Genomic DNA, 70,761 nt, shown 5'->3' with positions numbered 1-70,761 from the left:
TTTCTGCTGTACCTATAGTTAGTGCAGGGTGATGGAGCATTGAAGAGAGGTTTTATTTGTTTTACTGAGGTTATCGAGCCTCATCGGCTCGTCCCCTTATAATATTATTACTAATTACAGAAGGGAAAAATAATATTTGGCCGGGAAAGCACATGTAGGCTTTAGGGGGATAACGGTCTGTTACGCGGTTAGAACACTTCTCCTCCGGTAGTTAAGCCACACACAATGATGTCAATCTGCCGAGCTGTTGAGGAAGAGAGACGCATAGAACAAATTTCCCAAGCATCAGCCCACCCTTCATCAGCCGTAGGCAGAGTGTACTCTACGTTTCTCACACACCCGGGATAGAGGGTGTGGCCTGTGTGTATCCAAATAGGAGTACGCATTAATTTTTTTACTGGTGAGTTTCCGCAGGTTTGAGGTAGAGAGAGAGCTTATGTTTTAGACAAGAGATTGCGAGAACACCATATCTCGATCTTGCACTTTCTACCCAGAGATTCACGGAGTAGACAGCATCTACTGAAATAGTCACAGAAAAGGTTTGAAGGCCCTTATTGCGTCGTTATCTTGTTCTCTCTCCCGCTATCATCGCCCACGAGAAACATCAGGGTTAGGGTTACGACAGGTCATGTAAAGTTTTTCCTTCCCAATGTTCCAGAACTTTCAATCTTCAGACAAAGAAATCAGGGGTAACTCTGAAACAAGTGTGATTTGGATGTTGGGCGGGGTACATATACCACCCTACCCTCTCTTATCACTCTTCCTCCTCCATCCCTTCTTCACATCACGAGTTGGAAACAGCTTTTCTTTATCGGTGTAGGTCCTCCATCCTTGCAAAAAACTTTCCGGAGGACGTAGAAACCCAATAGGCCTAGAGAATTGGAACGCTATGTTCTGACAACGCACCACCAACCACCCGTCACCCCCAACTGATACACCTCCGGGCCGTGTGAAGCGGTCACCGACAAGAACCAATACCACCACCTAAGTACATGTAGTTAATCACCGCCAGCAACACAAGAGCAAACCTTTCACAAACAAGCCATGGCACACAAAGGCTAAGTCCCCCCCTTCCTACCCCCCCCCCCCCCAATTTCCCTTTCCCTTTCTCATTCACTTCCCACCTCAAAACCGCGCAATCTCTGGCGCACCGACCCATCGGCTCGCGCGCGCCAGGTGCTATCGCAGGCGGCGCGGAGGACCTATAAGCTCGTCCGATGCTTAACCTGCAAGTTAGTCCCACCAGCGGCAGATGACCCATGAGCTCGTCTGTTGGCTTCGGTGAGGGAGTGGTTGTGCGGGATTGGGGATATTTTGGGGTTTTTCTTTTTGGCTGACCGTGTTTCTGGTAGCGGAGGTGGATGGGGGTGCGTTTCGGAGGTTATGCGGGGTTGGTGGAGGTGAGGCAGGTGAGGGATTAGACTAGAGGGAGTGGCAGGGAGAGGTAGGTAGGGGCCAGGAGCGGTGGACTGTAATTAGGGCGCAGCCGCGGAACTATACCCCGAATGTCGGCTTCTCCAGCCCCTTGTTTGGTGTCCCTTTCATTTTAGAGCAGATGTAGATCACGAAATTCATCGCGAAATAGCCTATCCGCACAGCCATATGATCAACCGCCCGGATCTGATGGACACTTAAGTACTGAATGGTTATTCTGATTTCATTCCGACAAAGCCACCTACACGGATTGAACGGTTCCTTTCGTGTTCTGAGGTTCTTCAACTGTGACTGGAGTGATATGCCCCGGGTTCCCAGTACATATATTTCCTAACGCGCTAGAAATAGCCAAACGTAAAGATCTATTTCTTTATATTTTTCCTACAGCATTTCCAAGTGAGATAAGAAGAGATGAGAGCAGGAATATAGTCAGCACGTGCGGTGTAAACTGGCAGGCACCAACACCGAGCGAAAGGATGCGTTCATACTCTGCTACCGCGAATATCCGGGGTTCTCCGAACCGCTTCAGGTAGTGGGTATGTGTATTTCCCACTGGTGGTTTGCTTAGGCTATACGTACATAGTCATAGTTGAGGACAAATAATAATCTAGTTAGCATGCTCAACTGATCAGAATGATCGTGGGATCACCTCTACCGCAGGTGTCTACGCCAATGTACATGAATTAAAAGAACCCTAACCCCGAGTGACAACGTGTGCTTAGAAATTATAAGCATCCGGAACAAAGACAGGTGCAATTCTACGCCCTATCATACTCAGGGTGAGCTTGCGGCAATAGCTGAGTCAGTATTTGGGCGAGAACACCGCCTTCCTACTCCGGAACGCCTGTTGTGTCCATGATTATGAGCGAGTGATAGGCTGTGACTCTAGAACTCGGTGCAGAGACTTCGTCGCGCTTCAGGATTTATTAAGATGGATGTAGGGAATACGGAGAGTTGTGTATCGAACTTGTATTGTGAACTCTGCAGTGTGGTTCTTTCGGCCTATACTTAGATGGATGCATATGCAGCCTTCGATTGGAAACGGGCTAAAGATCCATGTATCATAACAAAGAATTTACGAGTTAGAGGATCGAAAATATTATCCGTATAAGCTGCGCTACTTGAAATCCAACAGTGACCAAGGACTGACCATACTATAACCATTCATGTTTTTTATTTCGGGAAAGAGGAAGTAGCCCCTCCCCAGTTTGCCTGGCCAGCTCGCGTTGATTCAAATGCACCACGACCCATGTATCGATTGATTTCTATAGGTGTTATCAATCCTCATCCTTGTCCATAATCTTACTCAGCAGCACTTATATTTATACCCATATCCCACCCACCCTGAGCTCCTCCCTCCTACCTTCTCCACCCCCAGGAAATATCTCTCGCCATCTTGAAACCTCTATATCCATCCTTCTAATTATCTCTATGCACTTCAATCCATCTTAAAACTTCAACCAGATATATTGGTCAGCTACCATCACTCTCTTTTTCCTCCACCCTCCGCACCACGGTTATGGTTCATCCTCCTCGTACCCATCAGAATACTTTAAAGCATTCTTTCTTCCCTGAAATTCTACCTAACGCCGACCACACTCCTGTCCGCACATCTACAACAAGCGCCCCCATCTATTACCCCACCGAACCAGATGATCATCTGCTGGTCTGGTGTTACCACCTATAGAGGGGATGCTTCTGTTGCCAGTGTCCTATTGAGTCATCGAAGCTCATTCGTCACATCTATCTTCCCAATGGCAAGTCTATCATCTGCTGCATCAAATAGATTATGAACATCACTAACTGTGATTATCAGAAGCCCTGGGCTCTTGGAGCTGAGGACTGGGCACTGGGATTTGGTCTGTTTGGGCATTGTGATAATAGTAAGTTTATCATCTGCTGTATCAACGGGGAAATACTAACTGCGGATAGGTACTAGCATTGGCTCAATCTAGCAGGGCTCTGTCGATTTGACATACTCTGTTGTGCAGAACTGGGAATCCACTTATGGATTCCTAGCCTGGATGTCAGGGGAGTATTTTCCCTGGAGGGAGGAACAGTTGAAGCCCTTTGATGGGGCTGCCAGCTGGGCCCCGTGAGATGGGTTTGCGGAAAAAACAACACTTGTTGAGTCATCGACTATCATTCGTAGCCCTCTCACAGGACGTATGGCCTCCGGTTCTTGGTGTGGTGTCTGGACCTTTTGCTCGTTTTGTGGTGTTCCTGTTTTTTCTCCTTCACTCTTTTCTCCTCTTTCTACTGTTCGTGGTGGGGTGTCGTTTTGTCGTTGTCCTGGTACTAGTTATGTAAGTCTCCTATATCGACATCTCGTTTTAAAAGCTTTAACTAATCAGTTCACAGAGGGTGACCTCCAGAATTGAGTCATCGAATTCATTCGAGATGGCAACCCCTACAGGTATTATTCTCCCGCAAAGACAATGAGCTAGTTGAAGTAAGAGATAGAATAGGGAAGAGAAGGCCAGCAACGACATATTGAGTCATCGAAAACATTCGAACATCTTGAGTTAAGAGTGTAAGTTTCATATCGAGGCGAGTGTTCGATGTATCACATGTACTAACGTTGCAGCAGAGTGGTGGAGGTACCTGCTGGGGAGCCCTCCTTTCACGGGGAGTCAGAGCTGCGCTGTCTGCCTCGCACCCAACTAGGCTCCCCGTGCCAATGGAAGCCCCATACCGTACCTGTGCGCCTGGAACCCACATAGCGTATCTGTGCGTGCCCTGCGGCGGCGTTAATCAGAGAGGAACTATATTCGGGGTGGTGTCAGCTCTACCTGTTTGTCGTCCGGTGATCTCTTGCTTGCTGCATGCTTTTGCTGTTGAGAAGTTTCCCACCAAGGTATTTCTCCAACTCTGATGGCACTCGTCTCTTATATATACACTGACCAACTACCTAAGGGCACAACACTTATGCCGCCAACTGCAGCCCCTCAACCCATGCAGCGGGAGAAGAGGCTGTAGTAGAAACACATACCATCCGGTTATACTTGAAGGGAACACTTCACCTTAGGATGCTCTTCTTGCAAAAGGGGAAAGGCTTGCTGCCGGACTCCTCAGTGGCCATGGGCCTATAAACATTTATGTACGTAACTGAGAGCCTTGAGAATCAAGAGGAATTCAAATTCATACTACTTTTATAAATAACTAAATCTTACTTCAATATAGAAAATCTCTTAGAGAATAGAGATCTATCGATACGCCACTTAACGGGGGTGGATCCACGGTCTTCAGATTATAACACCAGGCCTAGTGCGTGTTCACCACCATCACGCCAATCGAATCTGGGCTCGCATGCATATCAACAATCCATACTTTGCAGACTACAATAGGACAGCGAAATCGATTTTGGTATCGGCTGGGTCAACAGACTTCATTGGACGGCATCGATTTGACAAATTCCATGTCAAACCACCTAAAAGCGAGCGCAGAAGGCTTAGGTACGATAGAGAAGAGGATTTCGACCCAATCGACGACGTTATGGGCTTTCTTATGCCCCCAGACGACGCCGACAACGAAGCATCTCAACCTCCAGCGGGATATGTCGATTTCCCGGAAGGCGTATTACTAGGGCAGGGATTAGGCAGAGCGAAGGGGGTGCCACTTAAGCACCTAATACCCCCTCCTTCAAGCACATTTTACCCAGATACCCAAAAGCGTTGATTTACTAGATATTAGAAAATAAAAGCCATTTAATGTAATAGTAAAAAGCAATATGCTATTGCGATACCTCCTAATCTGTGCTTAGAGTTTAAATAGACGTTGATGCGCCTCGTGATCGGCACCTAAATCCAAACAACGATTATACCTCAATTATAAACAGTGCATTATCCTTATAACGAGCTGACATAATAGAGTGCCATCCTAATACTGCTAGTACCGTACTAGTACTCCCAGCTAGCCTCAACGCCAGCGACACCCTCTAGTATACAATATCAGAAATTGGGGTAAAACCGATGACGCATCAGTACGGCATTGTGCGAGAATGCCGCTTTATCCCCGCATTTTAACGAAGTATGCGGTAGTGTTACCGTAGTTTTATGGTATTTCCAAAGACTACGGTAGTAATCCCACCCACCTTTCTGTCACTGTACCTTCTCGCAGGAATAAGACATCGGCAAGTGGTCCGGTAAGTGGGTAATACACTGAGCCTGACTCGCCAGGCTAGATACCGTGTTTGCTTCCTAGGATCTGGGTTAGAATCGGGGGTGGGAGTAGTGCAGTATGGGGTACAGTGCTTTTTGTTGAGAAGAGTTAAGGGCGGTGATGGAGCGATACAAATTGTCTTTTTTTTAGGACTGTGATACACTGTACTAATAACACACTGCCTCTCCATAGGCGCGTTAGGAAAATACATACCATCTACCGCCGTAGCCCAGTGGCTATGGTGTCGCCCAGAGGGGCCGAGGTCGGCGATTCGAATCGCCCACCTCCCAGGCTGGGTAGAAACACTGTGTGATTGGGTGGGAAGGAGCAGAGCGGGATGCCTCTCCTTTTTGTTGCTCTTGACCTTGGAACGGGATCATCTACCCATGGCCGGCTCTCACAGCTGCCCATCACCTCCGGTAGTAGCGGCTCTTGTAAAACTTGGAATATCAGTGAGGTCAAGCCATCGTTATAGTTCCACCTCCAGTACGTCCTCCTTCTTACTTTTCTGATCCAATACTTCTGTCCCCGCGCGGTACAGTAATTACCCATCTGCAATCATTGGCAAACTCACGTAGTTCTCTCGGGTGAGAAGAAGAATTGATATCCTCATAGTAATCTGATTCAGTCCGCTCCCAATTTTTGGTGGGTTAGTTGCTCCTCAGGGTTAGGGTTTCTCGCTCTCGCCAACTAGAGCGCAAAAACTCCCGAAAAACCATAATCCAGTACATAATAGAAGAAGATTTGGGCTTTAGGTCTAGGTTTAGGTAGTGTGTTCGAAAAGGTACAGGAAGACGACGGTCTTAGTGGGTGGGAAGAAGAAGAAGCATGGATCCTTGTAGGATTTATGATTATACTCGGGAATGGCTGCAATGCGGCACTTGAATTTGCGGTTCATGGCACCCCACTCAGTTTAAGCTACCCACGAATGCTTTCCGGTTCACCTAGATATGAGTTCAGGGCCGGGGTGTTGGGCTTCACTCCTGTGTTTCTGGTGTCGTTCGGTCGGCTGGGCGTTGTTGTGGGTTGTCGCACAGGCCAAACCCAGTTGCTACGTAGAGGCGCCGAGTGATATCCCATGACTCAGAGGTCTGGGCATAGGTGCCACATACAAAGACTTTCTCCGGACAGGCGCCAATACAATAGCTTTTGTGCAGATCAACGAAAACCACCTCTGGGACTATTTCCTCCTCATTGTTCACTGAGTTTTAGCACGCAGGCAAAAACTAGATGGACTGGGGGTCAGGACAGTAACATCAGGAAACTGTGTCCGATGTAGCTAGAGCTAGACCTCGTTTCCTCATGTCTGAACTCTTCTCTTCTCTGGTCTTGGAGTCAGTCGAGCTTGGTTTCTGTCTTCGGCGCCCGAGTTTTTCTCTACCGAGAATCAGATAAGTAGCTCCTGCTTCGCCCCAAACGCCCGTCTGAACAGAGCGCGCTCAAGTTACCAAGGCCATTATTCTCGCGATTTCGCAATACCGAACCTGTAACTCGAGATTTCCGTATCTAAATAAAATGCGATAGCAATCCTGTCTCGGGCGCAGCCAAAACATCTTTGCTTCAAAGTTCATGCTTAAGCAGCTCCTTGGGCATGAGGCAGATAGAAATCAGTAAAAACCGCTAGAGAGAGAGAAAAAAAAAGAAAAAAAAAGGTGGTTGGGAGCCAGGGATAATACTACGGCCCTACTCGGACGGAAACATATACATACAATGGTATTGGCAACGTCATACTATTTAGGTGTTCGGCTACCAAAATTCCTCTATAAAAACCCGATGAAATTCTGTCAAAATACTGATGGTAGTAATAAAGACCTCCGGAGGTGTCTATTCAACCAACATTCACCACACCTCACCAAAACACCCCATGATGGCTTCCCCAGTAATACATGTATGTTTGACCGAACACCCAAATCCAGGAGCAATATTTATTTGGCTGACATGCACCAGTTGGAATAGGGCTGCCATTCCAAGGGCGATCAACCACAGTGGAGACCTGTTGATGCGGCGGAGGTGTCACGCGGCAGTTTTGGTACATGTGTTAGTTGCGCAGGTTTCCGGAGCCTCAAAATGACGGATTGCACTGTTGTGCATACTAGCAGCTTTCATTGGACAATATTCCGGTGTGCGCTTTTAATTGAGGGTTCAAATCAACTCTCCAGGTTGTGAATTGGAGTGTGGGAGAATAGACGACTTGAGGAGGGTTTGAACACGTGATCTTTGTGAGGACTACGTTTATAGTGTGAAGAAGATACTATTGCGCCGCTGAGTTCCAGCGACAACTGTGGAAGTTTGTTACTCCTTATATACAGATTGTTCTTAGTACCACATGACCTCCTGATTACATAATCCTAGCACGAAGCCTCCTTATTCCAACTATGAGTCATCCCTTATACATGAGTAATTTCCATACATAACCGATATCGCAATGCCATATTTTTACACTTCCCCTCACTTGCCACATCGTATCAATTTTGACAATTTTTGGTGAGGTGGTTTTGGTAATCCTTTGGTCATTATGTCCACGACATTGTCTTCGGTATGGACGTAGAGGATTTCGAAGGTTCCGGCCTCGAGTTGTTCACGTGTGTAGTGGTAGTGAACATCGATGTGCTTGGACCGGTCGTAGATAAGTGGATTCGGACAGAGTTCAATAGAACTTGTATTATCGGCGTGTATGAAGTACCGGTATTGTTGTTGGAGTTCGTGCAAGGCATTACAAATCCATACCAGTTGTCGAGCTGCGAGGGACAGGGCCATGTATTCGGCTTCTGTTGTTGAGACTGCGACTGATTTCTGCTTCCGGCTTCTCCAGCTGATGGCTGACTTCCCTAGTCTGAACACGTATCCTGAGAACGATTTCCTGTCATCTAGGTCTGAAGCGTAGGAACTGTCTGAGAATCCATCGAGTGTTCTAGTATTCCCCTTCGGGTAGAACAGGTTCCAGTCTTTGGTTCCGTTGAGGTATCGGAGAGTGCGCTTGGCTGCTCGTAGTTGGTCCTCAGTTGGGCATGAGGAGTACTGAGAGAGAGCGGTAACGGCATAGGTGATATCAGGTCTTGTAGCTATGCTTGCGTACATCAGTGACCCCATTATGAATTGGTACTCAGTTGGCTTCTCAATTTGGTCTTCCGGTTCACCTTTGTGAAGGTTGAGGTTCGGCTCGAGTGATGTCTCAACTGGTTTGCAGTTACTCATTCCAAATTTGTCCAGGAACTTATTGATGTATGCCCGTTGTGATAGTGTGATACTGTTGTTGGTTACCGTTATTTCTATTCCCAGTATGAACTTCGAGTTACCGAGATCCGTACATTCGAAACCTGCCTTGAGTAGTTGTCTGATTTCTTTTCTGAATGGGAAGTCGGGTCCGAATATCATGATGTCATCTACATACACCGATATGTATAGTTGGTGGTTCTTATGTATGAAGACACATGGGTCGAATTTGGCTGGGACGAATCCTTTCCGTTGAAGGGAGTATGCTAGGCAAGCATACCATTTACGAGGTGATTGTTTTATTCCGTATATGCATTTTCGAAGTTTACAAACCTTGTTTTCCTGCCTGTAGCCTTCAGGCAGTTCCATGTAGATTTCCTACTTGAGTACCTCATATAGGAAGGCTGACTTAACGTCCATTTGTTGTGGTGTCCAACCGTTGTGTGCAGCTACTACCAGTAGAAGTCGTAGGGAATTATATCGTGCAACGGGGGCTAAGGTCTCATCGTAGTCTTGGTACTATACTTGGGTGAAGCCTTTGGCAACGTACCTTGTTTTGTACCCCTCACTTGTTCCGCCCTCGTTGTGTTTCACTTTGAATACCCAATTCCCCTTGACTACTGCTCGGTTGGTTGGTCGTTTGACAATGTCTCACGTATGGGCTTTGTCTAGGGCGTCTTTCTCAGTCTTTATCGCCTTTTTCCATAGGTGTTGATCATCGCTGTTCATGGCTTGATTATAGGTTGAAGTTTCGGTTACAAGGTGTACACGGTAGATTGCCGGTTCATTGGATACATCTTGGTATTCTAGGTCAAGATGCTTTCTGGCTTTTATAATGTCGGCTTTGAATTCTTTAATCATAGCTTGTTGTTCGCCTTCATCCATTGGACCGTCCTCTCTAATTGATTCAATGTACCCTTTTTGTTACTCCTGTAGTTGTATTACCTTGTTGTTGTATTCCTTCCTTCTTATTTCCTTATCAAGTTCATAATCCATTTTCTTACGGACGTGATTCTATCGTCTTGGAGCTGGTGGTGGATCTGATCGTTTTGGAGGTTGTGGTGGTGTACCTTTGGGTATCGTTGAGGCAAGTGGTTTTCCTTTGAAGCCTTTGAATGGTACAACTGGTGCTGGAATTGTCTCCCAGTTATTTCTTGGGTCTCGCGGTTGTCCCATAGGTATGGAAGGTTCTTTTCCCTTGTGTGGTGTAGCCGGTGGTGGTTGTCTAACCTGTTCCGGTGATTCCGGGAACAATCCTGGCATTTCTGTACGGTTCTCTTCGATTGCATTTGACTCAGGTTCTGGATCAGACCTGTCTTCTGATTCGTATCCGTCGTCTGATGGTGCATTTGTCATTTCTGGTTTCAGGCTGGGGATGAAGTCGAGTTCCACTGAGACTTCCCCTGATTCAGGAGGGGGGAATGTGACGTCCCGACTTTCAATTACCCTATGTTGTGTTTCTATCCAGATACGGTATATTTTATTACTGTCTGAGTATCCAACTATGATTCCTTCATACGCTCGGGGTGCTAGTTTGCTTCCTGCTGGCCTAGAGTTTTCTGGGATGTGGACATAGCATTTTCTACCGAATGGTTGAAGGTGTTGTATAGTTGGCTTGGTTCCTTTCAGGGCTTCAAAGGGGGTCTTTCCCTCAAGCGTACTGTGTGGTAGCCTGTTTTTGAGATAGACAGCTGTTGCGTATGCTTCTCCGCATAACGACTTAGGATGGTCCATGATCATGCACCTGACCATTGTGGTTACCATACTGTTGAATCGTTCTGCAACTCCAATAGATTCAGGAGTGTATGGGGGAGTCTGTTCATGAACTATTCCTTGTGAATCGAAGTAGTTCGTTCTGTCCTTGTTGATGTATTCACCACCACTATCTGTTCTGAATCTCAGTATTGTTGTGCTATACTGTTTCTCGATCCTTGTAACATAGTCCTTGATGGCCTTCTTTGCGTCTTCTTTCTGTTTCAGGAGATATATCCAAGCGAAGCGGGTGAAATCATCGATGAAGGATATATAGTACTGAGCTTTTCCTTATGACTGTATACTGAACTTTCCAGATAGATATGAGTGGATTAGTTCGAATGGTCATTTGGATCTAGTACTAATTGGTGCAGGTTTCTTGTGTACGCTTTTTGATAGTGCACATTGACTGCAGTGGAAACTTTCTGGTTTGGGAGGCAGCCTTTGAATGTCATGATACAAGTTTTCTAGTGTCGCAGGGTGGCCTAACGCTTGATGCCATTCATCGTAAGTGGTCAAACGAACTGTATTGCTAACTACTTGTACATTCCAAAGTCCCTTCTCCAATTTTGCCCAAATTATTCCTTTCTTTTCTTTTGTAACCAACTTGCTTCCTCCTCCTGACTCCGTTCTAAATCCCTTTTTGTCGAGCACGGTTTCGGAGACCAATCCCACATTTCCCAAGGTTGGGACCAACAGCACATTGGTGAGGAGTATAGAAGATCTGCTTCCATCGGGAAGGTGGCAGCTGAAACTAGCGCTTCCTATTCCGGTGACAGCGTGGTTGGTTCCATCAGCTGTTCGGACATTGCCGGTGTGAGGTCGGATGTTGATGAGTTGATCTTGGAAGGGTGTGACGTGAGAGGTCGCTCCAGAATCAAGGATCCAAGTAAGGGGTTGGGAGATGTCGTGGCGTACCATACAGATAGTGGTTGTAGAGTCATTTACTACAACCGATGCTGAGTTGTCCTTTATCCTTCCCTTCCTGTTCTTGTTCTGTTCTTTGAGCTTTCTGCACTCCATATACTCGTGGCCTTTGTAAAGCTGTACCCTTTTCTTGCACCAGGTGCATTCCTTGTCGCTTATGGTACTCCTGATATGGAGCAATTTGTTTCCTGTTTGGGGGGCTACCTCATCCAGGTTCTGTAGTCATTGGTGTACGTCTTCGTAGGTGACATCCTGTTTGGTCTGGATGTTGTCGACAACATTGCCTATCGATTTGGGTAGCGAGCTTAGGAGGAATGCCACCATGGCTTCGTTGGATTTGGTGAGGGGTAGGAGAGACTCAGCGAGTTTGTGGTCTGCACTTTGGCATCTGGATTTGAGAGTATTCCAGTTCACATCGAAGGTTGCAAGGTGCTCGGTTAGTGATCTGCCTTCTTGCATCTTCGTGTCTAGGATGCGGCTGAGGAGGGTAATCGTGGTGTTGGGTGAGACACGATCGTAGAGGTCTTTGAGCGCCTTCCATGCGTGGAATGCATTTTCGGCGGAGACAACTGTTGGTTGTATTTCTTCGCATACAGCAGAGATGAGAAGGCTGTGCATTTGTTTACGAGCCTTCTTTATCTCGATTTTGCTGAGTTCAGTGTCATTCTCGTCAGGGTTCTCGATGCTCAACGCTTCCCACCAGTCTACAGCATTAAACGTTATCCTCCAGGCACTCGCCCAAGTTTGGTAGTTTGATTGCCCTTGTAGTTTAGAGAGTTCATCAAACTTGAGAGGAATGTTACTGGTGGCTGTGGTTTCTGAGGGTCTAGTCTCAGCAGCCTTGGATGACGATTCTCCACCTGAAGACATGATGTTGTATGAAGTGTTGTTGAGTTAAGCAAGGTGGCAATGGTGTAGTGCGGATTCTATTTGGCAGAACCTGGGCTCATAACTTGTGAATTGGAGTGTGGGAGAATAGACGACTTGAAGAGGGTTTGAACACGTGATCTTTGTGAGGACTATGTTTATAGTGTGAAGAAGATACTATTGCGCTGCTAAGTTCCAGCGACAACTGTGGGAGTTTGTTACTCCTTATATACAGATTGTTCTTAGTACCACGTGACCTCCTGATTACATAATCGTAGCGCTAAGCCTCCTTATTCCAACTATGAGTCATCCCTTATACATGAGTAATTTCCATACATAACCGATGTCCCAATGCCATATTTTTACACAGGTGAGATTTGTGTGATGTGGGTGATCACGTGAACAATGTCTCCGGAGGTTCCTCAAGTAACCCGACCCCAAAAAAAGATTATACCCCAGGATGGGATCGATAACACCATCGCCGCGGGCCTAAATATAAATGGGATATACGGTGTTTCAAAAAGCATATCTATCCTTTCCCGATGAGCTTATACCTCCCTTTGGTGAACCCGGACACAATATCAAAACCCCGGACATGCTCCAACCCGGAAACTCGACCTCCGTCTGTCCAATCTTCCTATACCCCGAACGAACCGCCTCGAGACTTCCGGTCCCAATACTTAGGCTGCTTCTTTTCTCGTAGACATATATTTGCTCTCCGCCATACTGCTATACTGCCGCCTAACTGATTTACCAACATCACGACAGACACAACAAGCTCCGCGACATAATCGTCCAACACCACCCCCTCCCAAAAATATATACATACATATATCAAAGCATGACGCCGGACCACCACGTCGTCGTACCAAATCCAACTGGCTTAAACGCATCGTTCCAAACACCACGACCTAAGATCGGAAACTTCAATCTTCTCCTCAACTCCCCCGTACAGACATCCCTCACCGGCGCCCCCGGCTTAATCCACTACATCTACACGTCAGAAATCTGCTCCAACCCCCCTATCATGGTCTCTCATGGCTGCATACCTCTCTGCTAACTTCGTGGTTCATAATGTGGCTCGTGACGGATATTCCGTCTACGGTTTGCAAGCCCTCCTTTACCGTCTCTAATGCCCACTCCACTGCCGCCTGCCGGTGCTCCCTGCTTATGTTCCCGTCTTGCCTCATGCGATCTAGTGGACTCAGCTGGTACGGACCACACCCGAAGGCCCATAGGTCTATATGCAGGTGGCGGAGGTTGGTGAATAAACCGAGTGCCGTAATGGTGGAGTGCTGTCAAGTGTAAGTGGATGAAGCTCCAGGACTATCTCCAAGTATCTATATGCTGGACTAGATGGTGGCAATGAACTCACAAAATGATCATGCCTAACCCCAATCCGGACGTCCTCCAACCCCTCACAACTCGTTGCTATCATCGCCAGGTCCGCCGCTTCAAATGGTAATCCCATCCCTAACAGCTGGACCGTGAAAACATCTGGGCTAGTAGAGGATAGCGCCTTTAGCCCCCGACACTTAGCTGCGATGATTCGCGCCAACTGTTGCCTGTGATGCGGTTGTCCACCCTGTGACCAGACTAGATGTAGTTCCTCCAACCCGTCCGTCAGCTCCAGTATAGCACAGGCCTCGTAGATATCCCGTTGTATACTCAGCTTCCGCAGTCCGGCCAGCCCACCTGCCTCTTTCAGTGGGGTGTAAGCATTCTGGTTGAAACTAGGATGGCCCTCACCGTCTACCAGCTGGAGAGTATTAAGATGGTCAAAACGGATGCCCGCACTTATCCGCATGATCATTTCGGAATCCCAACCGACGAGGTTGAGGCTTCTGACCTTAGGCATCAGTGGAAACGGCTTATGCTCCTTCGTCCCAAACTGTCCCAGCGCAAGATACTCTAGCGTGGCGGAATTGGCGGATAGCACGGCGGTCAGTGCTGGCCCGGGCAGGCAGTCTTGAACGCTTAGTGAGCGCAAGCGCCACTGATTAGGTACGTAGTAATTCAGTGTACGACCTTCGCAGGTCAAAGATGTCAGGTGGTAGCCATTGGCTACTTTGAAGAGAGTGCTCGAGGACCTTGTGAACAGGATCAGAGTCTGGATGTTGTTGAACCTTTCTAGCGCTGTTCCGAGGGCGGTAATCGCTTTGCGTTTTTGGGCCGATGATCGACGTCGCTGATTGCTGGGGAGGACAACAAGTGTGGTGCTGTACTGCACAAGGGAGGGGTTGAAGATACAGATGGGGGTGGGAATGGTGCGAACCGCGAGGGTTGGGTAGAGCTTTGGAAGGAGAAGTCTGTAAATGGTCCGGCAGGTCAAGACTAGGGAGATAAGCGTTGTGGAGATGGTAGATGCGGGAAGCTGCCTGTCGCTTATTTTTGGTGGCTCGTATATTGCCTACGATTATGGCTGTTAGTCGGTGTGCAAAGAGACGAGGTGGGAAGCGAGGGAGGGGAGAGGGGTAGGGGGGGGGGGAATGGAGAAGAGGGCAAAAGAAGGGAGAGTCAGTACATGGTCTAAGATTAGCTCGAGGAGCTCGACTGGAAGAAGGAGGAGCATCGTTTACAAGATTGGTCCTGACGCTAATCCGTAGACGTTTCTCTCAAAAAACGGGAATGGGGGAGCTTTATGTCCCGCGACATTGTTCCCTGTCTGAAAGAGGGCTGTCTCGATGACTCAGCACAGATGCACCTCCTGCATACATGCATGACAGTGCGGGGGTCAAGGTCAGCCCTCCGGATTCTAGGCTTGCAAGGTTAAGCGCGGTGTAACCTTCTTTGTCGGTTAGGTGATCCGCTTTTACAAGATACCCACTGCAACGGGTTTGATTCAAGAGCTCCAACAACCTACGAGGCGACTTCTTTGAAGAGTCGAGTGATAGAGTATGATGCCCCCTCCGGCTGCGTTGCTGTTGTTGACTCATCAATCTCCTGCATGTAATGTAGGCATGGTAATATTTATCGGCAGCGTAGTTCCCCAAGAAGACTTTCAATGCGTCATATCAGGTGACTCATACGTACGACCGAGATCGCTGTCAGAGCGACATCATGCAACGCACATAGTAGCGTTGTCCAGAGTTGGAAACTGAAGTTATACACCAGTCCTTGATCCACCCCAATCAAAGAAGTGGCTCTGAAGCCCTCAACCGCGTCGGTCGACTCTTCAATTGAATGAATGGCTAAACCCCGGTCAGCCTGGCGCATTGGAGAGATAATATAACATTGCTTCTCCTATGAAGGAAGATGAGAGAAGCTGACTGACCGCAGTTCCCTGGACCAGAGTACGGGGTAGGAACGCTTAGACATGGCGGTCTAGCTAACGTAGCTGTCAAACCGGGAAAGCGGGAGTATAGCTTGCGTTGTTGTGTGCTCTTTCTTGATGATTCATGGCTCATCCCCGGTGGATAGTATGATGACAAAAAATGCATAAATGCTCGGGTGTAGTTAGTTCTTTGTGATTGATGGAGAACGAAAACACGCTGGATGAGACCTTGCGGGGAAGGTATTGTAGGGACGTAGGGGCCAAGGTGGCGTGTGCAGTTGTAGCAGAACCAAGAGGTATTGCGGGGAAGCTGCATTGACCACAATTCTCCCTTTCTCAATCCCGATGCCGGAGAGCTTCATTTACCCTGGCTGTGCGTGTCTCACATTACATACCCCACCACCCAATGCCGGAAGATATGCAGCTGTGGCCTCTTCGCTCTGCTACTTCTCAGCTACAGATACCGCCACTGTTCAGATATGCAATCTAGACGACAGAGAGTGAGTGTTGGCGTTCCGCCATCACCGCCGAGACAGAACCCTCGCGTTAACGGAATTATATCCATATCTTGCATCTCACACAACAAATACAAGGAGGTAGGGGGATACCATCACATGGACTGTGGTTGATTATATATGAGGAAATGAGGAACTATGAAACCGTGGTCAGTGCGTATTTTGACATCTCACTACCGATTTCACACATTCTCACCCTGCCCCCCCCCCCCCCGGGGGGCCCCAAACACGCGCTCGACAGTTGAAAAGGTTAGTGCTGGACCATGAACTAAGTCACGTATTAGACACTTTATCACAACCAATATCACATAGCTCCCTTCCGGATTCCCTCAAATAAGGGTTGGCGGTAGAGGCGTCTATCATATTCTGCGTTCCGGTACACCACACACTAGAACGACTACCTGAAACTCTCCTCTTCCGCGACCCCCCCTCCCCCGGACCCATCGTAAACCACTAGCTTACTGTTTTCTCCCACCATCTTTGCGCCGACCACACTCAGGATATCATACCCTGGTGCCCGGTGAACTCACCCCCGGATTTCCTCGCAGCCGAGCGGAGTGTGGGACACTTATCGCGTACCTCCCTACTCGCTAGCAGGGAAGTGATGTTGACGGAGGCAAATATCCTTGAGGCAGACTGCCATACTACCGTTTAAAGCCTCCGCCGATCCTGCACCGCTTCCTAGCCAGAGATCTCACAGGATTGTGTATTTTGGGAACGAGTGGTCAACCGCTTGGCGGCAAAGCAGACAGTGGAGTATTGCGGAGCACTGCGCTCATCGCCGCCTCTGTCTGGCTTCTGACAAAAAGGCCAACATAGGGGAACTTTAATCTATTTTCAGCCTTCACTACGGCATCACAGAAGTATGGCTTGAAGTCACTTCGGGGTTGCTCACTTGAACGTAAGGTAGGCCGGACAGGAATTTCCCGGAGTCGGGCGATGTGCTCCTCTTTTGAGTGCTAGGCTAGGGGGTGGAGCCAGTGGGTTGGGCGAGCGCGCAGGGCACCAGTGCTGATAGAAAGGTGTTGTAAATAATAAGCATATAAAACGAACCTCGCACCCCATGCATCTCCGACAGGCTTGGGGGCCAATGATTATCAATCACCGCCCCCCTTCCTCACGCCCGTCGGTGGTCCTCGGCGATCCCACACTTGCCCGATGTTTACTCCGTCCGATCTGACATTTGGCAGTAGGTGAAAACAGGCAAGATACCAAGGTGGGATCTGTTGCGAATCACCTTTTGCCCAAGCCCCAATAGCAGATTGGACGGAATAAAAAATACTGCAAGTGCCCGGCGGTCAGAAAATGAGGCACACCCGATCAATCGCTACACTATTTAGATGCTAACGGAAGTGTGCAGGTTCCTTCTATTATTGTGTAAGAGGGAATAGAGGGCGAACTTGTCAACCCTGTACACACCAGTTCAGTCAATTCTTTCATTGGCTCCGGGAAGCAAACATTGAAGAGCCTCACTTTTAACTCGACTTTATGGCTGTAAGAGCTACAATACTGAACTGGTGTGAACAGGGATTACAAGGTCGCCCCCCAACGCCTCTCACACCATATGAGAAAAATTAACAGAAGAGGTCAGCCACCGCTACCCTTTGGCTAATTGGATTTTTACGTACTACTGGTTTTGGCTACCTACATGTATATAATAGTGACTTCTTGTCTGAAGAATGGTTGCTTTATATTCAAATAACACCAAATGTATTCTTAGGCATTGCAGAGGGGTCCTGTAATCGAGATTTGAATTTAGGGTGTTTGTTGTGTTGTGCCAAAATGTAGGTATTTGGGTAGTCTCGTTCCCAGACTGTTTTGTTATCGCACTGTGCGCTGAATCAAGCAAACACAGGCCGGGCACGAGACTAGTATTTGGGCTAGTTTGGCGTTGTCAGAATTATCACCCTAGGTTCATCGCTAAGCTGCTGCACAGGAGGTCACTCGGTTGATGGAACTCTGGGATGGGTAGATGGCGATAAGAGACGATGAGATAGAGGAGCAAGCGATAAGATAAGATGACCTGGGATAGGGTTTGATAAGATTGCAGCAGACGTGGGGTAAGATGATCTTCCGATAAGATACGATAAGACGCGATAAGATGCGATAAGATAAAGCCTTCCACCCCCCGTTGCGGGTGGTTCTGGAGTGACACGTAGTACAGGTCGACCTTTCCAGGGACACCCGTCAAATCAACCTCAGCACCTGTCGCCCGGTACTATCAGTAAATTTGAGCTTGAACTCTGTTGCGGTGGTTTCGGTTTTCGGAGCAAGAGTGGTAGAGTAGGAGGATAATCCCCAGCGCACAAAGACAGATACTTGTCAGCGTAGACAGGTACCGGGTATCGTCAATCTTTGGTAGTATAGTGGTTAGTATACTCGCTTGTCAACCGACAACCCGCGAGTGACCGGGGTTCAATTCCCCGCCAGAGAGTAAGATGGACTTTAAAACGGAGTTTTCCGTTTCACGGTCCACCTTAGTGACGCCGTAGGGCGTCTTTTTGAAATTTTTGAGGTTGGTAGAGGGGAAAGAAGATCTGTCAGGCAAAAGGTTCGCAGGACATAAACCCATTCTACCGTTATTTCTGTGAAATAAGCCCATGGGCTTGAAGCAAAGTGGTCGGAGCAAAGTCAAGAGAAACTGGTTTAAGCCAATCAGCAAACATTTTTCTACCGCTACTTTGCTTTAAGTCCATGGGCTTATTTCCCAGAAATAACGGTACCACTGGCAAAACTAAGATAAAATGCATAAAAATATAGATCTATGCCGTTATGAGATTGTGGCAAGCGATAAAATCTACCTCTGGACAAGACCAGCGTTGCAATAAATCTCTTAGCGAGGTCGCGGCAAAGAGCACAATTCGCTGGTGTAGCTGTTTCACGGGCGCTTGTCGAAGTTTGAACACCAATTCTTTTTTCTCTCTTTTTTTTTTTTTTTTTTCCTTTCCTTTTCGAGGGGCGATTGATAATCTGTCTTTGACTGCCCGCGGCGGGTTGGTTAATACTACAGTATTCTTTTTTTGCCAGTAACTGGACGCCTCGGTGGTGTGCGGCGGTAGCCACACCCCATCCGTACATACAGGCGCTCGTTGAATGCTACCTCAGGTTTTTTTTGCGTCTTCTCTTCGGCCAGGAGGGTTAAGGCTTGGTGCGATTTCCGGGCTCAGGCTTCTCCGGCTCGGCTGGGGTATTTAGCTTCAGAAGAGCGCGGTGGCGGCGCGGCTTCATTACGTCTGGTCTCTGAGAGTGTGATAGCGGAGATTCTTGGTGGGCTTCTATGTAATTTGATATTTAAACTATACTGCTGGTTCAGCATCGTCTGACTAGTTTGCTATGGGATCGGTGCAGGATGGGGAGTGAGAAGAAAACTGTTTTCCTGTAGGAGGGTAGTAGATAGCCCAAGGTGGCACTCAGTGATTGATCTCCAAGCACCAGTATGAGGGGAGTGGATCAGACTGACCACGCACACCAAGCTCCGAAGATAATCATGAGGTATCACTCGGCTTCCCACTGCTACGCGGCTTCTGATGCAAGAGTTTAGTGGATATGTGTCGGTACAGACTCTGGCTGGCATAATTACATGTAGTATTTTCTTGCCCCTGGGGGTCGCTGGTGCCAGGTGCTTAGTTCGTCGTCTATCATCATAGTACTGGCGGGTACTGCTTCTACCGTGGTCCGGTACCCTCACTCCAGTGGAAGGCTTTGTGTTTGGTGCGTGGGGTGTTACGGCGGGTGTTGGGTGAACGGGTCGAACGGTGTGGTGATTGGTGGCGGTGTAGAGAGTGAGAGTTGCAATTGTGTGGGTGCCTTTTCAAAAGTCGCGCTTGTGCTATTGTAGGGGGTATACAGCGCGCGCGGTGGGCTGTGAATGTTGTTGATAGAACGCCACTGGTAGAGTTCTATTAACCTGGGAATATATTGTCCATACATGTTACGTAGTAGAGATGCTAATTCCTTGTGCAGACATTGGCACATATACAATATCCGGAAGTCATGGTACGGTTGGTAAGTTACCGAAACTTGAAGAATTATCCTCGGGAATGAATGTGATTGTGAGTCCCCGAATGCCTGAAGGAATTCATGTAGGGAATGGCTTCCCGGTGGCAATTGAGGACCCGTAGCATATCATGTATGTGAGGCGGGTGGTGGGGCCATAGGGGAATGCATCCTGGGAGGATAGTATATATATCGGAGGTCATCCCCCGTTGTTCAAGGCTTTCAGGGCCGCGCTTTTGCTGAAGTTGCCCGCTCACCCGCTCCTATCTTCTTTTCTTTTCTTTTTTCTTTTAACTTTGCGCCTAAAGAGAATCTCGGAGGCCTGGCAGCAGCAGCTATCAGGCAGGGATGAGAGGTCTGGCTGCGGTCCGAAGGCGCACACTCGTCCTTGAATGGTTCTCTTTTGTTGCTTTCGTACTATAGGCTTTTCTTCTTATTCTGTTTCTATTTATACAATCGTCAGTACTCGAATACAATCTCTTATCAACCTCGTGGTCCGGCAATTGGCTGGTAGATAGCGTATAATCTGGAGATATACCTCGTTTTTCGGTTACTTAGGTTCTCGGGATGTGTGACTTGCACGTCCCGGGAGTGAATTCGGGGGTACGCAGTGGTAATTACTGGATGTTGAGTATTCCCATCTTAGCACTTCCGCGCTTTCGCCGCTCGTACGATCGTCTGATCCATATCCACATCCAGAATCAATTCAATCATCCCTCTGCATTGCCCCAACATCCCTCTCTATCCCCGCCTAGAATCCATATCCGTTATCCATGACCGTCATACTTCCGCTCATATCATGGAAGCTCCCGAAAAAAACAAAGAAAGAAAAAACCACCAACAGAAAAAATTTAACTTGCAGAAACTATCGCAATAGAAAATAATGATAGACGTACCATACCGGTCCTCTTGTCTCTCCACCTAGCCCGTCCTGCGCCAGTCTTAAATATCCGATATCTCCACCAACACCTAACCCTCCTTTCTCCGTCCACTCCATGCACACGACCGTATGCTATATCTCCACCCCACAGTTCTTCCCCATCCCCATAAACATCTCCAAACACCCCTCCATATAAACGCCATCACCGTCCCACCTCCTCCCATTACCTCCGCCTCCACACACCCCCCCCCTCACCACCCCCCAAGTTCCACCACTAACCCCACCACACTCCGCGCCACACCAATGACACCTAACCATCCCCTCCGGATGCAAAATGGGGTCATTTCTCATGCCACCCACTCCAGGAACGCCCCTACAAGCCCAGCAGCGTCTCAGAACACCGCTACACACCCGTAGTACGTCAGCCGCGCCGGCATCCCCCGTTTGCACAGAACGCCGCGTAGCCTGTTACCGAGGGCTTCGGGGGTGAGCAACACCTTTTGGCGGAGCCGCGGTACTGGATGGAGTTGTGTGAAGCTTGCAGACAAATATATCAACCAGAATCTCCGGCACCGGCGGTGGGTGGCGGTGGAGGGGGGGTGTTCTGCGGAAGGCGTTGTGGAGCTGATACATGAGCCGTAGTGCACGGATGACGAACTTGCAGTCGACGCTCCTTCGCAGTGGGGGGTTGGGGTCTTCTGCTATATGTTCTGAGACGGGGCGTAGTTCGAGATGTGAGAAGCTGGGGGGAGTGGGAACGAGTACATTATAAGGGAAGTTGTATTCGGGGGAGGTAGTGTCGTCGTACTAGAAGAATCTTAAGGTAAATTTGTAATGTGTGTCGGGTAACCGAGTATAGTCCACCGGGATCAGCTGCGCGGCTTACATGAGGCCGAGGATTTGTATGAACGTCGCGATGTAAAGCTAGTTTATTGAATTTGAGGAACTTAGTGTCTTGTATTTAGAACGGGAGTCAGATCTGTAATTTCTCGCATTTTATCTTATGGGGGTGTTTCAAATAGTAGGTATTTATCACTTGTTTCCACTTCATATTGAAGAGTTCCTCCTCCGGCCATCGTACTATTATGACCAGCATCCCCGCAGTGTGGAGAAAACACACTTTGAATTTTCTTAACCCTCCGGAACACAACATCTTGTAACTCTCTGTATTGCCAACATCATAGCGCAATGCACGACGTTACTCGGTCTGGTAATCATATACCATCACTCGATCATATCATATCACTCGACATTCTCCTGTCACTCAGTGGACTTGTCCTGAGAAATCCAGTCAAAGCTCAGGGTGAAGGCATTTTAGAGAGTACTTTCGCATCGACTTGATATATATTAGGAGTCTAACTGTGCTGCAATTCATCTCGTTGCGAGTGGCAGTGCGAGACCTGCTCCGCCGTCGGTAGTTATATCCAAGTCGTGGGAGTAAAATATTGATCATGAGGGGCTCACTACCGCAGGAAATTTGCATTATAGGGTAGTGGATGTTACAGAAGTATTCTTTGTCAGTAGAACGCGCCATACACTTTGATCCTCAGCCTCCGCTTCGTAAGAATTGGATTCGCGGAGGAGCCCAATAATGATATATCCCGATTTACGTGGTACAAATAATGTTGCCTATTGATCGGAAATGCCCGAACAGCAAAGTCAAAGTTGTAGGGAAGCGTTTGAGGGAGTATGACGATTTACCTTTCAGTAATTCTAAGTTTTAGACTTTACACCTCCTTCCAAACTCTATTATCTGCCGGGTGTGCACGTAACTGCCGCCCGCACACAGAATCGAAACATTTTTGCGCATAGAACGGGAGAGTGTTTGGGAGAATATAGAAACAACAGCGCATGGAACCTGAGAAAGTTTAGTAGAATAGGCAATCATTGGCACAAACTAAAAAAGCTTGGATGAACCACACAAAGGGATTATTATAGCAAAAGTCGGTGGCGGGGATGTTTGCCTTTTGTAAATATTGAATACTGTTCGGATTTGATGCTGATGATAGAATCGGGAGAGCATATACCTCACTTTGGGGTCCGTATATGCCCATGTTGGGGGTATATAAGCCCACCCATCACCCTTCTTCGCCACTTCTGATCTTTAAACGTAAGCCTCTCCGCCCCACAGATAAACCACACATCCATAGCCCCAAAACCCGATCGACACAATCAAGAACCAGCCATGTCTGCCGATGCCCCTCCTCCTCCACGGCAAGTCACTATACTCTTCAAGCACTCCAAAGCACCCCCAGACTCTCCCCCACTCAGAGTCTTCTTGACCCTCCACCCCACCGACAAAACCCTAGACCCTTACCTCCTCACAATCGCCCACGACCTCTACTGCTTCGTGGACACCTGCATGGCAGACCAGCTCCCCACCGTCCTGCACTACCTCGGCCGCGACGTCGCAGACATCACGCAGCGCCTCGACGAGCACTACACCAACACCGCGCGCGACAAACGTGTCCTCATCCAGTCCCTCGTCCGAATCTCCGACGAGTTTGAGAAGGTGCGGGAGCTGAAGCAGCGGTGGCTGCAGCTGCCGGAAAAGGAGATGGAGAACCTTCCGCCCTGCGAGGAAAAGACCCTCCCAGAAGTACTGGAGAAACGCGGATTTCTCTATCCATCGACAGCGAACGGGATTGGGGGTGATATGATTCGCGTGTATAATTTGATACTGGGCTTTGTGGAGATGGAGTTTAGGGTGCCGGAGTTTCGTTCGACGGCGATGGAGTGTGGGAGGGGGGTGCCGGGGGTGCCGGATATCGAGGTGAGTGATGTTGCGAGAATTGCGCTTGAGGACATCTATGATCGCATCGTTCAGGTGTTTGGGTTCATGGCGCTGTACCCGGTGCGGTTCCTGTGAGGTGCCTAATCAGCAGAGTAACTTGAGATTGATAAGACGAAGGGGGGTCGGGGAGAGTCGGGTAGAGGGTTGGATTACTGTTATAGTGGGAAAGGATTGTTAGCTTCTTGACGAGGGTTTCTTTGCGTGCGTTTCATTAGTCTATTTACTTGTAAGTGTCTATCACCACCGGCCGGGAAATGCTACAATCATCATGTACGTATGATCTATCTGGTTGAATAATTCAAGCACGAGTAATAAAGATACCAGCATTTTAGAAGCGCTTGCAAACAAGACGAAGAAGACAAACAGACGCTTTCAGGCGGTCCGTGATCAAGGTCTCGGTATGAGTGATGCTCAGGTACGAGGGCGGAGGAGTGATGATGCTTGCTCGGTTACGGTACCGCAGCCTACTTTTATATAGTGTAGAAAACAAGACAGATTCGCTTGGCCTGGTTCAGCCACGTAACCGCGGAATCGGGTCACAACACAGCGCCTAAAGTCAAACCCACAATAACGACAAGATGTTATATAAGGAAAAACTGGCTTGCGAATATGCCGAGATGAAGCCTCGCAGTACTGGCAATTGAAGAACAAAGTAATTGTATAAGATGCGAACCATTACTGCACAATATAATGTCATACTGCTAATATTCTTTTTCTTTTTCTTGCACAGAAGGAAGTGCACGTGCCCCAAGCCAGGAACCGCTATCTATCTACACACCGTCCACACCTGCCCACGCACGAACACAGCAAAATAATTGGTATTGAACAACTCAACTATCTAGATTTTGCTTAGGACGAGTGTCCTGAAGTATTTTGTTGATTGTTCTGGTTTCCCAACTACTCCTGAGCAGAAGTAAAGTTGTCCGAAGACAGCTCCATCTTTCCTCCGACATCCATAACTTCAAGCTTCTTCGAATCTGCCAGAAGGTAGTTTCTGCCAGTGCGCATATCCGAACGAGGACTCGAGCCTGCTGAGGCAGTTACGCGCTGCAGCAGGTGCAATTGGGGCAGCTCGGGGAGCTTGAGCAGTACGCTGCTGATCATGGCGCTGTGGAGCAGACTGCTAAGCACGCTACAGACGCGTAACGCATGGATGTGGCCTTTTCTCCACCAACACCGGCTATGGGCGATAAATGGGGTTCACGCCACCGCAAGCACGATCCCGAGGGCGATATTCCTTCGGCAGCCCCCACACCACTTCTGGAAACCAGTGGTTAGATAGTGTCACGCATAGATTGGAAATGAGAAACGTGAGTGTTTTTTTGCACGTGTTTTCGTCCGCTTACCTTTTTGTCAAGTATGATGTTATCCCACTCAGCAGCCCAGCCTTCTGAGGAGACATGTTAGTAACTAAATCTAGAAGAGGGCTGATATATCTGCAGATGCAAACTGAGTCTAAGAGGAGCCATACCAGCTTTTGATTGTGCTGGTCCCCAGATTTGTTGTTGGTGTAATGGAGGTAGCACCGATCCTCTACTACGATGAGGCTCCTGCCAAGCTAGATTGGTGTGATTTTGGTAGTGGCCCAGTCAGTGGTAGCAGGTTTTTGGGACGTATCCCTCCTCCGAGACATTTCTTTTTACCACCGTATTGAGGTGGGAAGCATGGGTAGAGGAATAGAGCTTATGCTGTCCTCCCTAACACCGTACGGCTCTTGGGACCCATATCTGGCAAAGACAGGTAATTAGCAGATGGAATTAAATCGATACAATATACACAGAGATGATGACAAACTTGAAGAGGAAAGGTCCTGAACTTCAAATGAAGGTCAGTCGTTGAAGAGTCACCATGGTCCCATGATAAGCTGCAACCTCCGGGAGTGTACTCAACTGGCCATGCTCCGTGGCAATGAATAGCATCTTTGATGACTTGAGAGAGAATCAATACTCGTTAATAAAAGCATTAGGAAACGGAAATGAAAAAGACGAAATAGAACACATACCTCTCTTGAAAGAAAAGGCAATCGATGAGTGCTGATAATGATGGTAGGGGCTGTGGGATCTAATAATGGAATGGATGAGTATTTACTGATCAAATTTATAGGAGTAGGGGAGCTCACGAGAGATGCGTGATGAATCGTACCGGTGCTGATTCGACACAGACTAGAGGTCAAACACAGGCCCAAAAGATCGATTTGGGATGACGGAGGTTCCTCCAGAAGAATGTTGAGGCTTGGGCGTTAGGGACATGAGGTTCCTCCAAGGGACCTGGCCTAATAGGAGATAGACCTGATGAGAAGAGGTTTGGGAGGAATCAAATGGTGTTCGATGTTACTGAAACAAAGAGAAGGAATATGAGAACAGGAAAGGAGGGTTGAGAAAAGGGAAGGAAACAAGGGTACCAAGTCTAACAATAGGATTATTCTTTCACTCAAATTAAAATGATGACGGCTTCGTCCAATATTAGCTGAGCCTCAACAGGGATTTAGCGTGCAATGCCGCATACACACCAGACACTCGTTCCAAAGGATACCGGGATCTTCCATTTATCTATTTTCGAAGTTCAAAATTGAGACACCTGCAGTCCAGTGCCATAAAAGTCACAGAGCCTGGGATAACAAGAGGAATTACAGCTTGATATGACCTCTGTAAAGATAACCTTGTAGATAGAAATGGAAGCGGTTATTTATACATAAATTATGTTACAAGATTTCAATGAGATTGCTTACTAAAGTTTGATGATGAATATTTTGTATGCACGGGGGTTTGATGTAACCTACATACATCTCTTACCACATTATTCACTTCAGCTATCTGAACCCATGTACCCTTTCCTGATAAGCCTCCCCCCAATCGAGCAGTAGTCGAGCTCATTCCAGTTTCCGGTGGGCATCAGGTATTGATGGAGTTATAACGAGATCTAGGGTTTCCTTCCGCCCCGTCACCTATGGCCTATTTCCCTCCTCTTTATGCTCACTACAATTATCGGTCCATACCTTTCATCTACCAACTGAATGGTAAAGATGCCGTTACATGCAGCTTTCCGTGTTCGTGGAAAAGGCTCACAAATATCAGGACAAAGCCTCTCACCACTTTCACAAAAGGGATCCGTGCGTTCTCCCTCTTCCCCCAAATATTTAATGCTGGGTATGTCCAAGTAATCCTTTCCAATTCTACCATTTTCATTAGGTGGTCAGACCCCCAAGTATACACTGCTGACGGTTCTTTCTATAGTAATAGCTGCAGAGATTGATGATTTTAATATAATCATAATCCGGGAGAGGTTTTATATATTGGACCAGTAGAGCTTTGACTCTCGATCTGCCCATGATGTCGAGCAGGATTGAAGATAATACGGTCCGGAAGGGAAGGTTAAGGTGCACGCCGCAAGAACTCAGACCTCTTCCTGGACCTCACGGTTTATTTAACTCAGATACTAGAGCCTCTGTCGAGAACATTGGTAAGGATTCCATTGGCTAGCTTAATTCTTCGTTTCTTTATGGCAGTGCTCTCTTCGGTCCTCTAAAGGGCCTGCATGTACTGACATCTAGATCTATACCTCCGATTTGTGAGCGACCCGAGCTAACACTCGTCCCAGAATGCACTCCAATCAATTCTTCACCCTCTGCGATCCCGCACTCGCCCTCAGAACATGTTTCATCACCCAGAAAAAAACATTCCGTGGCCACCAATGGCATAGCTACATCTGGTTTCATGCTTTCCTAGGGGCTCCCAGTGCGGTCGACATAGTCCAGCGGTCGTCGCGGGAGATCGTCGCATCCAACGTTCCAGATACCAAATAGATTACCAGATGGCGGGTGCATATGCTACTTTAGATTCGGACAAAACCCCCATACTTATTACGGATGTTTGCGGAACTGGTGAACAGATCAACCCGACCGCGATATTTATAAATCAGAGACTCAATCAACGGCAACATGGAGGTTGACATCCTTCCCCATCCCCGAACTGCAATGATTTCACCTCCGCGATTCCAAGCGCAATTAAAAACTCATTCAGGTCATATACTACCTCAACATCCATATAAATATGCTCTGGTAGTGCAGTGGTCAGCATACCCTCACCAAAAACATTAAAAATTATAAAATCGAAGGGAGACCTGGGTTCAATTCCCAGCTAGAGCAATCTTTTTTTGTTACTGCTAACCCATGACCCCAGTCCTATATACCCTCCCGTTATACTCCCCTAACCAGGTATCCTAGATACGAGAAGTAGCAGCGCATACCTCCGGACCAAATTGCAGAGGAGCTGCTGCTAGGAAGAATCTAGAAACGACATCTCACAACACCCGTGTATTGATACTATCTTTCTCCGGAAGCTGGTGTTGGTGATCGCATAAAAAGCTCACTCAAGATTAATGCATTAGTACTCTGGAGATACACTAATAAATAACTGATCAGAATCTATCGAACTGTGTATCATTGCGGAAAGAAACTTCAAACCCCCGTCTCATAGACTTCTTTCACGCTCGACGGGCCGCCCACTATATGTGGAGAGTCCGACTCTGCTCCCAATGGCCACGCCCGTCCGTTTTGTTGCACTGGGAGGAAGATGGCTGTCATGAACGCTGGGCCTCCGGCATTGCCGCTGAGGTATATATTTTGGCGCAGGTTCAATATATCTAACGAAATACGAACAAAAGGGGTCTTTCCAAGGATATATTATGATCGAAAATGTTGACTTTAGTCGTCTCTGGTTTGATTCTGGCATATGCAGTCATATGCGGTCACCTAGCTTTACCGGCCGTGAACGGCAGTCTACGGCAGTCGAACATCGTCAGCGGTAGTCATCAACAGTCACCCGCCCACACGTACCCAGCTCCAGTTCCTTACAGCCTCCAGGGTCCGCCCTTCCTCTATAGTCCTCTACGTTGAGGACAGCACGGACCATTACCTGCCGTCCGCCCGATCCTAGCCTACAATCGAACCTTGGAGGTCGCTAGAGGCGAGGGGGGGGGGGGGGCGGAACGCTAGTGGGAACACCTTCGGAAGCTATCTTACTCGTCGAAGGACATCTCGCCCCGCCTCATCCCCGGAGATGGAGATATCTGGCTAATTCGTCTTGGAGTCAAGGTAAAAGGACAATCCACAAATCAAAGGCGGAGAATCACTCTGAATAACAGTATTTTGTGATGTAAGTGAGCTGGGAACTTATATGAAAGAACGGAGCTGTCCGTGCTTTAAGTACGGGGGTTCTTTGCTGTTGGGAATGTCTTACTAATCAGCTCAATCCAGGTTATCGACCGAGTGATAGGCTGTGAGCCAAGAATTGTTCCATTAGGACAACCAATCAGAGTTTCCGGTGGTTTCCCAGTTACTTAGTTCAAACAGGTTGTGCTGAACCGTTTAAGTTAATAGTTGGTGGAGTACTGATCTACTTAAATAGACGGTTAATCGGTTTATGAATCTTCAAAACCGGTTATACCCCGCCGATGCAAGCCCTGTTCGTCAGGTCGAACACCCCTGTTCCTGAGCTCGAACACCTAGATTTGGGAGCTCAAGTCCCCTGCTCCAGGAGATAGAACACCTATCTTTCCAACTTTTATGTGCTAAGAGATGGAATCGCTGTTTCGGTAGTTGAACCGGTTGAAACTCTAAATTTAAATAATTGATAGCACAGTCGGTAAGGCTTGGCCGTATCCGGCATTTAGCAGTCAGTGCCCTTCTGTCTTACTTTTAGACCGGTCTGTACAGTTGGAAACACTGGGATTCCGCGGTTTATTTAGTCATCTGCGGTCGTTTACGATTGTCTATGGCCTACGGCCTCTCACCCTCACCGGCAGTCAAAAGTGCTATACGCCGCTTATCGGTCATCAACGTTAGTCACCAAAGGTCACCCGCCACCAGGTTTCATAGGGCTCTGCAGGCCGGCTAGCCCATCATTTGCTCTCCTCTAAGTTTCTAGACAAGATGGACGTATCCCTACCCAATCTACGCCCGTTTCTACCTCACAATCGAGCCCTAAGGCCGCCTGAAGAGCACGGGGCGGTTCGGAATGCTGCCGGAAACTAGTTTCCTCGTCTAAGGATGTCTCGCCCCGCTCCATTCCCGGAACACGTGGCGATATCTATCGGGAGTCAAGGCAAAGGGAAAGTTTTCAAATCCAAGGCGGACGATAACGCCGATGAACAGCATCGATGACGCAAGGAAACTTGGAATGCACATGAAATGAAGAGGTCGTCCAAGAAATTGGCAGTTGGGAACGGCTCATCTATATATACAATGTCTCAGTAATCAATTCAGCTCCTGTTACCAACCGAGTGATCGCTTGTGAGCCAAGAATATGTGAGATCCGAATTCCTTTGCCGCCTTGAGAGATCTGCCATTCCGTGGACACAAACTGCCAAGCCAAATACACCGATACTGAGAGATCACAGTTTCAACATCTCATGATATCGGAGTTTCTGTGTACATAACTGCCACATTTTTACTTTATGATGGCACTCCAGATCCTCCTTCATTTTGCGCCAAAAAAAAAACAGGAGTTTAGGTTATAAGCCACCCCAGGTTCTATATATACATGCTCTGGTAGTGTAGTGGTCAGCACACCCTCACCAAAAACATTAAAAATTATAAAAACGCAGGGAGACTTGGGTTTAATTCCCAACTAGAGCAACCTTTTTTGTCACTGCTTATCTATGATCCCAGGCCCTATTTAAACCTCAGCTATACCTCCAAACGGACATCCTGGTGACAAAACGTATCAGCTCATACCCTTGGCGTAAAGTGCGGAGGAACTGCTGCTAGGAAAACAGCTATATATTCTATTCTACCGCAAAGAACATATATACAAAGAGAATCGATTTGTTATTTAACCACCCTAGGAATGACGGAGTGTCTGTATGACCACCTTTCATATACCTCTCCTTCAAGGCGGACCCCGCATTGGGTGAGTCCAGCTGGTTGGATTGAAGCCTCACCCAGCCCAACCCACGTTATGAATCGGCTACTCATATCCAACCCAACCCAATCTGCCATACCGGGGTTACCCATTGTTTGTCGATAGGTAAAGAATCCTTCCCCGTCATCAATGGAGAGGGTTTTTTGCGTCGTCAAAATCATCTCAACTTTTCGGTTTTATATGTGGTCATGGCTTATCATTCAACCCAAGGGCTTCCTATGGAACTAGTTTTTTTTTTGGTTAATTCTCGGGAAATAGTTTGCGCCCAACCAACCCACCTATCATTTTAGGTTCACCCAATCCAACCGAAGCCAATTTACCGGGGTGACGAAAATAACCAATCATCCGTTGCGGGGTCTACTTCAAAGGGAGAAAGTAATGAACGACACTTACGAAAGTTAACCGGCGTATTAATACTACGTTTCCCGGAAACTAGCTCCGGCCACCCCCATCTAGATTCTTCCTGCTCGGGTTTAATGTATTCGTACTACTCTGGAGATGTATCTATAGTATATAACTGATTGGAGTATTTCAGACTGTGTATTGACGTCGTGGAAAAAGATTTCTCCCACCCTACACGTGTCCACCCAGCGTCTCCAGAGACCTCAACTCAGGCAGTGTTCCTAACGGTGATGTCCGTCTGTTTTGGGACCCCCTGTCACCCGGATCTCACCCCATAATCAAGCCCTGGAAGCCTCCCGGGGGCCGGGGAAGTCTGGGAACATTGCCCGTAGCTGGCTTGCTTGTCTAACAACATCTCGCCCCGCGCGCTTTACCCCCGGAGCTGGAGACACCTCCGGGACTCGACTGAATTTGGAATCTAGGGGGGTACAAAATCCAAAGGGGGATGATCACACCGATCAACGGTATTTTTGATGTAAGATACTGGGAACTCATACTAAGTGATGGAGTCGTCCGAGAGTTTATGTTGGCCTTGTCATTGACAGTTGCAATCGAATCTTAGTAATCAACTCAGTTCATGTGACTACCCGAGTGATGGTTTGTGAGCCAAGGCTGTTGTTCTAGCAGGAGGGTGGATTGCGCTACAACCAAGCTGCCTTTCTCTCCCGCTGCGGATGAGCGCGTTGTTCAATTGCAGTGCATGCGCGGTAGGTTTATAGGCAGGCGCACGTAGTCTACGCGCTGAGTCTGTCTTGAGCAAGATAATAAAGCTGAGTTTGCCCCCCTCCGCCGACAGGTGTTTCCTCATGCCGTGGACAAGCTCCATGGCCACCAAGCAAACTCTACCGACTCTGACAGATCTCAGTTTCTATCCTCTATAATGCAGGCCGGAGTTTATAAACTTCTTCATTTTTCAATTAACGATGGCGCCATAAATCCTGCTTCATTTTGCTTCCAAATATAGAGAGGTTCAGGTCATAAACCACCACAAGTCTTATACATACATGCTCTGGTAGTGCAGTGGTCAGCATACCCTCACCAAAAACATTAAAAATTATAAAACCGTAGGGAGACTTGGGTTCAATTCCCAACCAGAGCAATCTTTTTTTTTCCTAATTGTACTCTTTCATCCGGATGTGCTGGCAACCGGTACCTTGGATATGTCTGCCGGGAATGTGACAAACAGGGGCATGAAAACTATACGAACAGCATATGCATTTAGGACAATCTGAGAATGCAGTGGTTAGGGGAAGTGACACGTAGCATTTATATACTCGGAGTTAATTCATCGTTTTATGTCGCTCTCAATGACGAAAAGACAGTAAGACCTCCGTTCCGTCACGTTAATCAGCTTCTCGGACAACTCAATAAACATGAAGCTACGCACTCCAGTGTTACATACACTTCCTTACCGAAACCCACGATTGGCGCTACGAACCTCTCAGTATTTCCCCGAGATCCATCCAATTCTACTCCAGACTTAGATTTTTACTAAGAGTTACTAGAGCAATGTCTCTTTCTTATTGCTTTTCTTAGTCGGGATGTGATGCTAAGTCCTGGCACTCCCGGTATGTCCCCGGAGAGGTGACATCCGGGGATATGCGAACTACACGAACATCATGTTCATTCAATCCAGAATGCTAAGGCGGTGGTATAGGGAAGGTGACACACAGCATTTATATAGTCGGACTTAACCCATCGTTTTACGTCTCTCTGAATGACGAAGTACAGTAAGATCACCTTTCCATTACTTGCGCTTATACGGACACCTCGGTGAATATGAAACAACCCCCAGTAGTACAAACCTCTCCTTACCGGAATCTACAATGGATGGTATGAATCTATCGGTATTTTTCTTGAGATAAATCCGGTTGTGCTATCCACATACGTTTCTGTTACTGTAAGTGGCAAATAGTTCATAAGGTTTGTGAGACGAAGTATAGATACCCCCACATAATATCCTCCGGTCATAGGTGAGACTTGTGTCTGTTTGCTTTGCCGGGTAGACCATATTATATTATCCCTTTATCGAGCTCCATCTCCAGAGAGCGGGGGTGTTTCGGTGGTTTTTGTGGCATTTTGCGATTCAAGCGAAAACGCAAATTTCTGAATCTCTGGTAGGTACATGTAGATAATGAGATTATTGAAAAGAACGTTAGGTGAATCAAAGCGATAGAGACATGATTCAACCCTTTTCCCGGCGTTCCCCAATTGCGGCTGACGTTTCCGGTCGGGGATCGTATCTTACTAACCAACTCACCACCCGAGTGATGGGGTGTGACTAAATATATTTTCTGGTCGGACAATACATGTTCGTGGCTGTGAGACTACAGTATTATACCGATCAATTTCAAAGCAACGGTTGATTTCGTGTAACCTACCGTTCTTAACGATACTGATCCCGGGAAAGCGAAAATTGCCCAAGCTCAACCAAAACAAAATATGTTTCCCATATTTCGGAGAAGTGTTCTTATTAGCTGAATTTGTTTAGGACAGAACGTCAAGAGATACCACATATATTACATATTGAAATATTTTGTGTCGGTTTCGGACCGCAGCTGAAGAGCTTGTATCTTACTGATCACCTCCGGATGTCAGCAACCGAGTGATAATTTGTGAGGCAAGACTAGCGTTTTACACGTTTCACAGTCGACTCGATACAAGAACATGCTCGGGACCGCTCAGCTATCTTTACAGCGAGAGTGGTGTCATTTCCATTGGGGTTGGGAGGCCAGCTATCGGTAATGTTCGATTTAGACCACAGTCAAGGGGAAGCATCAGATCCGCTATATAGTTATTCTATAACCCTCCCGTCGGTCGGCGGAAAAGAAGAGGTTAAAAATACAGGACACTTTCTTTTTTTTTTTTTTTTAATAGCCGTTCTTCGTACCATAAGTTCACATCATATGTCACCCAGCAAGTAAAGAGTGACAGGCACCTCCGGTTTCCGGTAGCAGGGTATGTCGCAATCTCAACTGAAATGGCAGTATCACTATATCCAGTATCACTATAGCTAGAGTCGACTATCGTAGCATAGATAATAGACTACCGTTGCATCCAAAGTAAGTACTGTTGATTCTTAAGTCATAGTAACTCACTCGGATCAGCCTCATTTCCCTCCAGCCATTTGCGCCGGGCACGGCTTCGGAGTCAGAATCCGCCACATACCTTGTACAAACACACTCCCACTTCCTGGCACTTAGAAAGCCTCGAAGAAAATGAGAAGGGATTAGATAGCACCAAGAGAGTTGGGTTTCTTTCCGCCACGAGCGGTTTCTCCCAATTTCGTAGGCATGGCCCAGTGCCAAGCCAACGAATTCCATAAAGCACCCCCGGAGCATCTTATGTTTCTTCTAGATATTCAAATCAGTGTAAGTGCAACCTCAAACCCCCACGCGAATGCCCTCGGCATGATACGCACAAGCTCCACGGACCCAAAGCCGTCTCTAACAGCAATTACATCCACACCCGGCTATTCCGTCCACACACGCAGACACAGACGGGCATCCCGGAGTACGTCAGTAGTAAAAAGGGACAAGGAACCTCTACGGGGTCTAAGGGGGGATGGTAGATCGATTCCTTGCGTACCAAAAGTTATCGTCAGCCGCGGAGGTCGCCTCCCAAGGAAGGTCTACATACAGTTTGAGCCGGGCAATGTATGGTATTCTCCGAAGCCGGGGATGATCTACCGACCCGCGCGGAGGTTATAGATAATGCTACTTGAAAGTGCCATAGAGGGGGGCATTGTCTGCGCCGGCATGTAAGATCAATAACGGTGCTTGAATGACATCCGGAGGACAATGCGTTCTGACCTCACATCTATCGTGGGAAAGCTATTGTAGAAAGTCTGATGTGGGGATAAGGTATTAATAGTATTTACTTGTACAATTGGCGTACATACGGTATTTTTGGGGCGGTAGAGCGGGGCTGGAACAGGTAAACTCACACATATGTTCTTCATTTTAAACGCTCTGGTGGGACGTCCCCCGAATCTTCGCCTTGATCTAAACTGGATAACACCAGGTGTCAACATATTTAATCTCTGATGAGGGATGGTTCCTGTGTAGTTCTAGAATGGTTAGGTTGGTGGGTGATATAATAGCAGAATAGGATCACGTCAGCAACAGTCCCACCTCGCTCACCTACAGAATACCGTTGAGGTGATCTATCCCATTCACGTTTGACAAGCATATGGGGTAGAGAAAGACCAAATGTTGAACAACAAGAAACGAGATTCATTAGAATTCAAAAATACTCCTCCCTCGATCAGGGTGGAGGAGCATATGAGAGGGTGCAAAGTCGAAAAGTATGACAGTAGAAAAGATAACACAGTTTAATTCATGCGCAACCTGCATGTATATTATTGATTCTATCGAACTTGAACGCAAGATTTTGTCGAAATGAGTACAACACATATCTTGATTGAAGCCCAGGTACCTCCGAGCTCCCAGCCAAACACGGCTGGGCACTGCTCCGGATGCCCAAATATATCCACTACCTTCCGCCTAGCACACACCAGTCAGCAGCCAGATACTAAAGCCCCTCGAAGTCACAACCGAGTCACCGAAAATACTGACCTCGTCTGCCCCCGCCTCGTCTCCTTGCGCGGTGCCCCTGCCTATGTCGACGCGCCCTCCCCCCCCTCCCAAGTGTCACTACCCCCATCCATGCATAGTTCCTGGGTGTCACAGCACGCATCTCATACTCGCACCTCACACCCACAATGGTCACCACGTTCTCCGTGTACAGGGTAGTACGATTATAGTTGCCACTCTCTAGCCAGCGCGGCAGGCTGACAGTATGGGAGTAAACATTGACACACGAGATGCGGCTGGCAGACTCTGGAGGGTGGCGCTTGTTCATATCGATGATTTGCAACAGGGTGAAGACGCTGTAGAGGAAGTGGACAAAGGAGTGAGCCAGACGAAGGAAAGGTCTCATCATGTGTTCGAGATAGGAGCCGATGGACATGCGGCGTCGGAGGAGGCGGCGGGTGAGATGGAGGATGACCCCTAGTTCCCCCGCGACCAAGAACGAGAACATTGCGATGATAGAGTGCGGGTTTGGGGGTGTGCGGTGGTGATGTTTGAAGCCCCGATAGTTGTTGGGATGGATAAGGCTGTACGAGGACAATCAAAGATGTGGAGAGGGAAGGGACGGAGAGGAAAGGTGAGAAGAAACCCGCCAAGTAATTTCTGGGGGAAATTGGCCGCCAGCAGGAGCTGTCTCGGCCACTCTAGTGTGGGACAAAGGTTAGTTGCGGCCACTATTACCGATCCGGTGGTGCGTGAGTGCCAGATTGCTTGGTTTGCGGTACGTATGTTCCAGGGGATGTTTACTTCTTGGATTTGCGTCCTCTCATGAACGCAGCTACACTTCCGAAAGATGTCGACGTCAGCGGGGGATGCGGACACCTCCTGCGCCCTGTGTGTACTTATCCGAAAGTGAGATGTCGCTGAGTACTCACCGGATACCCTGTGGAATCCATATAGACTGTAGTCAAATGCCCAAAGCGACATTCTTGGCCGGCTTTAATCTCGACCATGCAATTAACTAAAACGTGTCCCTCCTTGGTGTCATTAGGATAGTCGCCACCTATTCCAGGGTTGCCTCCACGAATGTATAAATCACCACCCGCCTCTTGTGCCTCCAGGTGCCCCTTCCCAAGCGGTCTAGCCACCCCTGGACTCGCCTGACGTACCGTGCTCCGCCGCCTTCCCCGCCCGTTAAGGTCGTTGAACTCAAGAAAGCAGAATGCACCGAAGGTAGGTGTTTATCAAACCAAAGGTTATTTGGATCTAAAAACCATGCAAGGCAATCTCCTCTTATGGTTGTATTTTATCCGCAGAAAACTGCAGTCTGCACTATCACGCATGATCGTGTTATATGGGCATATACTGGGCCCCTTGATGTTGAAAGATGCAAGATCATCACGGATAACACCGATATCCCGTCACAGACACCCTACCACCCTTCGCCGGATACGTGGGGGAGAGAGGTGATTCATGGAATATCACTCGTACAACACGATCCCTGCGTCCTCACTTCTTGAGGCGTAATTAGCTGCTACATGAGAAGTACGAACACGGGGATCTCTGAACTATGTTAGCAGAAAATAATCTGGCGGGCGAGAGGGACTACCTCTCGGATAAATAAAGCCCCGTCACGTTGATATATTTAGGTATATGCGGTACACCTCCGAGAGTCCCACCATTTGAAGACAGGATTGTGTCGATACAGGCCGCTGTGGACATATAGGAGAACCCGAAACTAGTAATCGTTAGTGTACATCTATCCTAATTTTGAAAAGTAAAAACGATAGAATTTTTATCATACCGATGGCTTAAGCATCCAGACCACTGGGTACGGGTCCATCACCAGTAATCACTCGGTCCGTGAATGTGTAGAGTTGGGAATGTGTTCTTCGTGGTGCAAGCCATGAATTGTTGACTGACTCCTCGTGATATCTCCGCTGTCTGAGCAGCTGTATCCTGGTCTTCGACTGAATGTTTCTGCTCCGTACGCACCTCGAATGAAAACCGACCCCCCGGTGTGGAAGATCATGGAAAAAGATGTGGAAGCTCAAAAAAAGTTTGCTAAATTGATGTCTTGAGATGATAGTATGAGGCGTCCTGTGATCTGTCCTGTACTGTATCCTTGCTACAAACATGCAAGGATGTACACTTACTCAGACTGCCATATATACATCTGGTAGCGTTCAAGGGATTCCGGGTTAACAGGAACTTCTGGAAACAACTGCAGAAGTGATCCTATTCTAACATCTAAAATTTCAAATAGGGAAGATTTTTTAATTCTCAAATAGGTAGTGAGAAAGACTGAGCCTTCCAGAGAAGGTTCTATGCATTTAACCTTGAGCATAAACGGCACAGTGAAGCAAGCTGGATGAACACCCTAAACCCCAAACCCTTACTCGAAAGGTAAACGCCGTTATGTGACGAATGCCAACTGTTATCTTCCCATCTCCCAGTATAAAGCCGTGGTTCCCACCAAGCACTTCCCGAAAAAACAACAACTCCATCACATCCACCTCAATCATTCAAAACAACCATCCCCGTTACTTCAGATCTACTTCCCATCAACTTCATCCACCAAATACCCCAAGCAGAAGACCCAAGTTTATCCCAGGCCGAAAAACAAATTTATGACTGGTCTGGGGCAAATTATCACGCCGAATACTGAGGACCCGGCAACTCGAATCCTCAACAACCAACCATCCGGTGAGAGGGTGAAGGTGAAACCTTCAATCCGTGGGCTGGGCAGCATCCATCGTATGCTAGATTGCATAGTGTTGGTGTACTGCTTCCAGAGGACGATAAAACATCCTGGGCTGCTGTGTAAGTTTCTATTCTGATCCTGATTTGATGGAAATGATTTGGTTGCTAATGGAATTGTAGGGTTCCTTCCATCCTTTGACCTCTTCCATCTGTTTCGTGATGTGAACTGGCAGATAACGTCATGATAGATCGACCCTGCCCCCGGGAGGGGGTGGAGGTGGGGTCGTCGATTGGTGAGTTTCCTCTCTAATGATAGTTGGTGAAGTTGTTTGTAATAACTGATTTTCAGGCTCGCCAGCAACACCAATTTCCATGTGTCCCAGAATGCGAACCCGGCACCGAACTGAATGATCTGAGCACCGTGGCGGGAGGGGTAAAATCAGAACCCCATTCTGAGAGTGTGTTTTCTTGGTACACTGGTATGTTGATGTTTCTGATTTTACTTGATAAATTCTAACTATTCTGACTGCCTTATAAGACCCATCCATCCCAGAATGCGAACAAATACATACGGAAGTGGTGCCCTGAGGGGGGCAAAAGTACCAACCATGGTAGCCGAGAATTGGGAGCTTGCGGGGAAGGTGTCCTCGTTACTCTGCCTGGGTTCTGTAAGTCTATCCATCGTTGCTGAAATTGAACGCTTCTGACATTTTCGAAGGTCTTCCTTGCATCCCAGAATGCGAACACACCTTTCCGGAGTTAAGAAATATGCTAGGACGAGCAGAAGGAACCGTGATAGAAGCATTAACCTAGAGGGAAACCTTCCTGGGTATCCTGCTTGAGTTCTGTATATTTATCAAGCTTTGCTGGAATTGAATGCTTCTGACATTTTTCAAGGACTTCCTTGCATCCCGGAACGCGATCACACCTTTTCAGGGGTCAAGAGGTGAGCTGGAGCGAGTAGAAGGAACAACCATGATACGGCATGTGGGGAACGTTTCCTCACTATCCTGTCTGGTTGCTGTGGGTTTTCCAATCGTCATTAGTTAAATATAATTAATCTAACATGTTCAAAGCTCCTCCGTACTCAACATGTGTACAATCTTTAAAGCTTTTACGATTTAGACAATGCTTCTGGTTGGAGAGACCTCTTTGAGGGCCCTGGGATCTGAAGAAGCTTCTATCCCTGTGGGCCTCCGGGCTCCAAATCGTCGTATGTGATTGCTTTATATCCCCCCATGAAGATATAGTGTTGATTGTTTGTAGAGCTTCATGCTCCCCAGAATGCGGACTGGTCCAAAGACACGCATGACATGGTGAGGGAAGAAAAAGGTACTTGAGAGAGTCCTGGTCTGTGGGTGGGAAGAGAAGAAAAAGATAGAGGGAGTTCTGTCATTCCTCTTTTTCAAAACATAAGTATGTTTGTTGTCTTCCATTTTCATAAGTAACTCCATGATATACTAACATATCGATGGCAGTGAAATAGAACCATGTAACCCAGAATGCGAACACTCAAAGCGCTGGACAAGAAGTCCGTAGTCTTTGTATCGATGTCGCGAATGATAGAGGCGGAGTTTCATGTACCTCAGAGTTTGAGTGAACAGCATCCCCGAAGACATCACAACGGCCTGTAATAGGGGGTATAGAGTGATACCTATAGAGGTGAGATGGAGGCGATTGATATTCTCTGCACCCCCCAAAGTGGAGCCTTATCCCTGGTTCCGGGTGATACTGTATGTATATGTGTTCTTTGCGTGATAAAGATTAATATTATTTTGCTGATTCACTTACAAATGCATTGCACTCTGCTTTATTTTAGGCCTCCCAGAATCCGAACCCACCCTTGGGATTGAATATATTCTCCTTGTGGCGAGACCTGGATCAAGGAGCCCGCAATAAGGGAGACCGGAAAAAGAAGCGTTTCTTCTCCTCTTCTCCGGTATTTCTCCCCAGCTGCGTGTGCTTGAATGTGAAATTATCTCACACCGTACAGAGTGACATCAGCTTCCAGGCATCCCGGAATGCGATTTCCATCGATCTCTGGAATATGAATCGGAGTCATTAGGAGGGGGTACTCCTTCACTCGAGAGACAGTATCCGTTCTTTTTTCTTCCCTGACGCCGCCTGAAGTGCATCTTCCGTTATGCTTCTCAGACCAGTACATCTCAGAATGCGAACTTCATCCAAATATTTCAAAGAAGCAATCGTGCTTGGACTGTTTCCTTTGTAGGTGATAGGCTATTCCCTTTCCACCATCACCAAGTGGGCTAGGCTGACATTTCCTTAGAGACCATGCGCTATCCCCGATTGCGAACACCACCATCTGTCGCGATTAGTGCTTCACCGCAGGGCATTCGGCTCTTCCCCGTGTTCTGAGAGCAATAAACCGCGTAGGTTCTGGGCTGTATGGTATGTGATAATCCCCCGATGCTGCTCCGGAAATTGGACCCAAAAACTGTAATCTAAAATATCAACGGCATCAGAAGTTAGTTACCCCTGGGCCATGCGTCCCAGAATGCGAACCCCGTATATCGATCAGGGGAGGACCGGATTAAAAAAAAACGATCTGGGTTATCTGTCTGTGCACCTCAACCCAGAGTTTGCTAAGACTATCTCCGGGTGGGCGAGGTGACAAAGATGGAATGAAGGTCGCCATCTGTGCTGGTGAGGCGGAGATAAGGAGTTGGGTGGGATTCATGAGGGTCACGTGCGGATAAGAGGTTGGGTAGGATTCATGACGTTTGGGGGCCGCGGGGTGGTGGGGATTTGTATTGTTAGAAAGGTAATAAAACATATAGAAACATAATTATTCTCAGTGACAAGTCTTTTTTAGGTACCTAGGCGTTGTCTTCCGCTCAGTCAAACTTTAATTGAATTAGCGTGCCTGTTCATTTCCAACCTTGTCCTACGAAAAGAGTATAAGTACATATCTTCATCAAGGGGTAATACTGAGTAAAAGCGGTATCGAGTGCAAACAGACATGTCCAATGTCTTGCCGTCTCTGTGATGAAATACTATGATTCTAATGATTCTATTCCCGAATGTGAACCCATATCCGTTAGTCGATATCACATAGCATACGCGATTATAAGCAGAAACGCTATGATGATATTACGTTCCCAGCATTGTAAACCCAAACATCCGTAGCGGTTGGGAAGAGAGAATAAATTCTATCTATCCTTCCATCTCTTTCACACCGAGTTAACGGAAAGTCTGTCGGTCGTTGTGAGGGGCGGCACCTCAGAGGTAATATTGGAGAGGGGATGTAAACACCGTGACCTATATCATTCATATTCCGTAGGCAAAAGGCCTCGCATCTGGGCACAGGGTTCCCGTTTTGGGGGGATGGAAGTCTCACCGGAGGAGGTTTGCGGTAGAGAGTCGAGTGATATCTCATGCAGCACTCCGGCCATAAAACATAATCGCACACAGACAGACATGACCATCCCGAAAGTGTAGCGTTACTCCGGTGTTTACACGCAGTAATCTCAACGGAGGGCGTAATGTAGAGAGTCGAGTAATTGTTTATGAATCCCCAGCGAGTGATAGGCTATGAAGTACTCGCGCCATGATCACATACGGAGTTCATGGAGTATGATCGCACGCTAACACACGTGGCCATTCGGTGACAAGTAAGATATTGCTCCGAGGTTTGCACCTAATAGCTTTAACGGTCGTGCGGTGTAGAGAGTCGAGTGATTGTTTGTGAAAGACTTGACAGGTGATATGTTATGATGTAGTCGCGCTATGATTATATACGGAGTTCATAGAGCATGATCGCACACTGACAGAAATGGTCATTTCCTAGCACGTGAGACAGCGTCCGGACCTCTACACCCAATAACTTCAACAATAGGCATGGTGTACAGTCTCGAGTGATATCGGATGAATCACCTCCGCCATCATATGACCATATACGGAGTTCATAGAACACGAGCGCACTTTGACATAGACGAACACCCACTAACAATTGATACACCGCTCCGATGCTTGCACCGAACAATTTGGAGAGGGCGTGGTGAGGGGAGTCGAGTGATTACCTGTGAATGGCCCGGCCAGTGATACTTTATGAACTTGTCGAGCCATGAGCATATTCGGAGCTCGTAGAATACGAGTGATATCTAACAGGCACTACCGCCCTTGACAAGTAGAATATCACTCTTAAGTTTGTAACAAAATTTTTAACTGGGGTACTGTTATAGAGTCGAGTGGTCGATCGTGAAGCACTGGGCGAGTGATCCGCTGCGAAGTACTCGCGTTGTGGGGTAGGCTCGTTATGGGAGAGTGTCTTGACCAACGGACAGGATGCCTTAATTAATCGATAATGCACGGAAGCTTATATTATTAGAACCGTCATATCAATGATTGAATAAATAAAATTTAAGAAAATATTTTTTGGCGGAAATAGTTGCAGTTGCACAACACCCGCCCCAGAAAATTAATGAATTGAAAAAAAAAACCCGCCCCAGTATGCACCAACTACAGTACTAACCGGCGCAATAGTGTGGTCGACGAGTCAAGTTGTCTCAGGTATTCGACTTGAGCTTTTCTCTCAAGCCTTACGAGCTCAGATTGGCTACGAGCCGAGTTGGCTCGAGCTCTATCGATGGCTCGACTTGAAATAGCTTGAGCTATTTGTATGTTTATATTATTAAATATTTAGACTTAGTGGGATAGTTTTTGGTAGGTTTTCTATCACTTATTTGTATCCAGTCTTAGGTAAGGTTTTTAACATGTACAGGAATACCAATAATCGAGCAGATGTGTGGCCTGTTTTTTTATAAATAAATTCATGATTTAGCTTGAGATTAGCTTGAGAGATTGAGATTTTTCCCACCAGCATGAACTGACCTTATACGGGTCGAGTTGGCTAGAGCCTTGGCCAGTACTCGATTTCAGCTGGCTTATCGATCACATTACTGTGCAACTTGATCAAAGTCGGTTACAGAAGTTCTCAGCTATAAGATAAAATATAAGAACAAAATTTGTGTACTATTCACCATCAGATATATAATCACTTTCATTGTGTTTCATTTTCAAGCAATCATCCATATCTAAGCCCATCTCTTCTAAATCTATTCTTTCTATACCCAATTCAAAATTGTAAAATGGTGTTGTGCAAAGTGATAGAGTTCCATCTTTCTCAATAAAAATAGCAGCTGCTTGATGGAGATGAATATAAGGGATTCCATGTAGGGGAACTTGAAGTTCAAGATATGTTATTTCATGTTTAATAGGGTATTCGGTAATCCCGGAGTTTTGCAGCTCTTTTTTATACCAATGAGCTAGTGTTTCTAAAGAAAGATACTTGTTTAGATCTGTATTGGAAGCTAGTTAAGAAATTGATAAATTAAAGAAAGAAAAAAAAAGAAAATTTGCTAAGAGTGTGATTAAGAAACATCAATAATACCGTATTCTAAGCCATTTGCTTATAATTGTTTCAAAACTTTTCTATTCAATTGCGACCAATAGCTATGGGCACCATCAGGTGGGTTGAAGTAAAGCGCAACTATTTGGCCGGTTGGTAAGTATGGGCGGTTTTTTGGTAGCCAATTGTATGTATATTGCACAACCGCATATATTCATATATTTCTTATCTAATAATTGTCATGTAGGGATATAATAATGTAATTTGGTTTGCAAAACTGCCGTTACATTCACTACTATCCTAAATGTTGTTCCCGTATATTCGGTTTAAATAGGGTTAAATTTGGCCGGTTAGAGGCTGCTGCTCCTCCTTCTCCTATGGCTACTCCTGCGGAAATTTATTTACATACTTTCTGAGTACTTGTTTGACTCTTATTAATTCCCAGCCCCCAATACTCTATTTTCTGATCCAATGTTAAGTTGTAACGGGGGTCTCTTATAAGAGAAATAGAATAGCATATGATAAAGTCGGCCTTGCAAGATAGACATTCAGGTTGCATATTATTCAAAGATACTATCGCTAGGACTCCATAATCTTCAAGGGCTCTGCTACTGATAAGAATTTGGTTTTTTTTTGATGAAGATTCGATAGAACAGGACTGAAAGGTGAGAATGAGCCTGAGTACTTATACTCTGAAGACTTCTATTCTCTGCTCCCAACTCCTTACAAAGTCCCGGTAATATCTTTCCTCGGTCGGGAAAATACTACCACCGCTACATCACTTTTCTCTAAGCACCAGCAGGTGTTTCCGATAGCCAAAGCAACCACTCTTAGTTAAAGCCATTGTAATACCTGCAGCCCTAGTTGCCAACTAACCGGGGTCCGAATGGATGAGCTATGGCACAGGTATAAGCTTACTCATTGTTGTAGAGCTTCCGCTTATTATAGACTTCCTAGGCATAGTCTCCATCATTACCAGCTGAACTGCATGCTCAGAGCATACAGAGAATAGCCAGACAATCAGAGCTGCACTCTGGCCGGCCTACTAGTCACTGGCGAGGCATATACTCATCAGTCATTGCTCCCATGAATAGATCTCCTTTCTAGAGCATAGAATATAATTACTCTAACAGTTGGTAGCTAACCAGACTGCCGGTACTTCCATATCACTGTGCAACTGGCTTCTAACAATACCTCTCGGCATGTAACTTGGCTATTTGTATACTCATACACCATACAGTTGAAATGGCTCCGTTATAGATGTACCATACTAACAAATTTGATTCAATTGGATATTGTTATCATTAGCTCTATGCAGTTGCCATTATACATTAGCCATCATAGTGGTTTCTGTACCCTCATCGAACCAGATATGTCTACTAAACCTAAGTACTATTTGAGGACAGGGATCCCAGTCCTGAATGAGGTATCAACTTGTATCCAAGTCACATCTCTAAAACATTCAGTAGAGATACTCATAGCTGTTTGTTTGTATAATTATCTGGAATATCAGTCAATACCACCACATACCTCAATACTATAATCACTCATTTTATTGTGTTCGTCAAGTGATAAAACAAAATTTACCCCTTGTACGTTGTATATCGCACACGGGGTCCTGTAAATTGTAAACGGCCTCTCAGCTATGCCAATTGTTTCTAGAGTGCATGAAACCTGAAACATTCTATCCCTATCAACAAGTTTATAAAACTGTTTTAATTATTTATATGTAAGCCTCCGACTGTATAATGCTATTTAGGCAGAGGGGAGTTGCTCTTACAAAACTCTTCTCATTACTGTATTATACTCCAAAAGATTTTTACTTTCCGTTCTTCACCATATTCTGAGAAACAGCCGTAGAGGTATCATGACTTGCATATCAATATCATGTCCTTGCTTCTGTAAAAAGAGTACAATGTTTCTGTATGAGAGCTCAAGCTCACAAAATAATATCTATACTTTTTTTGTAGGCTAGTTGCTTGGGTAGCTTCTATGTTCAGCATTTGTGATTTATTATTTTGGAAGCCCCAATTTTTCAACGCCAATTCCATGCTACTCTTTGAGAGAAAATCTTGATTGTTTACGGAGTTGAAATGTACTAGGTGCAGAATTTTAATATAATCTGTTTGTAGTGAACCTTATTATTTTCAATGGTATCATTTTCTAGTGTGTACTAAGACCATATAATGTACTGTGTAGGGAAATACCAATGCTAAGCGATAGTTCTGTAGCTTTTTAAATGATTTAATATTGCAGACCAAACTCCGCTCACCTGATGGCTGATGATTCACTAAGTCGAAGCAGAAGCGTATCCTATTTAGACATGTTAGAACCTATGCCAAGGCCTGCTTTCTAATGCTAATGAAATAACGATAATAAAATAACACCATCAACTTGAAGATAACCCCAATAGAAAAAGCGCCCCCAAATAGTCCCGTTCTCCTTTCCAATTCCGACATGTAACCTTGAGTCCTTGCAAATACCAGTAACTAAGCTGTATTACACCATTGTCCTAGACTTACTTCCTGAAGTAGAACAGCCTACAGCTATAAGCTCCGCTTCTATTCTGTTCTGGGTGAGTCACTACAATAGTAAGGCTACCATCACAATAGCCCGATATTAGTGTAATCACAGTGTATGCTACCCCATTACTCGAAATCTTTCTGTTCTTGTCCTCTCATTACCTGACTGTACTCAAATCACAACTGCGCACTGGTTTTCTTCAACATGCTTACCCTTTGTACAGCATCCCATGATTCCTATAACATTTACTGTCAGCTGGAGATGTTTGTTTAATTTGTGAGTATTTTGGAGATGTACGGAAATTTTAAATGAGGATGGAAATATACCTACTTAGACATGAGAGCTGGGTATATATCTATTGAATTAGATGAAAATCCTTGCGTTTAAATTTACCTTATTTGATAAAGTTACGGCTTCTATTGTTTGCCCCACGGATCTCTACTGCTATAGGTATTGGTAATTGAAACCAAACTTTGTTGGTCAGTACCCTTTTGCACCAAATCAAAATCTTTCATCTTGCTCACACAATCTCCCTGAACAGCATTCTATTGGTTAGTCTAAAGTCTGACCCCACGAACAAATAGTCAACTAGACTAATCACGATTCAAACTCTACTACAATTGGTAATTCTGCAGAATTCCTATCCATAGCTTCTCAAAAGGAAACTGGAAATTCTATTCAAAACACTCCGGAACCTACTACTGAAACCTCAATTTATCGGTTCGCAATATATTCAATATATGATAATCTAGTCAAGTCAGTAAAATTTGGTAATAGAAGTATTGCATCTACGGAAGAATTCTATCTTTAAGAAGGTGAGGATCAACCCGGGTTCTTACATCTACCTTAAATCAACTCTATAAAAATATTCGGTCCGAAAATCTTCAAATTGCACTAAAGGCTTTTGAGATGTAGTTGCGATTGTCATTATGATACAGTACAACGAATAAAATATAGGGTATTTCCGGAAGTGAAAGTTGAAAACATGATAATAACCTTTGGATATAGTTATCCAAAAGTAATCTCTGAATTCAACTGTATTTCTTGAGTATCAAGTCCTGCCAAAAACTGGACTTTGGCAAGAATTTAGAATACCATGATTCTAGAATGCCGAACCACTGATTTGTATATTTAACCCCCGCTAGTAGTAACTTTTACTAATATCATAGTAGACCCTTAACTTGAATGGATACAATTTTACAATGGTTGAAATTAAAGAACTAGAGATAACTGATTGCCGTAAACATTATATACTACCAAATGACCAAAGCATCAAAGAGGTTTTGACCGTGATTTTTTTTGATACTAATAGTTGTATTACTCAAATTTTCTGGCTATTATTTGAATACTCTCTTCCGGTGAATGAAGATTTGAGTTGTTCAAATCAAGAAGATTGCACAATTTAAAAATTGGTAGATACAGATGCAATAAATACAACGGCTAACTCATTTCTACAATATTCGACTGAAATTGGAACCGAGCCGCTATCATCTAACGGGGCACGATTCTCGGATTGGATTCTAGAATAAATACTGAGGCTATAATCGACTCGGATATGTTCTTGGACTTGAAGGGGTGATTGGGCTGAGTACTGATCGAACAGAATATTTTGTTAACAAACAAAATGAAGATATTGCGTGAAGAAGGAAGAAAGAAAATCACAGGGAGAGGGGACGAATCTCTGAACATAAACCCCAAAAAGAAATCTAATGACTAATCCTAGCAACAACACCTAAAGAAATATCAAGCGAACATAATAAAATCCCGTTACCGATCCCGATCCTTCTTGCCGCAATCCTAATCCGAATCCCCTAGTGCTTACTATATCTTCCGAGCACTTTCTTATCTCATCCAATATAACGATGCTATCCCGATCCTTCACCCAATGATACAATTTTGAACAGTTCTCGACGGCAAAACGGGTGGAGGCGATCAAGCTGTAATATATCATTTCATTTGAGTACTCTTAAACCCGTTCCAGCAGGATTTATTTTCAATAAGGCAAACAATTTTTGATGCTATTTTAACGTCAATCAATTAATATTTTTTTCGAGTATGTTTTGATGAAACCAAACCTCCGATTCCATTAAGTCTGGTTACTTATTCACAAAAAAGAAATTTTAAAAAAAACTGAATGCACCAAGAAGAACTTACAAAAAACTGAATAAACAAACGAATAAATCTACAATTTTCCTATTATTCAACTATTTGCATCTCATGACTTTTTTCTTTTGTCCACTGAATTATTCAATACCTGTTCCAAAAACTCTCCATGCATCATAAAAATTCTTTCATATTTAAATTTTGCTATTCAGATTACTGGAGACCGGTTTGCCTTACTAATATTTTTTGTGCTCCACCTTACTGAATTTGTCTATTCATATCCCTTTTTATTACCTAAATAAATAATTACTAAATTATTATTAATAAATTACGATTAGTATTCCATCAAATGAAAGAAAATAAATTATCTTTTCCTTTTTTTCTGTCTGCCTTCAATGCAGTACTTGTTGCTTTATAATTATTTGTAACAAAATACTCCTTAGTATCATGAAGGAGGTAATGCAAACAGCTCTTTAAAGATCCTGCCAGTGCTGAAAATCATTATCAAACGATAGAGACGTGGTAAGTTTCTCTGTATATTTATGTACCTGAGCAAGTGTAGGTAGTATTGGTATAGGCGTAAGTGTATTGGAATTTTTGATTGGCTTCTTCCTTACTCTATCATTGTAACTATAGCTATAGGGAATATCAGCATTAGACTATATTTTTGTAGTTGATGTGGTTGTTATTGAAGGGTGAACCAGCGGATTCGAACATATTAATTATTTGTATAGTGATAGGGTGAATTATTGCGAAAACAGTTGTAAACGAGCGGGCTAAAAAAGCTCAATGAGTATCAAAATTTTGATTGGTGAGTGTGGATTTTCTATCTGACAAGAGCTCTAGCAACAAATACTCGAACTGGTTCCTCTAACGAACATCTACACCAATGGTCACCCAATCCTATTTCAGCGATAAATATCTATTTCAGCGAGAAATACCCGCTCCGAGTACGAATACTCACCCGGAGTACGAATACCTGTTCCAGCTACAAATACCCATTCCGCAATCTGTTCCAGAGGTAAATACCTGTTCCCGATGACAAATAACTGTTCCCAACGACAAATACTCAGAGAACTAACATATACCTTACCAACTAGTATTACCAAAATGCCATATATCTAACATAATATATGCCATTAGCTGGAGGTAAAAGGTTATAATGCTTGCAGGTAGCAGTTATCATTCTGATGATATATTCCAACTAGAAAAATTGACTGGGCTGACTGGCTCCTGACTAGCTACACCAGCTTGTGGTACCAGAGCTGAATCCGGGCTCGCAAGCAGACTGGGGGACAGAAGAGGGTTAATCTTTGACAAAGATAACAATCATCTAAGTTTCAATGACAGAGTCTCTTGATATCACACTGACTTGGTTGATTGTAAAGACCGTCTACGTAAATCGGGAGTTACCGGTGACAATAGTCCTGTTGAAAAATCCAGTTGTGATGACGCCAGTAGTGCCATATTTGCGGTAGGTGGTTTATTTACTCCAGTTATCTTATGTTTAGGACTCCTGAAACCTTTGAAGAGAGATCGCGCTCGAGTTCTCAATGAGTGAAGACTACTCTCGGTCGCAGATTGAATGATATTTATCTCTGAGGTTATCTCAGCTACCGGCCCTCCTGAATACCACCGGTCAGACTACTGATAGTGAGAATCGACCATCAAGTGAAGGTCGTATCAAGGTGAAGATCAGAAAATAGGCTGGTAGTTCTCGTAGAGGATAGTAGCACATGGAAGTAGACCTTTGGAGAAAACAATTACTGCGACTGATTCTGAGCTTGAGTAGTGATCGTGAAGGAACACATAGTGCAACGAGGCTGATACTAGAACCCCACTCCTTGGCGCTGCAGTACAGAAAATCCATTTTGTCCCCTATACAATGAGATGCTTAGCCTTGTATGGGGATGTTGGCATAATGTCGACGACAATTCCCATATCAGTTAAAAGACAGTCGTTCATGAGGTGAATGTAGAGACTGGCTGAGCCAGCAACTGGTATATAATAGAGATGGGGATTTCAAATGACAAATCTTATTGGTGCTCAATTTTGAAACTTTGTGGCTGGAGTAAACGGCTGTGCATGTGGGGGCAATGGGGAATGTCATTAAGTGTGAGAATGTCTAGTATGAAGCAGATAGTTATCCCCCAGTTTTGTAAATTGCAATTGGACTATTTCCTCTGAGCTTTGTAGTCTCTATGTATCCTCAGCCATACCTCCTAGGCACATTTATGACAAATGCATTTGTAATATAAGGATAATTTCCTATACGCTCTCTCAAGCTATCTTAAATCTTCTTATAGTTATACCCACTTCTTCTGCTATATCTTTTAAGTCCCCCATGCCCGTTTCAGATTTTGAACCTGTTAGGAGTATCAAGTTCCGATTTGGCATTCGAAACCAATGCGTAGGTAACTTGCCAAAGCGATCACTACACTACATGTACTTGACTAAAACTTACATTCAAATAGACCAAGCTAATGTGGTTTTCTTTTAATATACATACTTTCGTGCGTGTGCCCGTTATAATCTCGCAACTCATGCATCCTATTCAGTGCTAGATAAAGCCCCATCATACCCGGGAGGATTGAGTCCCAGAACACAATCCACTTGCGCTACATAGGCCTCAATCTTACACCCTACATTATAAAAATCACTCGATTTATCTTTGACCTTGTCAAGCCATAATTAAGTTTCGGTCCAAGATCAATAAGAGGGGATTGCCTGGTACAGGGTTAGGGTTGGAATGTCCAACAAGTTATTCTAGAACAGTGACCTTGATCCTCTTAAATTAAAATACATGTTCAACCACTGTTATTGGAAACTGGAGCTTTGCTGAACCATTCTTCTCACGTTGGCACTGTCCGGTGTTCCAGCTCGACCGTAAACCCCAGCGTGAATGCACTTGACCAGCCTGAGCTTGTACTGAAGAGAGGAGAAAACAAGGAAAGCGTACATTAGTAAAAGCGGATCTAGTCGCAATAGCATAATGGCATTCCACTAGATATCAAAACTCTTGATGTGTTTCGTTGAGAGCATTTTTGTACTTGAATCTCGGGCACAGTCTGAAGTCTTTACAGATTGGACAGGGTTAGGATTAAGATCATGTATATATGACGGGTGTGACCAATGACCAAATTGACGGGAAGGCGATGGAACTGCAGTCCAGATGAGCCCCGAGTTCGCACTATAAGACAATACAATTTCAACGCTATTCTGAGAATGATGCATGTATTTTATATATAGCACCTGTGGATAGGCTAACCTAACTGGGTTATATAGCCAAATGTATACGCCACAAGCGAAGCAATATTCGCAACTAGAAATAGGAATAATTCAAAACATCTAACGCCGGATCTGAGGAGCAGAATTCCACTCCCCCGGTTCCTAATCCATTTTATTCATTTTTCTGTTTTTTTACATCAAGCTTGGCCACATCTTGGCATTTATTTCCCGCGCTAAGCCAAATCAATTGCAAAGTACCCCCCTAGTTCACTCAAAATATCCCCAATGGCAATCGTCTTCTAGTCACAGCGCACTCAATCCTTGCACTCATAAGTATAGTTTAAAGTATTCCCCCAAAAGACATTTTATCCCATATATAACCCAACCCCAGCATTCTCGGCGCTCGATCAGAACCTTTGCAATACCCATCTTCCGGTCCGCATCACCCACAGCCGTTATCCTCCTTTTTTGTAACTTGTGCCTAACAGTGAGTGCAGAAGCGTCGGACCGCTTGCACGTTTGGCACTGGTATATTGTTCAGCATCTGGCGAGTTTTGAAATCCTTTTGGACTTTGAAGCTCTGAACTGTTATAGTCCTCGATGGAGTTACATCTCCGGAAGGTTAGGGGGGGGGGGTCGTGTTTTTCGGTACTATGTTAATTCCAGGTCTATCATGTCTCTTGGTCGTTTCAGTGTATTAGGTTCTTTTCCGTAGCGGTATTGAGGGAGACAATGGGGAGCTCATATAGGAAACTGGTAGGAGTACCGACGATGGCTATTCAAGCTCGTATGTGTTTCAGACACTTGCTGTATATCGGATTATTCATGATTTGGTAAATTGTTGAGGACCAGTATCGAGTGCTTGCTGACTGCAGCATGAAAATGAATGGGATAAACTTCAGGGTTAGGGGTTTCGTTTCTTGGTCACAGTATACTCTGTGTGATGCAGGATATGGTCGAGGCTGCTACCGCGCCTACTAATTTTCTTCCTGTCACAAACGCTCTTCTTTTCCTTTCTACCATTCCCCGTACTATCTTCTTGGCTTGTAGTATTTAACGGTTCAATGTCGGCTCCCGGAATTAAGCAAGAACTCGGCGCTCAATCGTACAGAATTTGGATTCTTATCTCGTTCCATAAGGCGGAGGTTATTTGACGATGGACCTCCTACCGCTCGAACTATGTATACTCACTTGGTGGCGGAAACGCTTGATTGATTGATTGATAATTCATTAATTGTTTGTGGCAGAAAAGCCTTGTAGTTCATCTCGACACCAAACTAAGTTCTACCTCGTGATCATTATCCCTTTAAAATACGTGTAACACCGAGTCTTCCAAGCAAGCTTCGAGACAATAGCTTGAGACATCCGGTCTCATTGCCATCATTAAATATATCTACCTCTATAAGAGTAGAACAGATAAATCACAAATCCATCATCTGATGCACAGTCACAGTAGCTTTAGTGAAGGAAACACACTGCCAAGGATAAATTTTGTCGAACAAACCATGCAGAGGCAGTTGGTGGGCTCATACGGGATGGAGTAGAAGTAGCATTCATTATCACATGCAGCATGATAGAAAGACGAGATATGTGACAGACGAACATACGAGGTAGCACAACTTCAGCGCTAATGCTCCGCCGCAGCCTCCTGTCACGTCATGGTAGCACCGCCGGGAGCTGGTCATAGAATATCACTCGGTTCGTGGTGAGCCAGGATTTGCCTTTTTTTTTTTTTTTTGTTAACCCACCCACCAGCACCTGGCCCGGCGAGAGGATGTAACAATAATCAGATCAAATAGCAATAGAAACTGAAGTATAAAGCTCACATTCATTTAACTGGCAATATTGAATTAGAAATCCAGTACCTAGGCCTGTGTATTCGAATCTGGGCCGAAACCACCAACAGCGTCCGTCAAAGACCACCCCCAACAACATCCATTCTGGTGCTAGTCGATGTCTTCATCTCACTCGTTCTACTAAGGTCAATACAACACTCGATCAATCTAGGACCGCCGGGAGAACGTCATGGGATATCACTCGCCCCATCGATCCAAGGATAATGTGAATTTTGGGCGTATGGGAGCGTGACGATGATGAGAGGGAGCATTAGAGTTAATTAGCCTATAAGAATATTTCCCACTTGGCAGGTTATCTCAGATTCAAAACCTACTCTCTCGGGGTGGGTTCTGTCAATCCCCAACGAAACCTCTCTACCATAGGTAAAACCCCTGATAAGAGTACTAGTTGGCATTAAATAGATTTCCTCATCTAACTCGCTATAACCAAGGACATCAAAACCACTCGATCACTCGCTCCCAACCCGGTAGTAGTCACCGAGTGATAATCAATGATGCCAATACATTTCTCTCCGAAGATATTGCCTTCCATTACCTCCACCCATCCATTCGCCAATATGATATGCGTCACGGAAAGATGAGAGTATATCATCCTCTGGACCCGGCCTTGACGTTGGTGATTATCTACCCCCTCTCTCGCGGGCTTCGACCTCGCTGGACACAAAAGGGCTTTCATAAAGATCGAACAACTTCGATTAATGCCGAGATCCGCACCATTGGTAACGCATTTCAAGGGAGAATCTAGTGCACGTGGACCTGATCGATGACCACGTCCGACAGCCATCAAAGGTCGACCTAGAAGTGGGGGCGGCCTATTTTTTCTGTTTTGCAGTTCCGGAATTTAAGCCGACAGCGCTCAATCTGTTTGTCCTCTGCAGTTACATTCCTAACACTAATCATGACGACTCTCCCTGTCAGCGGTACTGTCATCACCTCCGCGCTGGATACAATATAGGAATTATTCCTCAATCAAGCAAGGGTTAGGGTTTCATACTTGATGATCCGAAAGCCCATCGCCGTATGTTGTCTTCCCGGGCACCGCTATTCCGATACCAGTAGATCTATGCGAGTGATCTCAAGGACCGGAGGAAAGATTGCAACCTTGTTATCCTATGGCACGGCACGGCACAGAACTCAACGGTGGAAATGTGGGATGGGTGGACAAGGAGGACCCTGTGAGATGAGATGGACGGATGCGTTATGGAGCGGAATGGAAATGCCCTCTGGTCTCAGAAAGTACATGTTATGAGCAGTGGCTTTGTCGCTGGCGGGACCACAATCCGTACTCGATCCTCGTCTGGCATGGGTGTGCTCGACTTGGCAATCACAGATTATCACCCGGTGGTCTTGGCACTCACGAGATATGGCTCGGTTCTTGGCTCGACTGCGCGAGTCGCATCGTGCATTCATGGCTGCCGAACTTGACGTTCTATCTGAACTCTGTGCTGAAACAAATGCGGAAGTTCGGAAGAGAGCTCCACGCCTGGGAATATTCTCCTGTGTTCTTTGGTATAAGTGAATAACTCTCCCGGGGGTTGTCGGGCACGCAATTTGATTGTGTGTTAAAACACGGTCGCAGCGAGGATATCAGTAACCGACTGGTGTCTCAGAGTCGGCTGTAGCGTGGTGTATCATAGCGCCGTAGCACACCCAGTTTTCCGCAGCCACTGCCTCGTATAGCCGAGGATGCGCTGCCATGGGATATGAGCGGTTGCAATGGCGGTAGAGTAGAGTGTGGGTTCACTCGAGCGTTCCGTAAAGAACTCCAATAGCTCCTTGCCATTGACTCCAATAGCTCCTTGCCATTGACTCCCCCACGCGGTTGATAGCCTCGCCGGATAGCTGCCTTAGCTTTGTGGCCAATATGAAAGGTCTTATTGGGCACACAAACCTGAATATTTCAGCGAACGCTCCCTCACGGCGATGACACGTGCACAGGCTTGTGCTGTCGTTCGCCCTACCGATCTGGCGCTGGCCTCTATTAACGGAAAACCAGTACACACGTGTAAGTAGTATTCGGGATTATTGCGGTACCTGGAAGTCCTCTCGAGCATGCTGAGGACGACCACAATCTTATTGGAGCATGCATAGTGTGGTCCACGAGGGAGCTCAAGGCATGGGGGTCGACAAGGCGAGGATGCTCGAGGCAAACCCTCTTGCTCGCCTCGAGCTTCTCGAGGTTTAGGTAATCATAGTATTAGTGGCATATATTCAGTAGGGTTGATGTTTCTGATAGGAACATTGGAAGCATTCCCTACATTTGCGTTCCAGTATTACAATAAAATACGACTTTGACAGATCTAAATATAGTAATTATCTGCCTCGAGCCAGCTCGAGCACCCCCATTCTTTCCACGAGCAAGCAAAGGCATGGACACACGAGGCAGAGCCACCTCGAGCACTTGTCACTGCTCGCCTCGAGCAGCCTCGTGGACCACACTAAGCATGCACATGTACATAGACAGCACCCGACAATGAATACGTCTATCGATAAGTCCGGTTTCGAAGAGCTCTCCAAAAGAGCCCAACACAGAAACTCCAATGTGCGAGACTCTCTTCCGGTAAGTGGGCTCAAGCATTACTTCTAGAGGCACTATTGACGAATTGTCGCCCCGCAGCCTAATGTAATAATGGGCGGGGCCGATCATTAACCTTCGCCAGCTGGGCTATTCGTGGGCTTTAATGTGTTGGATGTCTCCCTATATCGTATGGGATTTTCTTGCTACATTCCGTAGCGCATGCATCCCCGTACTCATGATCGGTGGTGGCCACTGAACGGGACGCCGAGTTGAAGGTTCCGAAAGACGCCAGCAGGAAACATAGGGTAGGCCAGATGGGGTTTCTCTTTCCCCTATCAAGACGCATCCTTGGTGGGACACCTGATATCTCTTGCCGCCAATAATGTGCATATATATGTGCAGTTTCACGTTGATGCAACTTGCCGATGAACAAGGCGATAAACACCAGCCGGAAATGGGCGAGGGACGCCCCCCGTGAAACTAAAGAGGTAGGAATAAGCGTTCAGGCTGCTATACTATATGGTGTTCATTAGGACATGAGGCTCTTCAACTCCTATCCACATCTGAGCGGATATAGAAAATTGTCCGACGGCATGCGGGCATTCTCAAGGACACACCCAGGCCCCTCCCTATATGTACCCCACCTGAGATCCGTATTTATATGCCCCAGCCCTCTCCCTTCTCGCGTCTGTCCGTTGCTAGCTGGTCTATTCAATAAAGACCCTTTCGTATCTTACGCTTTAAGTTTATCTCATCAAACCGAGCCTTGGTAGATCTTCCGTAAGATTTCGTTCCTCTACCGTCGCTGGCTATATTACCAGCACTGCCTTCTACACCTCCAATCTCATTTGCCATAGAGGGTACACGAAGGCTAATTCTCCTACTCACACTACAGCTCAAGCAATGGATTACGGATACACCCGCTAGCCCAGGAACGATCAGTACTACCATGACGAACCCAGATATGACCAGCACCGCTACGGTCGTACCCAGAATCGCAACTCCCGCCGCCCAAACCAACAGCTCTCTGCCCCGGTTCGGCGCTCTCACCCCCGCTCGAATCGCGAAGCTGTCAATCGACGAGTCGAGCCCACGCGACAGACTGATATTGGGCCCAAGATAGCTCCTAGTGCGCTCGAAGTGTTCACTAACGCCAACCAGACGGGGGCCTCATACTGGCTCGACCGCGCCGCCAGGATCAATGAAAGGACACACGTCCCCAAGGAAAGACTCAAAGAACAGAAAAGGCAATATGAAGCCAAGGCCCTGGTGCGCTCCGCGAAAGCCAAAGCGGAGGTGATGCAGCTGCTGGATCACCAAGCACGCGAGTTGAGCAAGGCCTACACTGCATTGATCATTCGAATCTTGCAGGAATCCCATTCAAGGAGTATGAACGCCATGCGATAAACGAAATTGCTAGTGGAAGGTATGTTGAGGAACGCATACAAGGTGCGGGGTGCTGTGGAACGGGCCGTTGATGTTTGCAAGCTCCGCGATTACAAAGTGCGGCGTCGTCTTGAGGAACGGGCCGATGGTTTTCGCGAGGCCCGTGATTGACAGGATCTTTCAGACCATTGCGTCGGTAATATTGCGGTCGCACAGAAGATGATTTAGGGCCGGGACGGATTTCTACACAGGGGGACGGTTGATGTCCGGCCTTCTTTCGATCTTGGAGTGCTGTGATACGATACTGTCTGTACCTTTCCTATCCGTTTGTTTTCACTTTTCGCTGATGTCGGTTGAAGCTCATGATGATGAAACGAATTGATTACCGCTTACAATAATTGATATCGATGTGGATGTGAGAAATCAACTCCGGAACATGAGGACAAGCGCATGGCTGGCCTCCTAGATCATCCTCTGCACGGAGGGTCACCACCTTATGTGCAGATCAAGCACTCTGGTAAAGATGACAGTTAATTCTCGGAACCTTATATAAGCAGTTTCCCAAGTGGATAGCCAGGCAGGCGCTAAATAGGTTGCCGGGCAAGAGATAACGTTTCTTGACACCGCACACTTCCCCAATAGCTCCGGAGTGGGAGGCGACTGGAGAACGAATCTTTCTTTCCGAGAGCAACTGAGAAATTTGACAGCACATGGTGCAGATGGAGCCAGTGATCGTATTAGCATGGTGTTTCGTGTTGGGCTGTGGCGAGGTTGGGTCGCGTGGCGCATAGTGCCAGCCACATGTGTAAAGCCCCACGCTGTGTGGCGTTCTCTGCTCTCAGGCCGGTGACCTAATAAAGTATCGTGTCTTCGGTGTCTATCCCTTACGCTGTTAAAGCTGCCAACTTTTCCAAGTATCATGTCTCAATTCTGTGGCTTGCGTGCGAAGCTCGCCTGGTGTTACTATGTCTCATGTTGGCAGCATTTAAGTAACAGCGTAAGGGATACACCACTTGCCAGTTAGCCAGATTTAGGCATGGGCGACACCCTGGTTGAGTTTTCCATTACGACAGAGGTGTCTGATAGACGCCAGTTCGGACAAGCCGGTATACTAGGTTAGGCTCAGGGTCAGGGGTATTGCGAACGGTAGTGTAGGGAGTAGCAGATGATGAGGGTCACGTGCTTTTCAGCCCAAGTTTCTCAGGTAGTGTTCGCGGACAAACTTGGTTAATTATTTCTCAACACCGGAAATACTAGCGTAAGCAGTAGTACATGCAGTGGTGGGGGGTAGGACTGTGTTTGTTAGGGTGACAGTACATGGTCTTAGTAACTTTTAACCCTGACCCTGGAACCTGACTACATGTATGGTGCCGGTCTCGATGAACCGACAATCCGCGCCAATGGCCCGGGCGAAAAAAGGATTGATTAGGCACATATAATCTGGTTTTAGAAGCAATCAAGTATATATCCTAGCAGAATAACTGTTTCCAGGTGAATAAATTGTCAAAAAAACCCTGGTTTGGGCGGGCGACAATAGAGAATTTACACCCGAATTTGTAGACCTATCTATAAGTCCTTCAATAAAACGAAATAGAGAGAACGGGGAAATACAATTTATAGTCCTGGTGGCCTACAGATCCTATTTTTTAGAATTTCGACTTTTATATTTTTGGAGGACGAGATAGATTAGGCGCCGGGGAGTTTCTACAAGGGCAATACTGTAGGTTTATCGTGACCGGCACCATATGTACTGCCTACCACATGTCTGGTAAACATTGGCGCTGGTTTTACTCACGGAACTTTTGTCCGAAGATGTAATAGGAAGAGCAACCCTGCTCCTGAGCTACCAAAGTCATTGCTGCAGTAGAGGGAAACGTTATCCAAAGCCCAACATGCGTGTAAGCCAGACCGTCAGTTCCGTACTCCTCCTTAGAACTGTTTCAGTGAATTTCATCCACTGTACCGCCTTCGGATTAAATGATATCTCACCGGCGCAGGGGCTCAAGCAGAGCCGCGGCGACCTCAGATGCTTGGTGCGGCGGTGCGGGCCTGGACACCTTCCGGATTGGGCTGCGGTAGCCGGCGCTAGAGACGTAAAGATACCCTGTCCAAAAATACACGGTCACAGTTGCGACCAGAGATATATGTAGTTTGTGAAATTCACTACAGCGCTTGCCTAGAGCGAGCACACAGCCGACCGAGCAGAGAGGACCTCCACCATGCAAGATATCTTTTGCTGTGGGATTTGTGCCAGGTTTGTATGGTGGAGGTCCTCTCTGCTCGGTCGGCTGTGTGCTCGCTCCACTGTATCTTCTTGCGATTGTAGTACCGAAACAACAAGAATGAATATTAGAACAAACACGCAAGAAGAAAGAAATTGAGTAGACATATGTATAAGCGAATTGGCGATCCCTAGAGAAACTACTGCTTGTGTATGGAGGGATGGTAGTAGGATAAATTGTTTACGGAAGCGACAGAACTCCAGACTTTTGGGTTGTATTATTAGATTTCTATTTCACTTTCTGCTGTTATCTTTCATTTTTATTTCATATTTTGGTATCGCAGACATTGTCATAGCCTCCGGGCTGCACACAATTAAAGAATTCTCAATCAATCAATGGAGGGATGGCAAAAATCGAGTGATTTCCTGTGTTCGGTAGCTGTGGTGGGGCAACCACACGGTCGCGTATGAGGCTCTAGGACCCTGATAGCCTCGGCTCTGTCATGTTACGACCTCTCAGCCACATGCTTAGCAACGCCCGTTCCACATATGTATCAAGAAGTGTAGTCACGGTCTCGCACCCGGAATCTCTATCTGCGCTCTAGTCTTTTTCATATATTCTCCATCGCTGTAGAAAGGATCGACCTCCTGGTTCAGTGCGAAACGCATGTCAACTGTGGTGCGCTTAGAGCTCGGCATGCAGGTACACCCCATCCCTGTCTGTGCTGTGGCCCAGGGACCAGCAGCAGTAACCAACCTAACCAACCGCACCATGAGGCAAGGGAAAGGATAAGCGAGAGCCCCACTTCTCATAGTCATAGGTGGGACTTATCGCGGATGAAGGCTGTTGTATAAATAGAACATCAGCGCTTGTACGGTCTGCATCAACTTTGAGATGTCCTGTCTTTTGGAGTTAGCTCGATGCCCGGCCGGAGGAAGTATCGCGGTGCCGCGCGGGGCTGCTGCCAGGGGGAACTTCGAGTAAGTGGTCGCGGTCGCGGCGACTGACCGGACTAGCGCGGTGATTTGTTGCCGCGCAGTGGCATACAGACATGACAGACTACAGGGTGTGGTGTGTGCAGCGCGAGGAGAGCACATGTGTGGCTGCGAGTGGGGCGGGGCGGAGGGTGGATGGATCCCTGAACGCACATCCCACGCCACATGCGCCGTGCTTGCTTGCAACCTCTCTGTCTCAGCGGCGCAACTCACGCTACACGCGCCACTCCCGCCGCACCGCCGCAACTCACGCTACACGCGCCACTCCCGCCGCACCATTGACAGGGACATGGATCGGTCGATATCCCGGTCAAGTATGTTCAAAGCTACATGTAGCTTTTTGCACACGGCTTACTTCCAACGACGATGAGGCTAAACCAACCAAGGGGAACGAGGAGAGGGCCTATAGCTAGCTTCATTCCACCTCTTGAACCAATTATAAGCCACTCTCACCACCTGTGCACTAACTGCGCGCCTCGTGCCACTCGCGGGGGTTTGGTTGTCCAGCCACGCCCGACCGTTGCTGGGGCGCACAATGTGCAACATCTCTGGTCCACGGGTCGGCCAGCTTCTCGGGGGAGATCTAGGATCTACTGATGTGAGAGCTAACATCGATTCGAGGCTTCGGTGAGGCTATCATAGGTGTGGTTGGATACTGCGGCGGTCGTGAAGGAGCTGTTAGGGGGAGTTCATGTATAAATGGTAGCATCTTCCTCCCCGATGCTACCACAATCCATCATCTCCAACAGCATCTCAATACATCCATAGACACACAACTCGGCCGGTCCAGAGTTACATTCTCTCATTTCCTTTCCTTTAACCAGTTTATACAAGTGAGTACACGCCACCAGTATATCCGCTTCTCATAAACTAACAACACCATCCCAGATATCTTCAATTTCACCACCAGCACAATGAAGCCAACCACTCTCCTCCTCACAGCTCTCCTCTCCGTTCTCTCCCTCACCGCCCAGGGCACCACCGTCTCCGGATCCAAGTCAGGTGTAGGCGCCGCGCATCTTCTCCCCCGCCAGCAGGGCGGCGCCTCCCTCCACCACCTCCACCGCCGCAACCCCGCCACCGCGAAAAAGGCGGCCCCAAAGCGGGCCGCCGCCAGGAAGACCACCGCCTCCAAGCAGACAGCCGCAAAGGCGAACACCGGGACGGGGACGAAGAAGGGCGCACAGGCCGGCACCAAGGCGAAGACAGCCTCCGCAAAGGGTAACGCGGGCACCGCAGACACCGGAGCGCTATGTCTCCTCCCCCAGGCGGGGGGCAAGGCGGGCGCTAAGGGCAGGCTCGGGAAGCGTGGCGAGTGTGGTCTCACCGCTGAACCGACAGTGGGCACATACTCGCTTGGGATGAAGTGCTCGGCCGCGAAGAAGGCGAAGCGCATGACGAGTGTATTTCTTGTTACCGATAATGACCAGTTCTGTGCGCAAGATTTGGGTAACGTGCCCCCTTTTCTTTTCCCCTTCTGCATCCGCATTGGAATGAATGAATGAATGTGCTAACACCTACGCACAGGCCACCGCTACAGCGGAGCAAAGATCAAGGAGGCGGCGATCAATGGGCGTGATCAGTGGGTCGAGGAGCAGGCGGCGATACAAAAGTACCTGAAGGATACATTGAACCCCTTAAAGAATGAGGCGGAGAAGAATGGTCTGAAGAAGGGCGATCCCGGTTACCCAAAGTTTAACCTCCAGACACGCCGGTACCCAAAGGTGTTCGGGAACGAGATTGGCGGCACTGGGAGGAATAGGCTCGACCCCGTCATCAGCGACGACGAAATCAAAAACTGCCCGGCCGAAGTTACGAAGAGCGGGTGGGGGACGGTGTGGATTTTTATCGAGCATCCCGTCCTCGAGACCGGCGAGGTCTTCGATTCGGTGAGTGCTGTTACCGCTCCTGGTGGCTGAAGTGTTGCGTGCGTGTGTGCGGTGCGGTGCTGACGGTGATGTAGAAACTTAACAAGAATCAGAGGCCGGAGTCGGATCGGGCTCTGTTTGTCCTTGAGCTGGCAACTTCAAAGATTAAGTGTGTGTGGCTCGTAAGTTATTTCCTCTGGCTCCCATTGCCGACGGCGGGCTGACAGTTCTAGATTACACACGTGAGCATGGAGAACAATGCAGTCAGGGCGGGATATAGGGTACCTGCACCCAAATAGAGGTGAGTTGGGGGTTCTGGGGGGGGGGGGGGGGGGGCGGTGGCTTTGTAGGCAGAGAGGAACAGAAGGGGAGAGAGACTCCTTCTTCGGGATGAATGGTGATATGGATGTCGCGCTTGATGAGAGAGATATGGGATATAGAAGCTGTGTGCTATAGAGTGACAATGCGAACTGTTGGTTTTAACTGAAATTTATCCGTGCTAAAGGAGAGATGGAACTTGTACGTGTAGCCTGTGAAATTGTCCCGCTCCACGCACATAATTTCTCCGTTAAACCCCGAGTGGAGAGTCCCATTCGGGTTTAAACTGTTCCGACGTTTGTGATAAATATTGGTAATCTTGATTTGAACTTTGAACGCTTGAGGACCCGATTGGGAATGTTCCGTAAGGCGTGCTATTTAACTCGTGAGGAACAACGAAGGGTATTGGAATATCCGCTGCCACGTGTCTCTAAGCTAGCTGCTCTTTTTAATCATGCTTTCTCTTAGTTCGTTGTTGGAGGAGACGGTTGATTGAGGCAAACCATTTCACAAATATCTGCATCCGAATATAGCAGCTCGCAAGTAGAGGCTCGCAAGCCCGAAAGGAGAAGACCCGGCAAGAAGGGTGATGCTGCAACATGTTGAGAGAGACGAGATAGTCAATCAATCAATTGCCAGTAATTAAAATAGGTTGGGGGTCGAGTGATACGTCATGCGCCTAGCCACCAGATCAAATCTTCTGCTCTGCGGTAATCTCTAGAGTACCAGGCGGGGAGGGTTTCTTTCCCAGATATCCGGGTAGAATTTAAAGAGCGGGTGAATTGCAATGCGTCGGATTTCCAATTTGCTTTCGGGGGGTCAGGCCGGGCCGGGTCGGGGCGATATGTTTTGGGCAATTCGCGGACGCGACCTTTTCACCGGACGTCCTCGAATGGGTATCGCACTTGATCGGCACTTTGTATATTACGGACATCTGCCGGATAGGCGTCCTATGCATCGGACATCTTGGAGAATGTCGGAACCAATACCTATCGCTGTGCAAGAACCGATTCCCGGGAACTAGTAATATTTCCGATATTGAATCATGAGCTTGGGATTGATGGAGCGCGGCCGGCACTTGAAAAATAGAGGTGCTTTTTTCAGTCTTTTCTGTGAGCTGAGGATGTTCTGACTCCGTTCTGAGTAGTAATACAGTGTCGGGTCCCAGTACGACTTCCGGATAATTCTGGGAATTCAAAAAACCCATTTTCTTTCTTGCGCTTGCAGAGGTCAAGCTCGCGGTGGTGGTTCTGTATCGCCCCGTTGTAGAACTGCCTGACAAAATAAAGATTTACGCGGAGACCAAGCTGGGGGTCCGTTCCGGTGGGGTTTCGTAAATCGGTGGAGTTGGTGATAATGTAGTGGAATACTTTCTGATGTAGATATCGGCCTTAAAAACGGCACCAATCCGGCCTCGCACTCTTCCCAACCTCTATGTCCCTATCTCGCTAACGACCAGGCCGCGCATCCTCCACATTAATCATAGACTATCGCTCGGTCGGATCTTGACCCTCGACCAAGAGCATGGGTAGAGTACCACCACCCAACACACTACGTGGCAGAAGTCAAGCAGATATGAGCTACAACAGCCCGGCCCAATTACTTCTATATGAAACCTCACCACCCCGACTGTGGCCACTACGCTCTACGTAATCATAGAACATCACCCGGTATGACCCTGAACCTTTGACAATAGCTCCTACACCTGGTACCACAGCTCCACATAGTCCTAGATGGTCTACTACCCCTTGCCAACTCAGTCATAGGACGACCTCGACAACAAAATCCACCCTAATCATAGATTATCACTCGGCTAACCTGTAAATGCCAGCTATAGACGACTCTCCTCTTTAACAACCCGATCTTCCATCAGACCTGGAATCCTGCCCATTAAGGATTGTGGTCCCTCTGTTCTGGCCGTGCAACCTGTCAGGTAGCGCAACCTCCTACCACCACACCACGATTACGACGCGTGACCTCCACCGTGCTCCACAATCAATGGCCTCCTCCTGCCTGCCACCGCCGTAACCACGACCGTGCTGTCCAGCATATGACCTCTGTGCTATCATACAGCCACGTTGCGCAACCCATAATACCCCCGCGAGTACAAACTACTATCCAACCCCCTACGTACCCTCAACAAAACCAATACCTCCACCATGTTGCGGAAACCCGCCAGGCAACATGACGTGGACCTCACACCAGCAACACCCCCTACAGGGTAACCTACCTAATACCTACCCAGGCTGCGCCAGCTTAGGGGCGCTACCTCTAGCTGCGCAACCTCTGCCGCAATCATGGGATATCACTCGTTCAGACCATCACCCCAACCACAACATCCACCATGTAGTACTACTGCCTTTTCCAGTCGAGGAAGGTCGGTATATGACCCCCCACCACGTCCTATGGTAATTTCAACAATAAGACGTGACTCAACCTCGTTCTCTAGCAGGATCGTGGAATATCACCCAACTCGACCAAAGACCCTCGACTAAAACCCTAATATATATAGTGCCCCAAAACCTACACAGATAGTGGGGGGAATGTGAGTCGACGTTCCTACTACCTTATATGTAACTGCAACCTACGACACGATATCGACCACAACCTCCATATTAATAGAGGAATATTACTCGATAACCTCCTAACCATATTTTTAAGGTCGACCAGTGGTTAGGAGCCTGACCCGTCTTCCAGTCGAGATAGGAACGGGGGTGAGATGAGAACGTTCCTGGTGTGGACGAGTAGGAAGAAAAGCTTTGATACTGCGGATAGATGGAGTTATTCCCCGCTTGACCAGGCGAGAAGGGAATATCCCGGATGTGGTTTTACCTATGAGCGACGGCAAGATCCTTAAAAATAGATCAGATGGTTGATTAATGGGAGACGGCGCAAAAGATTGGTATGCATGTATGTCCAAGTTCGAGTGCGCCCTCACTCACTGTCGAATCCAATACGTTCTACTTAATTCAGCCCCCAAACATTTTCACTTATGCTGATAGATATTCCCTGGACGGACTTAGCGAGATGCATCAATTGCCAAGTATACCAATTTCAGGCAACCCGTCTTCCTCACCCCCCCCACCCCCCATCATTGACCTGCTCCATACGCTCAAGCAAAAGATGCTTACTCGCGGCCGCATGGTCAGTCGCATGTAGCTAGAGCTGTGGTGGACTGTGTTACTATTAAAACCTATTGCGTAGCCCGAATATGGAGAAGTTCGAGGTAGTGCCAGATTGGGAACGACAACTACTGGACCAGATAATCCGTAATGACGTGACGTAACCTTCGGAGAACCGCGGGCGTGGTGGTTGAAGAACCCGGCTATTGGGGTGATCTTCCCACAACCTCGCTGTCCGTCCTACATCAGGCTTTGCCGACCAACTTCGTCAGCAGTATCCCCCTCCCTATCTGTCGTGAGGTCAACGGAATTATAGCCCGGAACGAACCATGGAGTCGGCCGCCAAGATCCCCAAGTTTGATCCCCTCCTATCGTGTCCTCCCGCCACGGTCCGGCGATTACTTGGGCTGAGTTCCCGGGAAGAGAACACCATGCGGATCGGTGAAAATCACTGGTAACCTGGCGAGCTAGTACGGTTTGTGAGGCTAATAATGCGTTAGCGGTGAGGCAGGCGTACATGAAGGACATGGCTGGTTCGGAGGAGAACTACAACGAGCCATGGAGAGAGCTTCTGAGGACTAAGCAACAGCTTACAGCAAACATGACGGCGAAAGCCGCCGAGAGGATCCAAAATCTAATCTGAAATGCAGAAACATCATCGTTCACGCCGAGTGGTACCCCGAGTGGGCGCACTGTATCGTTCACAGGGGTAGTTACAAGTCACCGAGAATCACAGCGGGGGCTGAAGCAGAGGATAAAGAGGCTGAATCAGAGGGTGAATCAGAGTCTGAAACTGGGGCTGGGGCTGGGGCTAGAGCTGGGGCAGAGGTTGGTTCGGGGAGTCGCAGGCCTTGGGAGATTTGGTAATACATCTTTTTTCTACATACACGCATCTACTACTGCCTACATTATGTAAGTACTTGTTCCCACTTTCCGTTCTTGAATACCACTTTGCGTTCTTGAATACCAATTTGCTATTGTTTAGCATTATTGGATTTACGCTGTTCCTGGGAGGCAAAAATGCACAGACAGCGAAAATAATAAGACTTTATTCCACCACTAAATTTACGAGACTTTAGGGGGTCGATTTGCGCCTGAAGTTTCTAACAATGCAATCTGTATGAAAAAAGACCTTCATCTAGTCGATTCGGCAAAGAGAATTTGGGTTTCTCGAGGGTATGATGGGCGACATGATAATGGGTTGTTTTTGACAAATTGAAACGGCACCACGATGGAGATTCTGCACCTACACGGTACAAGTGAGTTCTTGCTGGTTGTTGGTAGGGACGGTTTCACTTTGACTTTAGCAAGCTTCTGCAGTCTATACAAACTTCGCCGGGGTTATAATACAGTTGCGTGATATTTTCGAACAGGTTCGCCAATCAGGAGCCATTAATTCCAACAGCTTTTTAATATGTAAAGGGTATTTTAATTCTAAAAGTATGTGTAAAAGGACCTGCCTCCCTGCGAAATCATGCCACTTCAGATTGTTTCCTCTCAACCGCAACCAAGGGCGTCAATGGGCCAGCCCGGGCTGAAAAATAGGTTCCCTGGCCCGGCCTATGATATCAAAATCACGGCCTGACCCAAGTTAAATAGCCCGGGCCAGGCCCGGGCTTCCATGCATAGGGGTGTCGTCGGTAGGAACTGGGTGTTCATCCATCCGAACTGGTTCGCGTCGGCTTGATTTATTGTGTTCGTTGGCTGTAAATAGATAAGATCGATTATGCTCCAGTTTTCACTACCTCCTATAGTAAAAAACGTCTAGGTGTCTTCGAACCCTCCTTCGAACCGCTAATATTGTATGAACACCAGGAAGCCCGGGCCTACCTATTTAGCCCGGGCTAAATATTAACCTCCACCCAGCCCGGCCCATCAAATAAAACCTATGGCCCGGCCTGGACCATGAAAAAATAGCCCAGGCCGCCCGTCTCAGCCCACGGCCCATTGACGCCCCTGACCGCAACAGACAATACTAGCTATTGGTTACAGGCCGTAGAGGTCTTTTCTTGTTGATGATCTAGATCTATTAATCTAGGGACTCGAAGTAAGATATACATCTAGTGTTGTGTTTGAGTAGTAGGTTCGTCCTTTTTGCATTTTCACCAACCCCGTTGGCGTGTTCTCAACAATATTTTATCAATTGTGGTTAACAGTTCTATCACCAATAAAGATAATCTCCAATGTAAACCTTGTCTCCCTATCAATCATGTCTAAATTATAAGAGGCCACGAGTTTCATGTCAAGCTCCTTCCAAATCAAATGAGTCAAGCATTCTAAACCCGTGGTTACAAAGACCTTTAGTTGCAAAAAAAAAAGAAAGGAAAAGATAAAGTAATGTAAAAACAAAGAAGAAATAATATAGTAGAAAATCTAAACAGATAATAATATGCAAATAAATACGGAAATGAGCAGGAAAATAAAATTATATGACGATCTTATGAATACAGTCGATTGATAGTTAGGTGAAAATCATTGACATCTCTATATTAAAAGTTTAGATTACTGTGGAATTGGTGTGGATGGACTAAGGGATCGGCTGGGGTGGAATAGGTTTGGGTTGTCGCAAGGTGGTTGAATACACTGCCGAATTCTGCCGCTGACCGAGTCTTTAGTATATGGCTATGAAGTGACACAGTGGGGAGCTGAACAAGGAACGTACCGGATGGCGATCTGATAAGATCCGAGTGTGGATAGATGAGGAGAAGTGAGAGTTTGGGTGATTGGACACTGCGGCCAGACGATATTCCGTACCCTGGGGTCACCAACAGCTCAAACAGTATAGCAGCAGTACTGGTTGTATGTTCTCTATATGGGGTGGTAACCGGAGTTTTGTAGTGGCGAAAGGTGACAGGATACCATATGATAGAAGCTTAAGATCCTGCGCTTGATGAATTCTATAATTAGAGAAGTTACATGTAGTCATGATTTAATGTACATTAAGGATGGACGTGGGAGGGGTGGGTCGGAGATGGGTCGGAGATGGGTCGGAGCTGGGAGGGAGTGTGATTCTTATAACAGATGGACTTTCATGATCAGAGCGTGTTTGTACTGTCGTTCAAATAGTGGGACTCTTCCATTTGGCTGCCGTGAGATGTTGTAAGATGAAGAAAGAAGGGAAATGCATATTTATAGGCTTGCAATGCCGAGAGAGAGTTTGCGTTTATACAAGTGTTACTAATGGTGCATTACTATATATATGTATTTGGCAGTGTCCATAGTATCTTCTATCAATGAAGACCTCTTTTTATATCGAGTGTATTAAGTATGATCAACTGCCCCCGACCACCCAATCAATGAATCAAACAAAAGTTGAAAAAAGCTCAGCAGCCGAGTGATATTCCATGACTTTCTCCACACTTGTCGGACTATACACACGTGCACTCTTCAGCCTGTACTATACTAGACTAGCAGTGGGCCACCTCGCGACCATGAAGTGCTGGTTCCGCTACTAGGCACTGGTTTGGTGCGACTTCATTCACCGTAGTCTGTCTTCGAGTTCTTTGGATTTACCCTTAGTGTAAGTGACTGTATTTTGCAAATGCCCACAGTGAATAGAGCTGTAAGAGAGAGATAAATAGTACATTTTTTCAATTCATTTAGACCCATCATCAAACAGTTCCTACCCGGCTGCCTACCTACCTGTCTAAAAATGACAGACTCCAATACCTCTAATGCATCTGTTATACCCTCCTATGAAGCACCTACTGCTCTTCTCCTTGCACCTGCTGTACCTGCCTCCCCTTAGCTCCTGATCATTGAGCCTACTCCGATCCCTGCCCAGCCTGCTGCCCTGCCAAGCCTCCTGCTGAGTCTCTTGCTGAGCTTCTTGCTCAGCCATCTGTAAAGATGTTTGGTAAGCAACCCACTAACCCCCAGTGTCCCACCTAGCCCCAACGTCACGCCAAGTCAATTACCAAGTGTGATGACTCAGACTCTGAGTTTGGCAACCTTGACAGTTATTGATACGCCGAGTCTGCTATCAGTTGTTCAGTTGAGGTTATGGAAGGGTTGGTCAAAAATGGATTTGTTAACATCAATAATATCAAGAGGGTATTAGCTATGGAGATGGTTAACTAAGTTTTTTTGAGGGAGGAGAGAGATCTTGACATCCAGAAGGGTATTAATATGGAGGCTATCTTGGGTGGATATAGGAGTTACTATGAAGTTGAAGTGTGTAACTTATTTGCAGAAAGTAATGGACTATTTACGCGCTGGGCTAGAATTGGGTCTCTTATGAAGTTATTAAATCAGGAATTTTATGCAATTGCGAAGGAGATGGAGTAAATTTATGTAAATAGCTTACATTTCAATAGAAATTAAGAACACACTCTACTCTATCATTCAGACCTTTGATGTCACCCTCATATATTTGCATTTTTTTGCTATAATTATACTTAGTGCAATGCATCGCGAATAGACTGTAGGTGTAATATGACGCAAATCAACTGTAGGCGTAAGGCAATACGATCCGCATAGAGTGTAAGCATAATGCAGTGCTTATATGGTATAGGTGGAATACGGAGTTTGCTGACATTGCCACGATGTTGGGCAAGATATAGCGTGTACTGATTGCAGGCTTAGTGCTGCGTGTAAAACTGTGGGAATACTGCGATGTGTAAAGAATGTAGTAAAGGACAGAGCGTAACTCCTGTACGTCCCTTGCAGCGTGCAAGTGGTATGGAGGTATTGCCGTACGTAACCACAGTGGGTGCAATACAGCGTGCAATAATGGTTGATGTAATGCGGTGTATTGCAACAAATAGGGATGATAGGTGTATTACAGTTCGCGGTAACAACGGTAAACGTAATGAGAAGTTCAACGACAGTGTGATAATGGTTGGCATAATGCGGTGCATTGCATTGTGTAAGAATGATAGGTTA

General features: G+C 46.7%; 13 protein-coding genes across 13 annotated transcripts; 6 read left to right on the top strand and 7 right to left on the bottom strand.

Annotated features, from left to right (window-relative positions):
- Positions 1-4,743: 4,743 nt before the first annotated feature.
- On the top strand, positions 4,744-5,112 carry H6S33_007933 (uncharacterized protein; the record flags this gene model as incomplete). The annotated part of the gene is made up of 1 exon (XM_044839413.1): positions 4,744-5,112. The coding sequence occupies one exon, from the start codon at positions 4,744-4,746 to the stop codon at positions 5,110-5,112; it is 369 nt and encodes a 122-aa protein (XP_044688124.1).
- Positions 5,113-8,043: 2,931 nt separating this feature from the next.
- H6S33_007932 (uncharacterized protein) lies at positions 8,044-8,970 on the bottom strand (the record flags this gene model as incomplete). The annotated part of the gene is made up of 1 exon (XM_044839402.1): positions 8,044-8,970. One exon carries the CDS (start codon positions 8,968-8,970, stop codon positions 8,044-8,046), a length of 927 nt encoding a protein of 308 aa, XP_044688123.1.
- Positions 8,971-9,459: 489 nt separating this feature from the next.
- Positions 9,460-10,779, bottom strand: H6S33_007931 (uncharacterized protein; the record flags this gene model as incomplete). Its single annotated transcript, XM_044839391.1, has 2 exons — positions 9,460-9,725; positions 9,879-10,779. Coding segments are annotated over 2 exons (1,167 nt in total), but the record flags the coding sequence as incomplete, so codon positions are not given.
- A 168-nt stretch (positions 10,780-10,947) lies between these two features.
- On the bottom strand, positions 10,948-12,357 carry H6S33_007930 (uncharacterized protein; the record flags this gene model as incomplete). Its single annotated transcript, XM_044839380.1, has 2 exons — positions 10,948-11,703; positions 11,737-12,357. Coding segments are annotated over 2 exons (1,377 nt in total), but the record flags the coding sequence as incomplete, so codon positions are not given.
- Positions 12,358-13,188: 831 nt separating this feature from the next.
- H6S33_007929 (uncharacterized protein) lies at positions 13,189-14,926 on the bottom strand (the record flags this gene model as incomplete). The annotated part of the gene is made up of 4 exons (XM_044839369.1): positions 13,189-13,341; positions 13,404-13,649; positions 13,730-14,764; positions 14,879-14,926. 4 exons carry the CDS (start codon positions 14,924-14,926, stop codon positions 13,189-13,191), a joined length of 1,482 nt encoding a protein of 493 aa, XP_044688120.1.
- Positions 14,927-23,204: 8,278 nt separating this feature from the next.
- Positions 23,205-23,888, top strand: H6S33_007928 (uncharacterized protein; the record flags this gene model as incomplete). Its single annotated transcript, XM_044839358.1, has 1 exon — positions 23,205-23,888. The coding sequence occupies one exon, from the start codon at positions 23,205-23,207 to the stop codon at positions 23,886-23,888; it is 684 nt and encodes a 227-aa protein (XP_044688119.1).
- An 822-nt stretch (positions 23,889-24,710) lies between these two features.
- H6S33_007927 (uncharacterized protein) lies at positions 24,711-25,732 on the bottom strand (the record flags this gene model as incomplete). Its single annotated transcript, XM_044839697.1, has 5 exons — positions 24,711-24,945; positions 25,018-25,073; positions 25,160-25,203; positions 25,264-25,363; positions 25,661-25,732. 5 exons carry the CDS (start codon positions 25,730-25,732, stop codon positions 24,711-24,713), a joined length of 507 nt encoding a protein of 168 aa, XP_044688118.1.
- Positions 25,733-35,629: 9,897 nt separating this feature from the next.
- H6S33_007926 (uncharacterized protein) lies at positions 35,630-36,178 on the bottom strand (the record flags this gene model as incomplete). The annotated part of the gene is made up of 2 exons (XM_044839686.1): positions 35,630-35,640; positions 35,713-36,178. 2 exons carry the CDS (start codon positions 36,176-36,178, stop codon positions 35,630-35,632), a joined length of 477 nt encoding a protein of 158 aa, XP_044688117.1.
- A 193-nt stretch (positions 36,179-36,371) lies between these two features.
- H6S33_007925 (uncharacterized protein) lies at positions 36,372-37,699 on the bottom strand (the record flags this gene model as incomplete). Its single annotated transcript, XM_044839675.1, has 8 exons — positions 36,372-36,401; positions 36,475-36,505; positions 36,603-36,628; positions 36,690-36,849; positions 37,159-37,230; positions 37,277-37,405; positions 37,472-37,477; positions 37,659-37,699. 8 exons carry the CDS (start codon positions 37,697-37,699, stop codon positions 36,372-36,374), a joined length of 495 nt encoding a protein of 164 aa, XP_044688116.1.
- A 598-nt stretch (positions 37,700-38,297) lies between these two features.
- Positions 38,298-38,615, top strand: H6S33_007924 (uncharacterized protein; the record flags this gene model as incomplete). Its single annotated transcript, XM_044839664.1, has 2 exons — positions 38,298-38,490; positions 38,551-38,615. The coding sequence occupies 2 exons, from the start codon at positions 38,298-38,300 to the stop codon at positions 38,613-38,615; spliced, it is 258 nt and encodes an 85-aa protein (XP_044688115.1).
- Positions 38,616-55,921: 17,306 nt separating this feature from the next.
- Positions 55,922-57,373, top strand: H6S33_007923 (uncharacterized protein; the record flags this gene model as incomplete). The annotated part of the gene is made up of 3 exons (XM_044839653.1): positions 55,922-56,008; positions 56,066-56,071; positions 56,894-57,373. 3 exons carry the CDS (start codon positions 55,922-55,924, stop codon positions 57,371-57,373), a joined length of 573 nt encoding a protein of 190 aa, XP_044688114.1.
- Positions 57,374-60,468: 3,095 nt separating this feature from the next.
- On the top strand, positions 60,469-62,736 carry H6S33_007922 (uncharacterized protein; the record flags this gene model as incomplete). Its single annotated transcript, XM_044839642.1, has 7 exons — positions 60,469-60,554; positions 60,591-60,883; positions 61,394-61,402; positions 61,458-62,018; positions 62,097-62,458; positions 62,533-62,619; positions 62,671-62,736. The coding sequence occupies 7 exons, from the start codon at positions 60,469-60,471 to the stop codon at positions 62,734-62,736; spliced, it is 1,464 nt and encodes a 487-aa protein (XP_044688113.1).
- Positions 62,737-66,206: 3,470 nt separating this feature from the next.
- On the top strand, positions 66,207-66,520 carry H6S33_007921 (uncharacterized protein; the record flags this gene model as incomplete). The annotated part of the gene is made up of 2 exons (XM_044839579.1): positions 66,207-66,318; positions 66,378-66,520. 2 exons carry the CDS (start codon positions 66,207-66,209, stop codon positions 66,518-66,520), a joined length of 255 nt encoding a protein of 84 aa, XP_044688112.1.
- Between the last annotated feature and the right edge of the window lie 4,241 nt (positions 66,521-70,761).

This window comes from Morchella sextelata (genome assembly GCF_020137385.1).
Source record: "Morchella sextelata strain SCLS chromosome Unknown scls_25, whole genome shotgun sequence".
Classification (NCBI taxonomy): Eukaryota; Fungi; Ascomycota; class Pezizomycetes; order Pezizales; family Morchellaceae; genus Morchella; species Morchella sextelata.
Note: the sequence above shows the minus strand (reverse complement) of the source record. Positions and strands in the feature narration are given on the sequence as shown.